The sequence below is a fragment of the Amblyomma americanum genome, chromosome 9 (assembly GCF_052857255.1).
Source record: "Amblyomma americanum isolate KBUSLIRL-KWMA chromosome 9, ASM5285725v1, whole genome shotgun sequence".
Classification (NCBI taxonomy): Eukaryota; Metazoa; Arthropoda; class Arachnida; order Ixodida; family Ixodidae; genus Amblyomma; species Amblyomma americanum.
This window is the reverse complement of record NC_135505.1, coordinates 43,676,234-43,748,322: the sequence shown is the minus strand read 5'-3', so window position 1 is coordinate 43,748,322 and position 72,089 is coordinate 43,676,234. Positions and strand designations below refer to the sequence as shown.

General features: G+C 46.5%; 1 protein-coding gene across 1 annotated transcript; it reads left to right on the top strand.

Moving 5' to 3' along the window:
- The first annotated feature begins 37,830 nt into the window (after positions 1-37,830).
- LOC144103318 (uncharacterized) lies at positions 37,831-47,366 on the top strand. Its single transcript, XM_077636071.1, has 2 exons — positions 37,831-38,199; positions 46,086-47,366. Exons 1-2 carry the CDS (start codon positions 37,855-37,857, stop codon positions 47,364-47,366), a joined length of 1,626 nt encoding a protein of 541 aa, XP_077492197.1. The 5' UTR covers positions 37,831-37,854.
- Positions 47,367-72,089: the final 24,723 nt, after the last annotated feature.

The window sequence follows — 72,089 nt, the reverse complement described above, 5'->3', positions numbered from 1 at the left end:
TTAATATTCGTTTTTAGAGCAGACACAGCAGCCTTGTAAGCCCTGCGAACATGTTTTCATTCGACGAAAATGCGGGCCTCGTCCTTGTACGAACACTGGACTAATTTTTTGCTGGGGTTTCTTATGCTGAGGTTTTTTTAGTCCTTGCGGAAGGATGGTGACATATTTTAAAGCGGCACAGACACCACATTTCGCTCGCAAACAATTCATATGATTTGATTCATGGGCGCCAGGAGATGCCTTCTTTCAAGTTTTACTCGGAGACGTTAAAGGGTCCCCGAAAAGGTTGTTTAACGTTGCCTATAAAATGCTCGCATTATATAGAGTACAGGCCAACGAGCGTTCATACCGCTTACAAGACCTTAAAAGCAAGCCGATAATTTACTATACAATTTTTAAAATTCCTCCCTGAGCGCCTAGCAGTGACCTGCCGGAAATGACACCTTGAAGTTACTGGCAAATCTTGAAAAACACAAGCCTATATACACAATGCGCAACCCAGATAAATGGAAATTGAGCAAGTGCCGTACAGGATATTGAAGGAAAATGTTACAATTTAGGCTTCCTGCATTGCTGAATGATTTCGCGAGGGGCAGAATTACATATTTTGACTCTATTTCATTGTAGAGCCAGCGGAATAAATATGTATAGGACTGAAATGTCACCACGTCTTAAACATTGAAACTGTTTGCGCATTTACTTTTTTAGTGTTTTCCTTTTTTAGCCGTGTTCTTAATTCCTGATGTCTTTGGATCATGTTGTATGTATGGGTAAACATATATACGCTTCACCATGTAAACTAGTAATTTCATTACAATGCAGTTTATATTAACGTATGCGCATGTTTGACTTGTGTTTTCATTCTCCTATCGCACCCATTTTTTATTCTTTATTTTTAACCGCTGCATCATGTAGCCGCACACTGCTTGCCATGTATGTAAGTATGGGCCTTAGTCAAGCCTTCTTCTGGCTTTTTGCCCATGCTCCAAACATCCCTGTGATGTTGAATAAACATTGTATATTTTTGTATGTTGTGAAATTCTTAAGTGTACTAATAATATTTGCTACCTTTTGAAAAGAACAAGCCACAGAAATCAAAATGTAGAGTTTGGCAACTTTCTTCTGCCCCTGTGGGAATTATTTTCAAAAACAAAGTTTGAAACCTGACAATTTACATCTGTTAAAGAACTTGTCATGTGAAATAAATAGCATACGTAAATAACGTGTCTTCTCTGCCACACGGTTCAGACTTTGGCTTCATGCTTAGGTTGATAGTTTACACAATAGAATCCGTTGCTCTGTTATTCTATCTCAGTGTATAATTCTATGTTTGTATCTCTTTAACCTCTCAGTTTTTCTTGACATTATTCATTCCTGCAGCCTTACACTTGTCATAAATTTTTCTCATTTGCTTTATCACTGCGCTCTGTTTTTGCGTTAAAGTTGATGTAAACCTATCACATGAAGTCTTGTTGCGCTGAATTATTTGGAACATTAACTATATGCTACCTTAACCTGCAGGGATCCCGAAAACACCAGATATAAATATTTTAGGGGAACACAAATATAAAAAGTGTAAAACAGCTGTGTGTGCAGTTGTTGGGTAATATAATGTTAATCGATATCACATTGCGCGCTAATTATCGCTGTGTTATTAACATTGCTGTCTTCATGCCGCAGTATGGCGAAAAGATCTCTAGGTAAATAGTCAAGAAAACAAGAAGGCTAAAAGGAACTTATGTGCAGCAGTTAGTGCTTCTGAGGCCGTTCTTCTCAGGTTTTATATAACACGGCGAAAGTGTCGGTATTTAATAACTATTACCTTCCCGGCTTTACTGATAAGCTTGTTTCCACACCGGTCATGACAGCTTCAAGAAGGAAGTGCACCGTTTAAGGGCATACAAATTTTTCTGTTTGTAACAGTTGTACCGAGGACGGCGCTCATAACTTTTTTTCCCTTTGCCCCTTTTAAACTTGTACACCTGGTGCCTTCGACCTGCTTTTGAAATGCTTAGCATGAAAAGAAACAATAATGTCGGCAAATAGGTTTCGGCACTTGAATGTTTGTGCAAATTTTAGCGCCAAATGGCAACCTTATTGGAAGCGTCGATGGCCATTAGCCCGCGACTGAAGACACTATAGCAGGTCTCAACAGGGTTTAGCTTCCCAGCGTGGAAAAACAAAGGCTTCCGCTCAGAGTTAATGCACTGCGGTAAGACCACTCTGACAACCTCGCTGCATTATGCACCATGAGCCTAACCGAGCCGTTTCTTCTAGAATGTGTCAGAAGCACTGGGTCTGCAACAGCTTGCTTGGCAGCTACAAAACTTACCGAGACCACTGAAGGCAACTTGGGCCCTTTCGAAGCAAAAGCAATATTTGTTTAAGATATATACTTTTTCCTTTTCTAAGCACAAGCCTACACATTAGCATACTGTCGTAAGGCAAAGGAATCATTCCTTGATTATTTAAGAGGCAGCGATATTCACTCTTAATCGAGATCACGGTATGCTGAAACGCAAAGGAATATATAAAAATGTAACCAAGAACATCCCATATGTGCACTGTGTCGTTAATCTGTAGAAACAATTGAACTTGCGTTAGTAGAATGTGCCAGAATTTGTCCAGATGCTACTATAGGCAAAAAGCAAAGTCACTCTCGTTGAGCTCCTATGGTTTAGAGATTTTAAAGGAATGTGAATGAATAGGTGGCACTCTAAGAAAAGGCGATTAGAAGATTTTTGCCTAGAAAGCAGATCAGGGAAGTAAGGATACAAGTCCAAGATTAAAATCTGCTGAGTTTGAAAAGTTTGTAGTGTTTGTAATTGAATAAATAAAAAGAAAAAGTGCTAAACAGCTCCACCCCGCTAAAGTTGGTACAGCCATGCAGTTGTAAAATTCTAGATGTGAGGCAGCGGGCAGGTGTCGTGGATGGCTTTGGTGCTCTGCGCTCGATATTCCTCGCATAGGCGCATGTCACCTCGGTCTTTCACGGTAACGAGATACAGCGCTGAAGCCCGTACGCTGGGTGGCGAACGTATAATGTCGAGCTGAAGTATGTGGTCGAAATTACGTTTGGCGATAGCCAGGTGGTCACCAAATAAGTGGCGTGGACGTGCTGCGCCTGGTGCGCCAAGCGTGAAATTGTGGTGCATCACCGTGTTCTTATGCAAGTGATCAAGTGTGCACGGCTTGGTCAACTCTAGGAATTCAGTAAAAGTGCTCTCGAGAGTGTAAGAAGGTATTAGACTGGGCGCGGTTCCATTTAATGAGAGGCGATTGAAACCATCTCTCAGGCGATTACGCCGTGTGCTGACGTCCAAGTCGAAGTACGAGAGTAAATCTTAGCCGATGATCAGGTGGACGACGCTAGTGATGACAATCCCCATCGAAGATCGTGACTAAGTCTCAAGTCAAGGGTGAGGGATTGAAGTTCATACGTCAGTGTTGAATAGCCATTTCCTACGCATAGCTACCGAAATAGAGGAAGGCGGCTGCGACGTCGAGCGAGATCACATGCCGTCGTCAGCGATCTCGACTGGCGTTTTCTGACCAGGACCAAAGAGACGTGCTCTTCTTGGTACGATGTCTGAACCGTCGGAGGTACCAGCAGTATGGCTGAGGCCTGAAGATCCATGCTTGGCATGTGGGCGACGGAAAGTAATCATGTCGGTGTCAACACATGAGGGCGCAAGTCTTGAGAACGAAAAGAATACCTCGGACAGGTGTCGGTGTTACTATAACTGCCATGCCGTGTCACCGCCGCCTGCTCTATTTTCGTCGTTTTTGTTCGACTGCTACGATATCTTTCTCCTTGCGAATCATAGCTTTCCTAACCTTTTTTGTACTCCCTTTAATCATTCACACACAACGCATATATTCTGGGGAAAGTTGAATGGATTTTGAACAGTGACTGAAGGCTTATTTATGATAAATCAATCGCTTCGAACAGGTGTGCTCCCTGCACGAGAAACCGACTTCCCTTCTCGTCCGAAAACTTTACCAATGATCTAAGACTGTGCCTTGATATGCCCCGCATATATGAACACATCAGAACTGAACGCCGCCGTCGCCTCAGCAGCAGTTCTATACCACGATCTGTACATTTCTGGCGGGTGCTCTGCACGGCGAGTCGGAGGCAAGGGTAATGGCTGCCACTTAGGCCTGGAGATTAATATTTTTAACTTTTATAAACTGTAGAGTAAGCTGGAAATGTGCAATCACAGAACGACATGTTCACAGCCTAAACAGTTGAAGCTGCAGGGCTTGGTTTGGCTAACACCTACGCGACTTATGGCCTGTCTTTCCTGGGATGAAAAATCTGTTCGTTGTGACAAGGACGGCTGCATGCATATTATCTCTCTATGTCTCACAGGCACATCGTAGCAGCCGAACTCAAGAAATAAGTTCTGTCCATTGAGCATTTTTTTTCTTTTTGCAGAATAAAATGTTGCTCCATGAAGATATTCCAAAGGTGCATATCTTTGTGCGATACTACAGCTAGAAGTCACCTCGAATCGAAACGATGCGCCCGCGAGAAAGACGATAGCTGAAAGTAATGTCAAACGGCTATGTTTGGAAAGCTCGTCGTGCATTCTAGAAATTGAAATTGAAGTTGGAGAGGATCTGATTCCATGCCTTCTCTTATTTCTCTTCCTAGAACGCGCTACTGGTTGTCCCTGCGGCGCCATCACGAGCACACCAAAAAAAAAAAAAAAAAGCTGTACAAGGACCCTATTGACTGCACTGAAATGTAGTTTTGCATGTCTGTGAATTCTAAAGATTTCAGAATACGAGAGTTTTCATTCTTGTCTGAATGTTCTTTAATAGAGAAGGAATCACCTCTGCACGAGTTTACATTTTCAGGCTTATATGCAAGACTTCACGTAGGATTAGTTAAAATAGTATTATTTTCTGAAGAGAAGGACTCACGCCGAGACTTTGGAAAGTAACCCTATGCGCATGCAAAGTATGCATCATGGTTAACATGTCACATATGAAATTACCGTTCATTTTCCTTCCAACTTCATTTCCTGTATGTACTTCGGTTCAGTCTCCAAGTAACACTGAAATCCAAAATTTGGCTTTAGGCTGAAGGTCTTGAAAAGTGCAATTTAACGTTGCCTTGTTTCCACTGGGAATTGATCCCGTCTAGATTTCGCATTGCAGTAGCGAATATATTCCCATGGTTGTCCCCAGCGTGCACCGAATACCTTAAGTCGAGACCACAGATAATCAGTGAAATTGAAAACTTCATCGAAAACCACATACAATGATTGATTTCATGGGGTGCGTTCGAGACGTATGAGGAAACTAGAATAGTCTTTCACAGACGTCGTTTAGTCATTATGGCCATGGTAAAAATTGCCTTGATCAAAATGTGATTGCTTTTCGAAGTCAGTGAAGCAATTTAGTTTTTATGCTGTCGTACTTCCCTTTGTTTTTCTTATTGGCGTATGTTTTGCGCTCGGTGTAGAAATCTAATAATAGAGGAGATACGTGAAGCAAATCGTACACATTAATAAATTATAAAAACTTACTAAAATAGGCTACGTCTAAGTTAAGGACTAGAGGCACAATGTTCTTGGGTGTCCGTTTTTTTTTTTTTTGCCTTGAAAGTGGACTAGGCCCCTAGTGATCATGTAAATGAGGCAGAAAACAGCGATGCGCCGAGTTGGTAATTAAGTACAGTCTAGCGCGATTTGAAGGTAATCGCGAGCGTCGACCGGTCTAGCGTTCCAGGGGCCTAGCGGCCGGTTTTGGGGCAATGAAAGTCCCGATTTCGCATTCTTCTCTCTCTCATTCCCTGTTCCGTGCTACAACCATCACTCCCGCGACGAAATTACCATCCTTTCTCTTTATTTTAAACTTTCCATTCATTGCAATCGAATGTGGACTTTGTTACCTCTTATCTTCGCGGACGATAACAAAATTGGTGGGAAAGATTAGGTAAAGCTGATCGCTAGCACTTGCTTCATTTGAAAGACTTTCCGAGTTACAAAAAATATGTCATCACAACGTCGCCTCGTCATGTTGTCTTTGTCCACCGATGAAATTTCGCAAAAGATTTGTGCATAAGGGTATAACTGCTGTTACACACACCAGATGCAGGTTCGTAGCTTCTAATTCCAGAAAATACCGAAGAATACGTTGCGCGCAATAGCATCACTGCCTGTTCGATGGAGCAAAAAAAGAAAATTAAAAAGCTGCTTGCCTAGAAGGGAGTGGCGGCTGCTTAAGGAACAGCAAAGAGAGTGAGAGAAGCTGGCCTGGTACTTTCCTCGCCACAGCAGAGGATTCTGGGCCATGGCGCTGTTGCGGTTCTCGGTCGACGCTGGCGCGATAACCTTCAAATCCCGCTGGACTGTAGGACCGGTTTAGTACCACCGGCGCCGATCTCGGTCGCAGCTAGCTCTGAAGTGCAGCTAGACGTCATGGTCTACCGGCCAATGTGAACCACTACATTCTTGACGACATCAGCGTCACCGGCAGTCACTGGCTTTACCTATGAGCAGCGACTGGGTTCGGGGACGTCAGAATCATTAGAGCCGGTGCACCCTGTATGGTGTCACTTGTTGTAGCTGGAAATTCCCAGTGACTCCGCGGACAACATCCAATTCATATTAAATTAGCTTCAACGCAATGCCTCCAAATGATTGTTGCTACAAGGTCCAAAAGACAAAGTCGTATCGCTTGATTACTTTCAAATTTTGTTGTCTGTGCTCTTTAAAAAGTTCGGCGAGAGCAGTCTTTACTCAAAACTCGCAGCTTGCAAATTTCACCAGACAGCTTAACTTCCAAGATTTTTTCCGCTGAAAAATCTCGTCCACAGAGAGAACTGCCCTCCGTCCTTATCCGAAGGAAAGGGTTAGTGCTAGGAGTAGTGCTAACGGAGTATTAAAGGGCACTAATTGGTATTTCATGGTACATAAGTAGTATGCTCGCACCTATCCTGTATGACGAGAGATGCAGCAGACCTCTCCATTGCATTCTCGGTGGAAATTGGGAGGGCTGGCTTTATTTAAAACTTGCAAGATTTAGAGCTTGAAATTCATTTTGTCATTGTTAACTTTTAATTTTTATATGCATGCTAAAACAAAGCTTCCACGTTTAGTTTATGATTTAAAAACATAAATTTGGTTTTTTTCGGACAATATATTTTAAGAACGATTTCACTGATTGTCAAGTTACATTCTATGATTCCTTATTGAATTATTTCAGCTTAAAATGTCAGTTCAGAATGAAATTCGAATTCCAATTGAATTTAAATAGCATTTTAAAATTTTCAGAAATAAAATTACTTTTAATTTCTGCTGACTTTTAAAACCTGATAATTATTTTAGAGCAATTATTTTCTTAAGAATATATAGGTTAATAGAAATAATATATAATGTATATTTCATATAACAATACAATGTATTCGATACAACTTATATCCATGATATAAATTTGCACAGATACAAATGCAAATTGTACAGAGAGCACACAACCAATTTGAAGGGAAGGGAAATGGATCACGGGGCTACAGAGAGTAAGGCGACGGATATGATTAGGAAGATATATAGGAATGTGTTGGCCTTAACCCGCCATGGACCGAGAGAACATTTTCTTGCAGTGGCCGTGGCACAGGCAGGTACGCTTTTCTTGAGCATTCTTTTCATCAGGCCTACCACAATATTTGCCCCCCAGCGAGGTAGGAATACGATGGTGATAAATATGATGTCGAGGCATATTATGGATGTCATATTTAGCGAGGACGGACATGTTTTGCAGAGACTGTTCCCCACAACATCAGAATTCTGCCTCAGGATTGCATAAATGAAAGTATATACATATTGCATAAATGAACACAAAGGCGTGGTAACTACCGCGTAGACTTGTGCATGGGCCCCGATCGTGTAGGGCCGCTACCTCTAGCATCGGAGCTCAAAATTCTAAAGACAAAATCCGCAAAAGGCAACCCGTTTCACGGATGTATAACTTATTCCCTGCCGCCCGTTTTCAGAGGACCTACCGGACAGTGACCGCTGCCCGTGACACATGGTGCAGTCATTCCCACAATGGGTTCTTTCTTGCAGACTGTGCCTAGATTTTTTAGCACACGCAGGCTTTGTCGTAGTGTAGCAACCCGTCATTGTTCTTCAACGCTTTCCCGTCGGTCATCGTAACATCCAGACTTTCACTATTTCATTTTTACGAAGTGTTCGCCGGGCCGGTGCTCATTTTTCGCAAATTTAAAGTCGTCGCACTAACCTGAATGCATCATACCAGTCTGCTAGAAAAATGGGGCTGGAAAGGACGGTTTCGTGTACTGGGCGCACCATTTCAAAATCTGGAAGAAAATTCGTTGGAGGCACTTAGACATCTCTTCACTGCAGGAAGGCGAAAGCCGTTTGCGACTCATTGCACTGATTTGAATTTTAGCGGTGACGTCACGCGGCGCATGCGCAGTTGTTGCTTGGCGGCGGATCACACCACCCGCCACAGTGTGCTGTTTGCTCACAGTCCAGTTTGCAGGTTGTGACCACGTGACAAGGTCCCATGACCTAGAATGCAGAGGAAAAGGTCGCGTTACCTAAAACGTGACGGACGGACAAGGTCACGTGCCCTAAAATGTAAAAGACGGACAAGGCCATGTGACCTAAAACGTAACAGACGGACGCGAGTATGAGCCATTAAAGGCTGTCGCCTTAAAAGAGTGATCTCTAATGCCACCTGAGCCTTCACGACGCGTCGACAGTGGACTGTGGTAATCAGGCGCTTTTATAAATGGTAGTTGCGGCATAAGATTCCGCCTCCGTACTCCTTGATGCCACGAGCCATGTGCCTCGGCAGTTATAAAAATGTGTTGGGCTCAAAGAGGTATTCAGGTTGGCTAAATAACCGTCGCTCAGATCAATTTTTATGCTCCAGGCTCGTCATGGCAGCCCATGTCAAACATTTTTGGACAAAAATTTTGAATATTAGAAAACTGTTATGTACTTGCATTGAAATATAGAAGTTAATGATCAACTGTTCCGATATGTAGTAAAAGCTTTTCTTTATAGCGTTTCCATCGCACCCATCGAGCTGTTAAGAGAGCCATAGAAAACCAACGGGGAAAGCTTTTCACGATAGCAAAAGCGTTAACTTAATACCAATAAAAATGCAAGCCTGCCGATGGGACATCTGCGGATATACTGTCTGTTATAGGCAAATCTAATGTTATATAAAAATTTCGCTTATAAACTCCTTCCCGTTCAGAAATGACTTTTTCCAGAATTGCTAGCCATGCGATGAATAAAAACATTGAAGCAAGGAATATAGCGCTTTCAACATCTTAATTCAATATCGTTTTTCAAGACGTGCTCAATTTATAATTCATGCTGGACTCCAGTTGGGCATTAGGGGCTAACCTAAATGGGGACAAAACATTCTTCGCTGTAGCGCGGTTGGCTTAATTCGAGCCTCCTCTTACAGCTGTTCTGAGCAATAGTTCACGGGAACTTTGTTCAGACAGCACGCAGAAATGCTGGCAAGAAAGAAATTAATTGGCTGGGCTTGTATTTTTGGCAAGCGCATTAGTCAGCAATAATGCTAGTTTTTCTCGAGTGGAGGTGAAAAATGATGATGATGGAATAGAGGTGGAAAAATGTGCTTTACTTTTATAACGCTCCCAATGCCAAGCGTTCGTGCTAATGAGTTACATTATTGAATTCAGCAAAAACCGCTCTGCGTCTTAAAATGTGATCAATATGAAATTGTAATCGGCATATTTTAGGAAAGCACGAAGTTTCCAAACATAAACAGCTTTCCAACCAGCCGTGACTGTGAGCGAGTATCAGCTTTGTTTTCAGCAGACGTATAGTCGATCGCAGGGTCACGGATCTTTAATCTTGGCTGGTGAAAGAGGGAAGGGTTTCGTGGGTGCGATAAACATTTTCGCAAGTTTTTTGAATGTGCCATGACTTGACTAGCAGCCTTCTTCTTCTCGGGTTAGGCTCAGTTTCCGGCGCAATTGTTGCGTAAACGTTGCATGTCTGGCAGTTGTAGGCCAGCGCGCTTAGCTCAGGGTATATTTCTTTGACATCAGGCTCAATCTGCTTCACTCCAGTAGCTCCAGAAATTTTGTGTTCCCCCAGAAGGACTTAGTTCGCTCGATTTCTTTCTTTAAACCGGCTTTTCTCGCGATTCAAGTACTGACCCATTGTTTAAACCGTATATTCCATTCATAAAGAAACCAACATAGCTCTACTCTCAGAGCATTCCATAGCTGCGAGGCTCGCATGACGGCAGTGTTCAGTGAAGAGCGCCCAGCGCGCTGATTTGGAAACACGCTAGGTCACGCTATTGTGTTTCGCAATTCGTAAGCTGCGCTCTTGGCTACCCGTATGTGGTAGTACTCGGAATAAAGGCAGAAATTTGTCCGAAAAATTAATGACACAAGGAGAGAAAAGAGAAAAGGGAATAGACTGAAAGGGGAGTCATTTACTCGAACGCGACGCTCTGACGGTTGAGTCATGCCCGGCAGCGTTCTTTGTCACGCAAAGCGGACACCTGCTGACACGCGCTGAATTTATCCTCACAAAAACCAGGCGGCAGGCACTTATCGCCGCACGAGGTAACATATCGATCGGCCAGGCCTCGAAAAGGAAAAGGTTTTTTCAGTGATCTATTCTGGATTGAAATGCAAAATTTGAAGAAATTTTTACATGCTCGGAAAAAAAGGTTTCAGACAAATATGAAACTGAAAAAAGACAGAAACGCACTTCATTCAGCAGATTTCCTTTGTAGCTGAAAATTAAGTTAAAACCTTTATGCTTTTTAACCAAAACAAATATTCTGTGAAGAGTTTTCAGAAATATATTGTTATATACTAAAGAGAATCATATCGACTCAAAGTATTGCGTCGATTTGACCAACACATTTCCCACTCCGAGTTACGGCCGCTGCGGTAGCTCAGTTATGACGCTCCGCTGCTCACCCAAAAGGAGCAGGTTCGATCCAGGCCGCGGCGGTCGAATTTCGACGGAGGCGAAAGTCTAGAGGCCTGTGTACTGTGCGATGTCAGTGTGCGTTAAAGAACCCCAATTGCTTGAAATTTCCGCAGCCCTTCACAACGGCGTCCCTCACAGCCGTAGTGAAGGTCTTCAACCACTTCCTCCAACCAACCACTTCGAGTTATTGATAGATTCGCTCTAGCCCTACCATGAGCTTGACGTCTCGATTAGCTCAGTTGGAAGAGCGACTGAGCGGTGATCCTTGGTGCGAACCACGGTCCGGGACGAATTTTTGTTTCCCGCCTGGATATCTGAGAAAGCTGTCTAGATTTCCTTTGTAGCCGTATGGCTGCGCACAGGTGAATGCGAATGAGTAATTGCTCCTTCATTACGAGGCATTGCATCAGTATAGGTCGCCGCTGCAGAAAAGGGAAATGCTCGCTTGTGCGCCTTTTTCCACGTTGGGATTCGAATGCACGTACTCAAGGTTTTGCACGTGCTCTACCAGAAGCTTGTTGCGCATGGAGCCTACTATGCACCTTGCAGAACTGCGTCCAGTTTCTTTCCTACGACACATGTGATAGGGGAATTCAGAGTTGCCGACAAACGACTAACGTCAGGTGCCGCTTCTAGCAACATCTTTTCCTTCCATTGCTGTTTTAATTATAAATAGCCACTAACAACAACGACTACCATCAGCGGTTCATCCCTACAAAGACCTTGCAATCACATAGACCGCTCAGAGTTCTTGGCGCACTGAAGAAAATTCAAAATTGTTTTTTAGGGAAAGGAAATGGCGTGGTATCTGCCTCTCATCGGTGGACACCCGAAGCGCACCCTAAGGAAAGGGGTAAAGAAGGGACTAAGAGAAGAAAGAAAGAGCTGCCGTAGGTTCCCGAGTAAATTCGGCCACCTGGGGATCTTTACCGTGCACTGACATCACACAGAACACGGAAGCCTTAGCGCTTTGCCTTCATCGAAACGCGGCCGCCGCGGTTGGGTTCGATCCTGTGTATCCCGATCGTCAAATTTTGCAAGGCTTTCTTCGAATTTCTCATTGGTGCAAGTAATTACAGAATCAACCAGGATGGCATCTTCCAGCTCCAACATATTGGATCTATTACTTACCCATGTTCCCGATCTAGTTTCTAGTATAAGGCCTGGAATAAGTGACCATATGTTGTTGCACATTACATTGAACCTCCCAGCAGCTACATAGCGAAACAAAACGAAGACAATATACAACTCTCCTAAGGCAAATTCTTTCGCAATTAACCATGCTCTCGAAGTAGTTCTTGGTCCTTTTATTGACAAATTTGAAGAGCGACCGGTTAATGACACCTGGATGATATTCAAAAGTAAGCTTTCTGACTTAATAAACCTACACATTTCTCCTAAGACTATAGTTACTAATCGGCATGCCCCGTGGTACAACCTGACGCTGAAATGTCTTGCAAATAGAAAGAGAAAGCTTTTCTCCAAAACAAAATACTCCAAAAGGCAGCAGCTGTGGTCAGCCTTAAAGTCAGCCGTCTGTGCTTATAAGAAAGCACTGAAGGAGGCGAAACATATTTTGTTTAACGCAACACCGCCATCGATTCTCTCAAACAATCCCAAAAAATTTTTGAGCATTATCAAGGAACCACACAACTCGGCAATATTACTCCTCGACTCACAGTCCGAAATTGTGTCCACCAATGAATGCGCCAACTTTCTAAATGAGACCTTAGCTGTTAAGTGGAGGCCCACAGGGCCGATGGGACCCCCCCCCCCCCCACCCCGCACCTGTTAACAGGAGCGGTCATGCCCGGGGGGGGGGGGGATAGAGGAATGTACGTCGAGGCGTGACGCCCGCGCTTAGGGTGAGCTGCGGCACTAAACCTTTCTGTTCCGACGCGTGGCAATCGGTGGATCGAATGCGCATGCAGCGAGCTGCGTACGCGGAGTCACGCGCCCAGCACGTTCCAGGAGGAGCGAGGTCCACTGGGCTCGGACCGGCGAGCCCTGGGCTCCGCCCACTTGCACATACGGTGCCACTGCACTGCGGTTGGTTAAAATTGGGCGAGAGCTAGATTACTCAAGCTCCGCCCAATTATCGAAGGGGTTAAAACCCGTAGGAAAGAACGCCCTAGGACGAGCGCGCCGAGTCTCAAGCTCGGCCGTTTTTAACAGCCTTTTTTTAAACTGCCCTTTTTAAACTGCCGTTTGCTCATATGCTTTTTTTTATCAATCCCGTCTTTAATAAATAATTTTTGTCTGAGAAGTTGGAATTGCTGCCCCAACCGGCAACGTGTCGCCGGACGAGCGGACGAAGACCCGAAGTGCTCTTCGTACCGCTAACCGCCGTTCCCATAAGTATGAGGGCTGGAAAGATTAACTGGTGCCGTGACCAGGATCGTCTGAGCGGCTTCCTGCAGAGCGGTTGGAGGCAGTACCTTCCTGAAGATTGACGGAGCACAAAATCTTGGGGAGAAGCCCCGGGGACCAAAGTCCAGGCGAGGCCTCGGAGTCAAGGCTCCACGTCAGCGCTGACAGCGAGAGAAGCGGACCTACGGAGCGAAGCGCTGCGACTTAAGCGGCACCTGTGGCTTGCGGCTTCATCGGCCGGGAGGACGTGAAGGGCCTGCTTCAAGCTACAGATTCCGGCCACCCTTCTGCTCCTCAGGACGTGACCTGCTGCTGCCACGAAGCAAGTGCCATGACCGACAGCCCGACAACGGAGTGAGTTTCCCCATTCTCATTTTACTTGCCTCGGGAGTGCTTGAGCCGTAAGGTTAGAATTACGCAAGGCACAATGGCTACATTCAGTTGGCAAAGTGAATATGGCAATGAGTATGGGGATGGCCATGAGCGAGCGCAAATGTCAGAGGCCGAGAGAGCCAGAGAAAAGTAGCGAGGTGACGTTATTATCCGAGAGCTCAAGCGCCAGTTAGCGATAGCGGAAGAGAAGCTAAGGCAGGAAAGGAAAAGGATGGCAGAGGAACAACGCTCACGGATAGCGGCGCGGGTATCGTCGGAGCCGGCACGGACAAAGCCATACTCGATTAGCGCGAATGACGCTGTTGAAGCGCTGGTCGAGGTGGGAAATAACGAGGATAACTGCGGAGGAATTCAGTCGGCTCCTATTGAAAACAGACAGCAGGAATCCCAGGTTCTTGCGAACGATGCAGCTGTCGTTAGCGCCGAGGAGCCGCGAGTTGTTTAGTCGACCAAGAATGTTGACACAGACCAGCAGTCGTTTATTCCCAAGGTGGAGGTGAGTTCCACGGACATGTCTGTTCAAAATTCGAACACTGATCAGACCGTGAAGGTCGAGAGTTGCGAGGCAGCCGAGCATGTTATGGGCGGTGCTAATGACACTGATGAGCGCAACGACATGAACTGCTCGGACGGCCCGATTGCCCCGAATGACCTTTTGTTGCGAACTGAAGCGCCAGCATGCCAGGCAGAGAGCTGCGAAAGCGGCATGGGCGTTCGCGTTCAAACGGCATGCGCAGCACTTACAACGGCGTCGGAGAAGACAGCAGCACGGCTGGGTAGGCGAGGTTGTTCAGAGCCCGTAAACTCGGACTCGTTCAGCGCCGCATTAAGATTGGCTCTAGATGAAGTGAATCAGAGCAGTGACGACGGTAGAATCACCCCATGCCCTGGGAGGAGCGAAGTTACACTACCGCTGATAGAGGCGAACGGTGACGCATGCTGCGATCTTTTTTCGGGTCTGGGCGGCAGGCCTATCACAAACATGGAGGTCGCTGATGAATTCTTTGAGCTGGCCATGCCACGTTCTAGGAGGCTCTCAAGACACGAGCATTTAAAGCCTTTCGCGGAGGCTTGCACCCCATATGCGCAGACGGTCGGCGTCTCCTTCGAGGAAGATGAGAGACACAACCCCAGAGCAGGACGAATGCGAGAATGGTGCATGCTGCTGAGCGCAATGTCCACTTTCATGCGAACAGACGACATGTTCGATCCTGGTGGATAGCGACAATTTCATAATGACCACAGCCTTAACCCACTCTGCCACTGTCAGGTTGCGATAGGCGTGAAAATTCCTTGTGGTTTCGAGCACACGATGGGGCAGTGAGTGAGAGTGGGGAACGCAAAGAGTTCACAGCTAAGATACACCGAAAATGATTGGACAGGCTCATGCCAGTGTACCGTTTTTGTTTTGTGTGAACTGTTCGCGTTGTGATCGTATTTAATCCGTCTCTGACGAAGAGCACCGCGTTATTATGTGTCTTGCCCTCGTCGGGATTGTGTTGTGATGTACATAGAACTTGATGAAAACTGTAGTATGTTTTCTTTAACCCGTATTTATTTATTTATTTATTTACAGATACTGCAGGCCCTTCTCGGGCCCATGCAGGAGTGGTTACAAGGAGGGAATATAAAACAAAGGGAATACGTAAAGTACAAGGGTACAAAAATAACATTTCATCGCTATAGTGGCACAGGGTACTAATGACGTCAAAGCCAGGAGAAGAAACTAGCGGGTTGAAAAGGAAACACATGTAATTGCAAAGAAAATACAAATGGAAATTGGGCGACATAGGTTCATCACGGTGGTACTGACAGTGATTCAACTCTGTTAACATGCTCTATGAATGATTCGATTGAGTTGCAGTTTACAGCAGCCGGTGGTAGTTTATTCCAGCGAAAAATAGCCGCTGGGAATAAAGAATATTTATGAGCATTAATTTGGCTTATGGGTTGATGAAGTGCTTTTTCATGGTTATTTCTTGAAGAGTGACGGAATGGTTCCTGGAGGTATGTTTCTCTTGAGATGTTCAAATGACCGTAATAAAGTAAGTACAGAAATTTAAGCCTTGATGTTATTCTGCGCTGTGCTAAGGTGTGAAGATCTGCTTTGTGAAGTAGGTTAGATACGCTAGAATGTCTAGAAAAATTTGAGTATATGAAGCGTACTGCTAGGTTTTGAATACGTTCCAGCTTGCCTATCAAATATTTTTGGTGTGGGCTCCAAATAAGATCCGCGTATTCTAAGGTCGATCTTACGAGTGTTTTATACGCATTAAGTTTCACGTTAGGAGGTGCGTTGCGTAATCTTCTTCTAAGGAAATACAGCTTACCTTGGGCCTTATGACATATGTTTTTAATGTGCTGTTCCCAGCATAGATTGCTGGATAGTGTCACTCCTAGGTATTTAATGTTATTAGTTCTCTCGACAGGAACATTAGTTATAGTGTATAAAAAATCTAGTGGCTTTTTTTTCTTACTGAAAGTTATGCTCTTTGTTTTGGTGGCATTAAGTCTCATTCCCCACCTAGTGCACCAAGACTGAATAGACGATAGAGATTCATTTAGTTTAATTTGATCATTAATGGTGTCTATTTCCTTATATACCACGCAGTCGTCCGCAAAGAGCCGAATTTGTACCTCAGGGTCAACGCATAGATAAATATCATTGATATATATTAAAAACAATAAGGGGGCGAGGACTGAACCCTGTGGTACACCTGAGTAGACATCCAAATTATCAGATTCGGAACTTTTCAGTTTGACGCACTGTTTACGATTTTTCAAAAAGCACTCAACCCATGAAATGATAGTGTTTTCGATCCCTATAGCCTGCAGTTTTGTTATTAAATCTAGGTGAGGAACTAAATCAAATGCCTTAGAGAAGTCTAAAAAATGGCGTCTAACTGACTCCTTACATTAAGGGCGCTTGCGATATCGTGCGTTATCTCTGCCAACTGTGTGGTTGTTGATAATTTCGACCTAAAGCCATGTTGCCTACTGTAGAGGAGGTTGTTAACCTCTAAGTGGTTAATAATTGCTTTGTAAATAATATGTTCGAGTATTTTACAAGTAGAGCTTGTTAGCGAGACCGGTCTGTAGTTGTTTAGTTCATTTTTGGGACCGCCTTTATGAATTGGAACTACTTTAGCCCTGAGCCAGTCATCCGGGACTGTTAGGGTTTGCAACGACAGAGTGAAAATTCGGAACAAATATTTGGAAACCCAGAAGGCGTATCTGTTCAGGAAATTATTTGAGATGTCATCAGGCCCCGGAGATTTCTTTACGTCTAGATTGCGCAGCAGGCAGAAAATGCCGTCTTCACTAATGTTTATTTCTGACATGGGATGAGTAATGGAGTAAGAATCAAGGGAAGCACCTGAAACCGAGCGTGGGAAAACAGACTGAAAGAACGAGTTAAATTTGGTAGCAATAGCGGCAGTGTTGGTTATAGTTTCACTGGACGTTTTTATTTCAGAAACTGTGGATTGCTCGCATGCTAAGTAGCGCCAAAACTTTGCCGGGTCATGCTTCATAAATGACGGTAACGTCTCCGAGAAGAAACGTGTTTTCGCAGCTCGAATTTTACTTTTGAGTGTACTGACAAGGCATGCAAGGTTGCTTGATAGGCAACGCTTGCGCCGCCGCTTAATCTTTCTTTTCAGATGGATAATTTCTCGCGTTATCCACGGATATTCTCGGTTCACACGTTTTTTCCTCAAAGGAATGTACTGCTTTTCGCAGAAGTGAACAGTTTTTTTGAAATAGGACCACATTTCACATACGTCATTGAGTGCTTCAAATGCTGGGTAACAAGATTCCAGGCGAGCAAAAACAGAAGTGTCATCTGCCCGCTCGTAATCTTTAACAAAAGTGGCAGATGGTTTCACAGTCTTAGTTGAAACATGCAACGGACATGCTAGGATTAACATCTTATGATCTGAGATTCCATGAGCTACATTTACGGAACAATCTTGAAGTGAATTGCAAACAAGCATAAGGTCGAGTAGAGAAGAGCAACACCCGACAGTACGAGTATCAGAAGTTACTAATTGTTTTAATGAAGTTTTATTCATGGCAATATTGTTGCAAGTATGATTTTTCTTATGATTTTACCAGAGGGTCTGATTTGTGCTTGTCGTCCTGTAACTGAAATGTGTAAACTAAGAATTGTGCTTGCGTCTGCATGCCTGAAGGTATCATCCCTAGCATGTTTTTTCTTCTTCCAATTGTTAGTAGGACGCAGAAGGGGTTTTTTTATTGTTGGTACAGCGCCCAGTTGGGGGCCCAGACCCTTGTGCTTTCGCGCGTTTTGTATGTTGTTGAAGGCCGGATCCTTTGTGCTATTGTGGGCTTCAGCTTTGTGCTATTGGGGGCTTCGGTATGTTGTGTGTACAGCAAGTGCCCCCCAACATTCTTGGTGGGGAGGTGTGAAGTGGAGGCCCACAGGGCCGATGGGACCCTCCCCCCCCCCCCCCCCCCGCACCACTTAACAGGAGCGGTCATGCCCGGGGGGGAAATCGAGGAATGTACGTCGAGGCGTGCCGCCCGCGCTTAGGGTGAGCTGCGGCTCTAATCCTTTCTGTTCCGACGCGTGGCAATCGAAGGATCGAATGCGCATGCAGCGAGCTTCGTACGCGGTGTCACGCGCCCAGCACGTTCCAGGAGGAGCGAGGTCCACTGGACTCGGACCGGCGAGCCCTGGGCTCCGCCCACTTGCACATGCGGTGCCACTGCACTGCGGTTGGTTAAAATTGGGCGAGAGCTAGATTACTCAAGCTCCGCCCAATTATCGAAGGGGTTAAAACCCGTGGGAAACAACGCCTTGGGACGAGCGCGCCGAGTCTCAAGCTCGGCCGTTTTTAACAGCCTTTTTTATCAGCCTTTTTTTTTAAACTGCCCTTTTAAAACTGCCTTTTGCTCATATGCGTTTTTTATCAATCCCGTCTTTAATAAATAAGTTTTGTTCTAAGAAGTTGGAATTGCTGCCCCAACCGGCAACGTGTCGCCGGACGAGCGGACGATGACCCGAAATGCTCTTCGTACCGCTAACCGCCGTTCCCATAAGTAGCAGGGCAGGAAAGTTTAACTTTAGCCGAAGCCTTTTCTTCCAATCTACAACAGTGCTTCTAAATTTCCGATGGATCCAATAATATTTTACTATGAAGGTTTGTTGAACATAATAGATCGCTTAAAATTGTCCTCTTGCTGTGGCCGAGACAATATTAGTAGCAAAGTGCTAAAATGCACAAAGACATAATCTGGGACCGCATTATCCAAGGTATTTGAACAGTCGCTTTTTCTTGGGATGTTGCCTGACGACTGGAAGATTGGCAGCGTTGTTCCGCTTCATAAATACGGTGACAAACACGTGGCAACTAACAATGGGCCAATATCTTTAACATCTATTTCATGCAAAATCATGGAACACATCTTCTCTCACTTAGCAAGCTTTCTAGAATCGGAATTCATTCTTCTCTTCCTGTCAGCACGGTTTTAGGAAACATTTCTCATTTCGAAACTCAATTAGTTGCGTTTACAAACAAGATTCATTATTTACTTGATGAGTGGTTCAAAATTGATTGCATATATCTAGATTTTCGGTGAGCTTTTGATAAAGTGTCCCACAGACTTCTTGTTTGTAAATTGAGTAAACTAAATATTGATCGGTATGTACTAGTCTGGATTGCATCCTTTTTAACAAGCCGCTCCCAGTTCATGCGCGCTAATGGTTACATGTCGTCCTCACTCCCTGTAACATCAGGTGTCCCACAGGGGTCCGTGCTCGGCCCTCTTTTATTTCTAGTCCACATTAACGATCTACCAAACAATCTTACATCTTCAGTCAGACTTTTTGCTGTTGATTGTGTCGTCTACCGGGCAATAAGGACTACTAACGATATAGCTCTACTTCAAGGTGATCTTAATATTATTTACGATTGGTGCTAGACATAGAATATGACCCTTAACACGACAAAATGTAAACTAATGCGTTTTTCACGCCGAAGAATTGCATATCCTCCGTGTTACTGCCTTAATCATGATCCACTAACACCAGTAAGATCTTGTAAGTACCTCGGCGTTATTCTAATATCGAACCTGACCTGGAATGAACACAATATTTTTATTATCAAAAACGCTCACCGCATTCTAGGCTATATTAAACGCAGCTTTTCTATCGCACCGTCATCTGTGAAAATTATTCTTTATAAAACACTTGTTCGCTCTAAACTCGAATACGCCTCATCAGTATGGGACCCACATACCGACAAATTGATCAATGCCCTTGAAGCGGTTTAACATTGCTCCGCAAATGTTACTCTTGGTGACTATGGTCGTCTATCAAGCGTCACACTCATGAAAGAAATTTCGTCAATAGCACCCTTGTCGATGCGCAGAAAAAAATTCTCGTTTGTGCCTTTTCTTTAAAATTTACCACACCAATCCAATTCTAGAAATGAACTGTTCACGTCGCCCACATATGTATCGTCGCGCGTCGATAATCCGTGCAAAGTAGGCATCCCCCACTTCCGCACTACATCCTATCAATATTCATTCCTAAAACAGCAACAGAGTGGAATCGTCTGCCTGCCCCGCTGTTGCTTAATAACAAGTGTTCAGGAAAAAACCTATGCTTGCATTATAACGCATAGAAGCTTCTCTATTCTAACTCCTTTAGTTTCACAGTTTTCAGTCATATTGTTGTGTGTTTTATGTGGTTTGATGTTGTGTTCTACTCTCTTCGTTTTTAACGACAAACATTGACGAGTGTTGCCACTTATTAGCTATGATTCCCACGCGGTGTTAGTACTTTTTGTTACCCCGCGTTACCATGTGCTTTTCAGATTTGATTAATCCCCAGTTCACTCCTGTAATCCAATTTGTCTGTTCTTTCCTTATTTTTTGTTGTTTTGTACTGTATCACTCCCCTCTATAATGCCCTCTGGGCCAAGAGGTCAACTGAAATAAATAAATAAAATAAATATCACCAATCGTATGCTTAAGAGCGGTGTGCTTCTAAATCGCATTAAGGTGTGTCGCTTATATTCGCTATTATGCAAGGTGAAAGCAAAGTATTCACAAACTACAGATAAATTTAAGTGCAGTCGTCCTATCCACGCATTCTGCCGCCGCGGTGGCTCAGTGGATATGGTGCTCGGCTGCTGACCCGAAAGACACGAGTTCGATCCCGGCCGCGACGGTCGAATTTCGATGAAGGCGAAATTCTAGAGGCCCGTGTAATGTGCGATGTCAGTGCTCGCTCGGGTGGTCGAAATTTCCTGAGTCCTTCGCTACGGCGTCCCTCATAGCTAGAGTCGCTTTAGGTCGTTAAACACCCATAAGCCAAACCAAACCCATCCAAACTGTCTGTCACGCTATAATTGAATTCTCATAAGTTTTTGAATTGGTTTGATCATAGAAGGTTGTGGCCAAGTACTACACCAGGGTGGCCAAATCCTGCTCTGGATAGAGAGTGCGTTGTCGGTTCTGGTCACCGAGATAAGGCCACACTCCAGGCCTGGTTATGCAATTCCATCGACACGCGGATTTTTTTTTTTTAACCCGGTGGAGAATTGCGCGGCACGAGGATTTGAACCCCGGTCCTCTTGCACGCGAGGCGGATGTTCTACATCTACGCCATCGCTGCATTAAGTGACAAGCAGGGCAATGTCATTAGCAATATGGATAAGATAGTTAACGTAGCCGAAGAGTTCTACACAGACCTGTACAGTAGCCAATGTAATCAGAACGCTAATGAGAAAGACAGCAGTGCACAGCAATGCCTCATCCCGCCAGTAACGAAAGAGGAAGTAAAGAAAGCCTTAGAAGCAATGAAAAGGGGAAAAGCAGCTGGGGAGGATCAGGTAACAGCAGATCTGTTGAAGGATGGAGGGGACATCGTGCTAGAAAAACTAGCCACCCTGTATACGCAATGCCTTATGACCTCGACTGTACCAGAAGCTTGGAAGAATGCAAACATTATCTTAATTCATAAGAAGGGAGACGCCAAGGACTTGAAAAATTACAGGCCGATCAGCTTACTATCCGTTGCCTACAAAGTATTTACTAAGGTAATCGCTAATAGAGTCAGGGCAACGTTAGACTTTAATCAACCAAATGATCAGGCAGGCTTTCGTAAAGGATATTCTACAATAGATCATATTCACACCATCAATCAGGTGATAGAGAAATGCGCAGAATATAACCAACCTCTATATATAGCTTTCATTGATTACGAGAAAGCATTCGACTCAGTGGAAACCTCAGCAGTCATACAGGCATTGCGTAATCAGGGGGTAGAAGAGCCTTATGTCAAAATACTGGAAGATATATATAGCAACTGCACAGCTACTATAGTCCTCCATAAACTCAGCAATAAAATTCCAATAAGGAAGGGCGTCAGGCAAGGAGACACGATCTCGCCAATGCTGTTCACCGCATGTTTGCAGGAGGTATTTCGAGGCCTGAATTGGGAACAGTTGGGAATAAGAATAAATGGAGAATACCTAAATAATCTGAGATTTGCTGATGACATTGCCTTGCTGAGTCACTCAGGAGGTGAACTGCAAATCATGATCAACGAGTTAGACAGGCAGAGCAGATCGATGGGTCTAAAAATTAACATGCAGAAAACCAAGGTAATGTTCAACAGCGTAGCAAGGGAACAACAGTTCACAATTGGCAGCGAGAGCCTAGAAATTGTGCCGGAATACGTCTACTTAGGGCAGGTAGTGACAGCTGATCCGGATCATGAGAGGGAGATAACTAGAAGGATAAGAATGGGGTGGAGCGCATATGGCAAATTCTCGCAGATCATGAGTGGCAGTTTACCAATTTCCCTCAAGAGGAAAGTGTACAACAGCATAATCTTACCGGTACTCACCTATGGGGCAGAAACGTGGAGGCTAACGAAAAGAGTTCAGCTTAAGTTAAGGACAACGCAGCGAGCCATGGAAAGAAAATTGATAGGTGTAACGTTAAGAGATCGGAAGCGGGCAGAGTGGGTGAGGGAACAAACACGGGTTAATGACATCCTAGTCGAAATCAAGAGAAAGAAATGGGCTTGGGCAGGGCATGTAATGCGAAGGCAAGATAGCCGCTGGTCTTTAAGGGTAACGGAGTGGGTTCCAAGAGAAAGTAAGCGTAGCAGGGGGCGGCAGAAGGTTAGATGGGCGGATGAGATTAAGAAGTTGGCAGGCAAAGGGTGGATGCAGCTGGCAAAGGATAGGGTTAATTGGAGAGACATGGGAGAGGCCTTTGCCCTGCAGTGGGTGTAGTAGGGCTGATGATGATGATGATGAAGTTTTTGAAAGTTTTGGCATTACGTGATTAAGGAATAAATCCAAACAATTAGTCTCGCTTAAGGTAAAGAATGATATAAAAAATATTTCACAAAAACGTTGACTATGTCTGAATCATCAGAAACTGTTTTATTCTGTGCCTAACGATGAATTATAATAAAATCAATAAATTTCTTATCGTCGGAATGATATTCGAAACAGTAGGAAACTAAGCATAACCAAGATGCTCTGTGACATTCCGTGTGTGCTACGAGGATCCACGTTCGACGGCGCGGCGTAGACGGAGACCCGTGACAGCGGCATCATCAATTACCCAGCCATGCTCTTTGAGTGACGACCAGAAAAAACCGGACCCGCCGCCGCCCCGGGGAAACAGGCTTTATCCTCCCCAATTTCCGGTTACATTCCAGGACAAGGGAGCTGTCAGCGGGCCAGAGCGCGCCGCACCACAGCCGACGCTATGCGCTACAGCGAAGACGACATTCTTTCCCTCCCCCCCCTTTGTCGTGGGCTATCGCCGGGAAGGCACCCACAGCTTCCCAGAAGGGCCGTGACGGACACCTGTCAGACAGACAGGCAGTACTCGCCAAGAATGTGGAAAGACAGGCGCTAGTGAATTAGCTCCGAAGAGAGAGCCTGTGTATACTCTCACTTGAGAGAGAGTGGTGGCGTTTTTGTTGTTTATTTAGTTTGTATTGTTAACAGACTCTGGGTTCGAGGCTAAGCCCAACCCAAGGGGTGGTCACCATCTCGCATGTTATTTTGGATTGGAGAATTGATGCTTTGGGCGGGCCACTGGAAATGACCGCCCTTAGTCCTTTGTTAATCAAGTGCTTAAAAGCACATGTAAACGGATGCAGTCCAGTCTGAGCTGGGGCTCCATGCTTAGCATGTAATGTGATGCTACTTAGGCACTAACCTGCCCGGTCGATGAGTAAAGTAGTGCAAAGTTTGTTCTGTTGTAAAATTATGCTCTGCTGTCATCGTCTACAAGCTCGCCTCCTGTTCATCTTCCAAGCCGAACGACACTAGAGGAAGGGTTTGTGAACCATCCTCGAAGAAACGGACGACTATTGAAATTCTACTGCATACACGCTCAGGACGACATCGTTAGCGAAGAGGGCCTTCAGCGCCGAAGCCCGACGGCGTGCAGCTTCTGCCAGCAACCGCTCGAGCCCAACTCCGGAGCCACTCCATCGCCCCCATGAAGTCGTCGGCACGTAAGCTCGGACGCCCCAGCCTCTGATGTATAATCTTAATCATGTGTAATTATTGAATATACCTGTTTGTTTAAACTGAGCCATACGGTGTCTCTTTGCCTCTCCGTCCCGTGTGGACCTGCGCATTATGGGGGTCATCACACTGGTGTCAGAAGTGGGGTCTCAAAAGCAAATGTCCTCTGAATGCTGTGACATTCATGACTTCAAAATTGTAATCAAAAGGGAATCACGGGACTGATTGTGGGACTTTTACCCCCATTTGAGAGGCTTGAGGCACTGGAGGGCTTGAAAAAAAAATGACTGTATCTGAGGGAGCTCCCACTCCACAGCCGTCGCTCGGAGCAACCATGCTGGCATTAGGAAGCGTCATTCCGACGTTTACGGGAGATAAGACAGGGGTTCCAATCTGCGATTTCTTTTCCATGCTAGAAGAGATTTTGAAAATGGGGGGATGGTCCGATGCTCAAACGCTGGGAATGGCGAGGTGTAAGATGGCAGGAGCTGCTCATGATTTTGCATGGCGAGACGAAAAAGTAAAATCCACAAAATCATTTGCGGAATTTAAGAAGCTCGCGTTTGAGCATTTTGACACTGAACCACGTCACGTGCGAGTACAGAGGTTCCGTGACGCCGGACAGATGGTAGGGGAGGACGTGCGAACGTTTGCGTCGCGGCTTCAGCGCTTAGCGCGCGATACGTTAAGCAGGGAGGAGGAAGGAGACCAGCTTAAGAAGAAATACGCGGAGGATATACTTAAAGAGGAAATGACCGCTTTGTTCGTGGCTGGTCTGCAAGACCCCGTGCGCCGGTTCGTGCTCTCGCGCAAGCCGAGCAATTTCGACCAAGCCGTGGAGGCCGCATTGGATGAGGAACAAAATGAGGCGTTAACGACAGCCGCAGCGAGAGTACGCGTCATAGAGAGAGCGGTGCTCAACCCTGAGGTTGCTCTCTTGACAGAGCGGTTAGATCGCTTAGAACAGCTGCTATCTCAGCAGGTAGAATGCCAGGTTGAAGCGCGCGCTCAACAGCGCCCATTCGCTGGAAACCGGAGACCGCCACAAAGCTACAGGCGCGGTATGCGAGATTTTGAAGAAATCGTATGCTTCGCTTGCCAGGGTCGCGGACACATCGCCAGGTTCTGCCAAAACGTGCGCCGTGGGGAGCCACAAAGAAGCAGGCGAGACACGCCCTAAGCAAGCCTACAGCGGGGCTCCAGATACCGAGTCAAAAAACTAGTTAGTCCTCCCCAGCCTGAGGAGCGTGGGGAGGGAGCAGTAGATGATGAGGTGGTGGTAGTTTGTGTGGCCGACGAGGCATGCCCTGTTGTGCGTTGCAAGTTAAATGGTTGTTGTATGGAATTGTTGATAGATACGGGGTCGAAGGTGACATTGCTTAAGGAGAGCAGTTTTAACACGCTTCGAAGGAAGGGGGACCGCGAGGTGTTGGAAGCGTGTGGTGGTATGGCAACCAAATTTGTAGGCATAACGGGGGATCCTCTTGGCATAAGTGGACTCTACCGGTTACACTTCTCTCTCGGCGGAATTGCGTTGGAGCACCCCTGCTACGTATGCCCGGACACGGTGTCTCTGCCAAACGGAGTGTCAGGTATATTAGGGCAGGATTTTTTGAGAAAAGGGAAGGTAGTAGTCTCATTCTCTGAGGAAGAGGTTAATGCGGGCGGCTCAAAAGTTCCGTTTTTGAACAGGATAGGGGCTGAGATTCGCATTACCGATATTGACACCCGTCAAACAGTGGGATCATTGGAGAAGGTATATTCGCGGGTTGCCGTCCGGCTGGTCGAGGAGGCGGTCGTCCTTCCTTGGTCGGAGCACATTTTGTACGCGTTTGTGCCTTCAGATGTAGAGAGCGGCGCCGTGGGAGTGCTTGAGCCGGTCGACTCTCTCAGCAATGGCCTGAAGGCAGCCGCGTGCCTCGTGACAGTTAATGACGCCCACAGAGTGCCCCTACGGGTGGTTAACTGTAGCCAGCAGCCACGGAGCCTTCCCAAGAACAAAACATTGGCTTTCTTCACCTCTGCGATAGAGCAACGTGAGCCCACCGATACGGTACTCGCAACTGTAGAGCATGCTAGTCCTTCGGCTGCTCCAAAGGTGTCGTTCGATCTTTCTCACGTAAAATCCAGGGAGAGGGAGGCTCTGGCTGGTTTGCTGAACGACTACTCGGAGGTATTCGCCGCGTCCAACCTGGATTTGGGCTGCTGTGGCGTTATAAAGCACAGGATAGAAACCGGCACTTCATCGCCCGTTTACCAGCGTGCGTACAGGATTCCTTACTCCCAACGTGAGGAGATGGAGCGGCAGGTGCAGGACCTGATTGATCGCGGCATTGTCGAACACTCAAAGTCACCCTGGGGAGCACCAGCACTATTGGTGGAAAAGCCAGATGGCTCGTATCGATTGGTAGTGGACTACCGCAAACTAAATGCCGTAACTCGCATCGATCCATACCCCATCCCCAATATACAGGAGACGCTTTCTCAGCTGGGCTCTGCCAGGTACTTCACGGTAGTGGACATGGCGGCGGGATTCTGGCAGATAGCAATGGATCCGGCAGATGCCGAGAAAACGGCATTCAACACGCCCTCAGGGCACTATGAATGGAAAAGAATGCCGATGGGTCTGGCCAACAGCCCTGCTGTCTGGCAGAGAACCGCTGATGTTATCCTGGCAGGTCTTCTGGGGAGGCTGTGCTTCGTGTATATGGATGACATTATCATATACAGTGACAGTTTTGATAACCATTTGCGCGATATTGAGCAGGTTTTGGTGCGACTAAGAGCAGCGGGTCTCAAGCTGAAGCCCTCTAAGTGCCAATTCCTCAAAAACGAGGTGAAATACCTCGGGCACGTTGTTTCAGCTGACGGCGTGCGACCGGACCCTGAGAAACTAAGGTGTGTCTCGGATTTTCCATCCCCGACTAGCGTCCGCCAGGTCCGGCAGTTTCTCGGCCTGATCGGTTACTACCGAAGACACATAGAGGAGTTCGCCAAGCTCGCTAAGCCGCTCACCGCCTTTACAGCCAAAAATGTCGCCTTTCGCTGGGACGAAAACGCGGAGAATGCTTTTGGGGCCCTGAAAAGGAAGCTAATGAGTGCACCGCTGTTGCGCCACCCGGATTTTAGTTTGCCCTTCGTTATGGCCACAGATGCGTCAAAGTTCGCAGTTGGTGCCGTGCTATCTCAGGTTATCGAGGGCAAAGAACATCCCGTTGCTTTTGCTAGCCGACAGCTGAGCCCCACAGAGCAAAAGTACGGAGCTACGGAAAGGGAGTGCCTCGCCGTTGTCTGGGCAGTAAAGCACTTCAGATGCTACCTTTACGGCCGCAAATTCAAGCTAGTCACAGACTGCCATCCTCTGAAATGGGTGATGAGTGTCAGGGACCCTAGCTCGCGACTCGCTAGATGGAATCTACACCTGCAGGAATACTGCTTTGAAGCTGAGCACAAGTCAGGAAAGACACATCTGAATGCTGATGCACTCAGCCGCACAGCTGCCGTGGCAGCTATAGATGAGTTTGTCCCCGTAGTCGACCCCGCCGAATTACGCACAGAGCAGTGCAAAGATCCTGACCTGAAGCGAATAATCGAAAGCTTAGAGGGCGCACCGTCTCACCCCGAACAGCTAGGTTATTTCATTGGCAAAGGCGGCACCCTGTGTCGGCGCACGAGGCCAACCAGGAAAGGGAGACCAGAGAAAATCGCTTGGGAGAGAGTCGTCATACCTCGGTCGTGGACAGAAAGGGTTCTTCGCGCGTTTCACGATGCGCCATGCGCCGGTCATTTTGGCGTAGCGAAGACACGCAGGCGTGTGGAGCGTTTGTACTTTTGGAGTGGCATGCGACAGGATGTTAGAGACTACTGTGCGAAGTGTCATTCCTGTCTCGAAAGAAAAACACCCAAGGGACGAAGACCAGCTCCAATTCAGCCGTTCCCTGAGGTTTCGGCTCCCTTCGAGCGGACAGGTATGGACATAATGGGCCCATTGCCCACGACCACTTCCGGAAACAAGTACATTTTAGTATTTGTCGATCACCTTTCAAAATACGCGGAAGCGGTAGCACTCCCAGATCAGAAGGCAGACACGGTTGCAAGAGCATTTGTCGAACAGATCGTGCTCCGACATGGACCCCCGAGGCAACTCTTGACAGATCGGGGAACGAACTTCGTGTCGCAGCTAATGAGGAGAGTTTGCGAGCTGCTTAAGATCGCAAAGAAGCAGACAACACCGTACCATCCGGCTTGCAACGGCGCGGTGGAGCGACTGAACCAAACCGTGGCCGGGTTCCTGTCGCATTTTGTTTCGCGCGACCAGCGGGACTGGGACTTGTGGCTCCCGTATGCAATGTTTGCCTACAATTCCGCAGCACACGAGAGCACGGGCGAATCGCCATTCTTTCTTCTCTACGGCCGAGACCCGGACCAGCCTAGTGAAGTGCCAGAGGGCCCCCGTCGTGTCCCATACGCTTCACTGGACGACTATAAGGTTGAGCTAGAATCGCGCTTGCAAGTGGCGAGGGACATCGCAAAGGAATCCTTAAAGAAAGCGGCGAAGCGCAGGAAGGAGGTGCACGATCGCAGTGCTAGAGACGCGCCGTTTAATGTGGGGGACAGCGTGTACATTGAAAACTGCCAAAGGCAGATTGGGCTAGCTCGTAAGTTCCAGACGAAGTGGAGAGGACCGTGCGAGGTTGTTGAGAAGCTTTCTCCGGTAAACTTCAGAGTCCGAGACGTGAACCGGCGCTTGATAAGGATACACGCAAATCGCCTCAAGTCGGCACCGGTTCAGTATTCTCGAAATGAGGAAAGGGGAAGCGCGGATTTTGATGGGGACAGAAGGGAAGCGGAGCGCGCAGATAGTTCGCAAGAAACGCCCTCTCCTTTTGTTCGGCAGGCGCCCGAGGTGACGGCCGGAATGCCACCGGATTTACTTCATGCATTGCTAGAAGAAGAAGCGCGCGAGGTTGCCGCGCAGATAACGCCAGGAGAGGCTCCTGCCACGAGCCCTCGCGAGTCCCAAAGCAGACAAAGGGGCACAGACTTACTTAGTATGACTCATGAAGGCCGATATCCGCTGCGAAATCGGAAAGCTAAGTCGGACTAATGGCGTAAACAGAGCGGAGTTGTGAACTGGTTAGAATTGTGTAATGCCGCAGCTCATAACATTGCTATATGCGTAGGTGTTAAGTTATCGGAGTTGGTAGTTAAACCTTTCTGTCATTAAGTAACACCTGCACAGGAGAGCATGCGGAGCGCATGCAGAACCTGCCCTACTTCCTTTCGTTATCTATATTTTTGTCTGTGCCGTGATCGTGCTAGAAGTGGGAGCTCCTTTGTAACTGTGGTAAATTTATTTCGTCCAGTTTGGACTAGAAAGGAGAGGCTTGGGTGCTGAGTTTCATGTTTATCTGTAAAAGAAGATCAGTGCTGCCCCTGGAGACGCCAGTATTGACAGCGGAGGCATATGGTGTTGTGCAGTGGTGTTGAGTGCAGCGAAAAGTGTTTTGTCGGACGCACTGTGCGAGGCGATTCAGAAAGACAAGGGGAGCTGCGTGGACTCAAATGTTCGGAGAACATTCTTCTGGAGGGTGAGCGAGTGTGACATTCCGTGTGTGCTACGAGGATCCACGTTCGACGGCGCGGCGTAGACGGAGACCCGTGACAGCGGCATCATCAATTACCCAGCCATGCTCTTTGAGTGACGACCAGAAAAAACCGGACCCGCCGCCGCCCCGGGGAAACAGGCTTTATCCTCCCCAATTTCCGGTTACATTCCAGGACAAGGAAGCTGTCAGCGGGCCAGAGCGCGCCGCACCACAGCCGACGCTATGCGCTACAGCGAAGACGACATTCTTTCCCTCCCCCCCCCCCTTTGTCGTGGGCTATCGCCGGGAAGGCACCCACAGCTTCCCAGAAGGGCCGTGACGGACACCTGTCAGACAGACAGGCAGTACTCGCCAAGAATGTGGAAAGACAGGCGCTAGTGAATTAGCTCCGAAGAGAGAGCCTGTGTATACTCTCACTTGAGAGAGAGTGGTGGCGTTTTTGTTGTTTATTTAGTTTGTATTGTTAACAGACTCTGGGTTCGAGGCTAAGCCCAACCCAAGGGGTGGTCACCATCTCGCATGTTATTTTGGATTGGAGAATTGATGCTTTGGGCGGGCCACTGGAAATGACCGCCCTTAGTCCTTTGTTAATCAAGTGCTTAAAAGCACATGTAAACGGATGCAGTCCAGTCTGAGCTGGGGCTCCATGCTTAGCATGTAATGTGATGCTACTTAGGCACTAACCTGCCCGGTCGATGCGTAAAGTAGTGCAAAGTTTGTTCTGTTGTAAAATTATGCTCTGCTGTCATCGTCTACAAGCTCGCCTCCTGTTCATCTTCCAAGCCGAACGACACTAGAGGAAGGGTTTGTGAACCATCCTCGAAGACACGGACGACTATTGAAATTCTACTGCATACACGCTCAGGACGACATCGTTAGCGAAGAGGGCCTTCAGCGCCGAAGCCCGACGGCGTGCAGCTTCTGCCAGCAACCGCTCGAGCCCAACTCCGGAGCCACTCCATCGCCCCCATGAAGTCGTCGGCACGTAAGCTCGGACGCCCCAGCCTCTGATGTATAATCTTAATCATGTGTAATTATTGAATATACCTGTTTGTGTAAACTGAGCCATACGGTGTCTCTTTGCCTCTCCGTCCCGTGTGGACCTGCGCATTATGGGGGTCATCACAGCTCTAATAGTGCCAAAAATAAAAATCTCAACTCGTTCCAGTTAGACAGATCTGCTGTGAAATTTTCGCAGCCCTTTTATACGTTTCAAACGTATAAAAATAATCTATGCTCTCTTCCTTCCACCCCTAAAGTTATTATGTATGAGGATGACTCCAATATCTTTTCTTCAAGCCATTCAAACCCAGAAATAAAATAAACGCTGTCAATTACGATATGCTCCGCCCATCGTAATGATGAATTTTAAAACAATTATTGTTCAATGTTTATAAAAGAAAATGCTTGTTGTTCGCGCAGTTAAATATGCTTGGTGTCTGTAAATAAACTTTTGTTCGTTGGCAGACGCAGAGATTGTCAAAGCGGAAAAATTTTTAGTTTTGTTTGAAAAAATGCCCTGCAATTTGCATGTTGACATTTTGGCAGACGAACTCAGTAAAAGAGCTGGCTATAATTTTAATAAATATCACTTATTCCTCACTAGCTGCGACGTGCCTTATAACGCACCCTTATTTTCCAAGCTGTCCTTCTGTCGTTTCGTCTGCGACACCCCTAAAAGAAAAAAATTCATATTATTTGCTTTGCATAAAGCACGGGTAAGAATATTTGACAAATATCCACACCCACCAAAAGATATTGAACAAAGCCACTTCACATTAAATTTTGCATTTAAGAGCAAACAGTGTTAAACATCCCAAAACTGCTTCACAGAAAAAAAAAAAAAACAGATGCTCTTTACTGCAAAACCTTTTCTGCGAATCCCGTGCGGAATTCATTAGAATCTATACAACAGCACACCCCCCCCCCCCCTCAAATGAGAACGTATAATCGACGAGAGCATAAGAAACTCGTAGCCTTTTAAAGGATATACTCGTATTTTCCGACAGGCGTGTGACTGAGGTCGGTGAGTTTTGTTAGCAACATCAGCAGTTACTCGGTGCCAATATCCCTAAGAAAAATGGTTAAGCCTCTGTTCTTTGAAAATAACATAAAATTCACTTACGCTTCTGGTCTTTGTATTCTAAATTTGTATGCATACTTATGTAAGTGTATCCTGAGGGACAACTGCATCATTCTCGTACCTCGAAATTTTATAAATACATTGCATTGTTGGGAGCTTCTGACAACATTTACAGAACTTTGTTATCACTGACACAGTACTATCAATCCCGCATTTGGATTTGTTCGCACCTCCTGTTTATTAACACGACAGCGTTAAGGAGCTCTTGTCGCAGAAAAGCCGGTGTCGTCGGCGTCGGCGTGTTTGACCGTGAGCGAAAAATGGCGCATCTCGGTGGACACCTGCACCGCGCGTAAGAGAAGGGATTTTAACGCGACAGCGTTAAGGATTGATTGGTTGATGGATTTATTGATTGACTGATTTATTGATTGGTTGGTTGATTGATTGGTTGATAGATCGATCTATTCATTTATTTATCATTGATTGATTGACTGGCTGATTGATCGATCGATCAATCAATAGATAGAGCGATTGATCGATTGATTGGTTTGTTTATTGAATAATTGATTGATCCATTGATTGTTCGATCGATCGATTGATTGATTGATTGATTTACCGATTGATCGATGGATCGATCGATTGATTGATTGATCGATCAATTTTTCTTTCCCTTACGGCGCGATCCGGGTGTCCAGCGAGAAATGTGAAACAGATGACATTTCCCTTAAAAGCAACTGTTAATTTCACTTTCCTTCCCTTACGGCCCGGTTCGGGTGTCCGCCGAGATATCTGAGACGGGCGTCTTTTCCTTAAAGTATCCAACTGGCCACGCGTCGCGCCGATCGGGCGACAGAGTTCTGTGTAGTCCTCGGCAACCCTGCGACACGCTGTCGCGTCTCACTCTTAAAGACGAAGCTTAAGCGTCCTCGAATTTTTGAAGCGAAAAGCTTCAATACGCTAGTAAACACCGCGCTTCACGCGAGCCGGCGTATGTAGGAGTACGAGTGACGTCACGCACGGCGCAGGTGGCCGCCACCGACTCTTTTGGAGCGAAAAGCTTTACTACGCGGGTCGTAGCCGAGCTTCGCGTGAGCCGAACTGGTGAGTTATGCGCATGCGCGAAAACGAGGGACGTCACGCGCCGCGCAGGTGGTCGCTCCTCGCCGCCGACTCCGTCGCCTGACTTTTCTGCGCAGTCGCGCGCAACTGCACATGTGCGTCATGTGAATGCGCAACGAGGCTATGCATGCGCAAGGAGAGTGCGGCTGCTGCTAGACTACGCAGAAAAGCTGAGAAACTAAGTTCGTCCGATCCAGAAGTACTCGCTTGGGAGTTGGCTGCACAACAGCGAAAAAATAATAAAGCCAAAGCTGAATGTGCAGCGTAAACACCAGAACAACGAGAAATACGCCTTGCTAAATGACGTGGGAAAGAAGCCGAAAAACGTGTCTTGGCCGCATTTTCACGAAGCAGGAGCCGAGCGAGTGAGGAAGCGGGAACAAGAGTCAGAAAAGGAAAATCCCAAGACCCGATCTTACAACGACCACGTGGTACGAATGGTTTTTCGCTTGTATATCCAGGCTTAACGAGAGCTAAGCCGCTGCCTAATTTTTTTATGTCATACTTTCAAATATAACTTACGTGCTTATCACTTTCGCTTTCAATGCTGTGCAGCTTGCCCTCAGTTATTTTTTTCCTGACCCGGCTATTGTGAACAAATCTTACGCAAATAGTTGTTAAATTTCTCTTCTACCAAACTGCCCAAGGGCCAAGAGGCACTTAAATATAATTCAACGTTTTCTCTTTCTCCTTTCTAGGTCTTAAAAAGGAGGCAGTCAATCAAATTTAAAAAAAAATATTCTCCTCTCAGTTGACTGGATGAAGAAAAAATGCACGCAATAAATAATGAAAACAAATCGAAGAGCGTTTGAGATATATCAATAATTTACAAATAAATGTAACGAAATTGTCCCGCTGCTTTTCGAAGAGTGTTTCGGAAACACCGTACTCTGATGTCGTGATACAAGCTGCTGCTGCGACCAGTCAACGGCGTGGAAAGCTCAGTGAGGTGATGGTTTCCGTTCATGGGGCAGTCTTTTTACTTCTTATATGGCCTCAATATTGCAGGTAGAAAGCAGTCTCGAGCCGTGGCTATCTAAACGTTGCTGGATGCTCCATGCGTGACGCCATAATTGTCATCTTGCTGCCCACTCAGATGTCGTACTAGTTCATTCACTGCCGCCAGCAGTAACAAGTTAATTTTCGCTCCTCTTCTGATTTTGGTCACAGAGTGCAATCAGCATTAAGACTTCCCGGGTTCGACCCCGACTGCTGCGGCTGCGTTTTTATGTACGGAAAAGGCTAAGGCGTCCGTGTGGTGTGCGATGTCAGTGCACGTTAAATATCTCCAGGTGGTCGAAATTATTCTGGATCCCGCCACTACGGCACCTCTTTCTTCCTTTCTTCTTTCACTCCCTGCTTTATCTCTTCCCTTAAGGCGTGGTTCACGTGTCCACCGATGTATATGAGACAGATACTGCGCCATTTCATTTCCCCCAAAAGTAATTATTTTTGTTGTTATCATTATTATTAATATTATTATTACCAGATTCCACGGAATCGCAGTGTCCTTCTTTTTTGTCCTTTTTGATTGTCTGTGGAAGTAAGCCCCAGAAAAACACTGCATCAATGCACCACAAAACTGATTGATCGTTTCTGGTTTGCCGCAGAGGCGAGAGTTCACCGAGCATGGCCCAAAAGTCCCCTTGGTGCGAAGCCAGGCCTTGATGGGTAGAGTTGAAAGGGGGAGTTAAAAAAGATTATTGCAGCTGATTGAGTATACATCCTCTGCACTCGCTTCAATACACTAGAATTCACACAACTACGGTAAGACTGCGAATACACGACTAGAGAGACTAGATTCTATTCGTACTTTTGTCGCTGCCGCGTCGCTCGAATTTCAATAGAGGCGAAATTTTAGAGGCCCCTGTTATGTGCGATGTTAGAGCATCTTAAACAACCCCGCGTGGTCAAATTTCCCAAGCCCTTCACTCTGGCATCCCTCGTAGCCCTGAGTCGCTTTGGGACGTTACTTTTATACATCATAAACCAGTGCTTTTGTCGTCTGCCTTTACGACAAAGCCAAACACGCCTTGTGTTAGACTCCACCGCACTCTCGTTGTTGTTTGCCTCACCGTACTGGAAGGAAGGAAGGAAGGCCTCAGACGTTGCTGGCACATACCCACTACGGGGGAGTGGCCAAGACACAGGCGGTTAATTACTGGATACAGGAAATTTTTGACGGGAAAAGCAGTGGAAATAGTATGTAGTCTGATAGATTGGAAGAGGGAAGGAAAGGGGTCCAGTTAACTTGGAGATCGAAGACGGGACAATTGCTTAATGTGCATAATAGTACACAATGCCTGTAATGTTGCAATGTCTTACTGACAGAGATCAGGAAAAAGAAATTAGAATGGGAGTCGCTGCGTTTCTTGAAGAAAATTTTGCACAGCAGAGCGCACACTCCTGTCGCTTCGTCCAAGCAAAGAAGCGCCAATGGAAAGAACAACCGCGGAAGACACAGGCAAGCCCAGTTGATGAAATGGAATTTGCAAAAGACGCTTCCTCAAATGAGAAAAGCGGCGGCAGAACAGCAGGAAGTGATCTATTGTCTCAGGTTCGGCACAAAAAGGGCACAGTGGGGAAGCTGCCAGGCCAGATCTGTGAAGGTAGAAATTTAGAAGGGGAACCCGGCAACGCAAGCGCGTGAAAGAGACCTCTAGTCTGCGTGAGCGCCAGTCTTTGCTACTCCAAGGACGCAGAAGATGCTGATATTCGGGAGACGATGTAAGAGCCGAGGCAGCAAATTCCTGAAATATTGTGTAGCTGCGAAACCTCACCGCAGCTGTATATGCACACGATGGTAGGACAGCAACAATTGGGCCGCTGAGAGAGGCTCTTGCTAAGGAATCTTCAACCTCATTTAAGTGAAAGCCCATGTGACCTGGTACCCAAAGCAACCTTACCGAATTTAGATGCAGCGGAATCAGGAACTTAAAGAGGCGTAATGGCCGAGAGTCAGTGGGCGAGGATAAGGAAGAGCAAATGGACAGAGAGTCTGTCATAACCACGACCTGGGAAACGGTAGATTCTAATTTTCGTAAGGCTAAGATTACTGCTAATAATTCAGCCAGAAAAATTGGAGTGAAGTCAGGAAGACGGAGAGAAAAAGACCAATCCAGTGAAGGTGAAAAAATTCCCACACCTGCCTTTTCGCGATCCTGCGAGGCATCGGTAGCAATAAGAACATGAGAGGGAAAGGACCTTAGGTGGTCCAGCAATAGACCCTGAAGAAGCGGGAAGGGCTGCAGCTTTGCATTCGATGGGAAAATGTCATCGAATTCAATCTGGACAGATGAGGAGTTGTTATATATTTGGCGGACATCAGTGAAATGGATATTTATGCGATCAAGGAGGGACTGCACGTAACATATCTGCGGGGTATGAAATCGAGACCAGGCAGCACTAAAAAAGGCGGAAGGTTGACTAAGAAATATTATACTGGAAGCGTGAAGAGGGGAGTCGCACAATTTTAAAAATGTTTGAACTGTTAAAAGGCGAAACCTAGCTGATAACGAAGGCATTCGCGCCTCAAGGTGCAGAACAGCATTGGCGACATATTTTGGAAGCCCCAGACAAAGGCGCAATGCCTCACGCTCCAAAAGCACAAGAGGGCGAAGTTTATAGGCAGGAGCTCCTGAGAATAAAACACACCCGAACTCCAAAATTGGGCGGACGTACATTTTATAAATCATCAGAAGCGTATGCCTTCTCATGCCTGACCTAGCACTACAAAGCCTGCGCAGGATGCCAATGGCCCGAACTCCTTTTGCAGAAACTTGCTCAATGTGTGGCCGCCAGGAGAGAGTAGAGTCGTATATTACACCGAGATACTTCACCGTCTGAACTTGAGGTATTATGTTATTTCTATAGACCAGGCAGATGTTTACAGGAACAGAAACTGGAAATACTAACAATGCGCATTTCTTCACATTAAGGGACAGATGAATTCTTCCTAGCCAGTTGTCAAGAACATTGAGGTAATTTTGCAGGGTTCGATAAAGAGTGTGAATGTCACCTGCTGATGCAAAAAATGCAATATCGTCGGCGTACACATAAGTTTTCACATTTTGAATGCATGGAATTGAGCTTAGAAAAATGTTAAAAAGAACAGGGGAGAGAACTGATCCTTGCGGAACACCTCTTGTCTGTGGAAATCTCCTTGAGGAAATACCATTTTGGCAGCAGTAAAATTCTCTATTTTCTAAAAAAACAGAAATCCAGGCTACAAAATAGCTTGGGAAGTTGAGTTCCTGTAATCTTAGTAATAGAGTCGAGTGCTCCACGCTGTCGTATGCTTTACTGATATCCAAGGTGACAAGCGCAGCAAACTGTTTTCTATTGCGAGATAATTTAATACGACTCTCAAGATCAGTATGAGCACACCAAATTGAACAACCCGGCCTGAAACCAATTTGACATGGATTCAATACAGCATTTTCTGTACCGTACTCTTGCGCTGTGCATTGCAGAGCGTCGTCTTCATCAACTTCCATCTGCTCCGTCTGGCGGCACTGCCCGCTGATCGTACTGTTCTGAGGTGCAGAAATCCGGGAACTCGCACTGATTCTAATGCAGTGAACATAAAGTTCATGAAATAAACCGCATGTTCAACTCCATGCTAATCGCATGAGGGCAGCACTCGAGCGAGCCCTAGAAGCGCCGTAGGCATCTGTTGCAAAGAGAGGGCGCTGGCCTCGCATACGGTGCACGTACTCCTCGAGGCCTGTGTCCAGAAGAAGAGGAAAGCAAACAGGAAGAAGCCTCGGGCCATGGCAGAAGACCTTCATTCGACCCTTGGCAGTGGCCGCCAGGTTTCCCGAGCTTCTGTCTTGCGGAGCAAGGAGCTACAGTCGGCAGGCGCCTTCATTGGCTGCGCCTGTGGGGTGTCCTTGGTAGCGGCCACTGCAGCCCTGGTCTGGCTGACCGGTAACTGGGCTGCCAAGCGGGACAACGCGAGCCACACAGAGACACCGTTCTGCTGCCCAAAGGAGGCAGCCAGGCTCTTTGCCGTCATCGACAGTAGCCAGGAGCCCTGCACAGATTTCTTCGCGTACATCTGCAAGAACGCCATCGAGCACGACTTCGTCCAGCACGACGTGGTCAGCGACATGGTGGTGAGCCTTCTTTTCGCGAAGAACGTGCAGGCTTTACAATCAGTAAACACTCATGGGTTCCTCTGGGGGTGCACCGGGGAAAAATGACAACACAGTGAGTGACGAAATGGACGGCTCAAACGCTGGACTGGCAGATACTTTCTCTTTCTGTTGTCATTTTCAACGCTGCTGTACACTTTTGCAGGGACGTGCCTTCAGGCACACCTCGAAATTTTCCCATTCCGTCGACGAGGCTAATGGCATTAAGTGCTTCGCATTCATAAATTACAATAAATTAATGGCTAAAATTTCTGGTGCTTATTACGACTGCTTTCCACTTGTTACGCTAAAACGACCTGAAAAAGCTCGAAAGCCATGGGTTACCACCGACATGCTAAAGCTTTTTAGAAAACAAGATCGACTGTATGCTATGTTTCTGCAAGCCAGGAACCTTGACGCATTAAAACTTTATAAAGAGTACCGAAATTTTGTCAACAAAGAATTACGTGCAGCGAAAAGGAGTTATCATGAAAATCTTTTCCACTCCTCGACTGGCCGATCAGAGGTGATATGGAGGATGTTGAGTCTTCTGACCAGAGAGCCAACCTAAATAGCCTCGAAAGTAACGTTAGATAATGTAGAATTAACTGGGTTGATCTAGCCAATGCCTTTAACGATTACTTCCTTTCAGTTGCACAGGCAGGAAACACTGCCGCTAATTTCTGTTACATTGAACCAAATTCCGGCCACAGTAGGTTTTTGAAGCCCGTCACTATTGATGAAGTTATTGCAGCATTTGTTTCGCTCAGAAATAGCAAGTCAGAAGATGCTCTTCGTTTTCAAATCACACCAGTTAAATATGTTATTGATGTAATAGCACCCTATTTGATGCACAGTTTTAGTGCCCGCCTGTCGTTCGGTCGGTTCCCTCGTAACATGCAACTCGCAAGGGTTACCGTGATCTATAAGAAGGGCAGCCGAGATTAATTATCAAATTATCGTCCTATTTCTATTCTTCCTGTCATTCCCAAAGGTTTCGAAAAATTAATTTTACAACGCTTGATGGCTTTTTCTGAACAACATAAAATTTTAGTTCCGGCTCAGTACGGTTTCCGAAAAAATAAATCAACCGAGTTAGCTTTGCTTGCTCAAAAGGAGCTGATATTACAGAAGTTTGAAAATAAAAATATCGCTTTAGACATCTTTTTAGATTTCGCGAAAGCCTTTCATCTAATCAATCACCGTATCCTGCTTCAGAAGATGGGATACTATGGTTTACGCGGCAAAGTTCGTTCTGTAATATCCTCTTACAGGATCGCACACAGTTTGTCGATATTCAGAGACAACACTAAGCTATTAAACCGGTAGTTTCGGATGTCCCCCAGGGGAATATTTTAGGGCCATTCCTGTTTTTAATTTATGTCAATGATATTGTTAATATTGACAAATCTTCTGACTATATTATATATGCCGATGACACACGTGTGTTTTTTTTCTGGACAATCGAGCATCAATTTAGCCGATCGAGCAAATAGGACATTAGGACATATAAACACTTAAGCAATGGATAAAGATTTAAAGATCAATGTTGCAAAGACAAAAGCAGTCATCTTTCATCCACGTCAAAAAAGTATTTGTCTGCCATCCCTTGCAATAAACAACACTACAATTGAAGTAATTCCTCATTTTAAAACATTAAGGGTAATTTTCTCAGAAAATATGTCTTGGGACGGCCACATTACCTACCTCTCCGGGAAGCTCTCGCGCACGAATGGCTATTTGCGTCGCTACTGTTCATCTTTTCCCATCTCAGTTTGCGTATTATTATACAATTCCCTGTTTTCCTCAGCAATGAGTTATGGTGCGCATGTCTGGAAAACCACAACGCTTGACAAAACTAATAAATTGCGGCGTTTGCAGAAACATATTATCCGCAATATTGCAAAAGTCCCTCGTCATTCACACACAGCTGAATTTTTAAAGAAATTTAACATAATTGGTATTGAGTCTTTATATTTTTAAAGAACAATCCGTCATCACAAGTCGAAAGTAATTAAGCACGACAATTCTTTAGCAGCGCTAGCCGCACTTGCTACGAACAATTCTGTGTATTGTACACGAAATCCAGAAGAGTGGAAAGTATATGTATGCCGCACAAATTACGGGACACAAATGTTGAAATATCGTCTGCCAGCTATCCTGAACGAACTGTCCAGTGAAGATAAGCGAGATGTCTTCAGCAAATCGTTCAGGGATCTACGCAGTATGTTTCTCTGAACTTGGAAATGTATCTGGCAATATAGTGAGTGTTTTGTGAAAAAAGCACAGTTACAGCGATGCGTGTTATTTTGTTCTTGTTTTTTCTTCAGTTCACTTTCCTGCCGTCCATTTTTTATTCTTAGCAACTTCTGTACACTACACTTTTTCATGATCCGGAAACCTCAAGCTTGTATGCCTTTTGTTATTTGCATTTTTCGTTTCTTTTGTACACCTTTCTGCCTTGTGGGCAGCTGCGCTTTTTAGGTTAATAATAATAATAATAATTGGTTTTTGAGGAAAGGAAATGGCGCAGTATCTGTCTCATATATCGTTGGACACCTGAACCGCGCCGGAAGGGAAGGGATAAAGGAGGGAGTGACAGAAGAAAGGAAGAATGAGGTGCCGTAGTGGAGGGCTCCGGAATAATTTCGACCACCTGGGTATCTTTAACGTGCACTGACATCGCACAGCACACGGGCGCCTTACCGTTTTTCCTCCATAAAAACGCAGCAGCCGCGGTCGGGTTCGAACACGGGAACTCCGGATCAGTAGTCGCTTTTTAGGCTTAAGTTTAGGTTTATGGAGATTTAACGTCCCAAAGCGACTCAGGCTATGAGGGACGCCGTAGTGAAGGGCTCCGGAAATTTCGACCACCTGGGGTTCTTTTACGTGCACTGACATCGCACAGCGCACGGGCCTCTAGAATTTCGCCTTCATCGAAATTCGACCGCAGCGGCCCGGATCGAGCCCGCGTCTTTCGGGCTGGCAGCCGAGCGCCATAACCGCTCAGCCACCGCGGCGGCTCTGCGTTTTTTTGCTATTCGCTGCCTGTATTTCATACATTCCGCGTTTTACACTGTATGCCTTGTAAGGAGCACGGGCCTCGTGAAGCCACCTTTGCCTTTTTGTCCGTGTCCCTAAGCATCTCAGGATGTTTGAATAAAACTGATTTGATTTGATGAGTGGAGCTTCTGCCCTTCCGCGGGCATATATACATAGCACCGCTGAAGATTTATCTCTCAAAAACATCTCTGAAAACTCTGAAAACTGTCAAAAGCGAAGGCACTAGAGACTGTTCGCGTGTTATTGTGTGGGATTTATTTTGAATTTGCTTAGAATGCTCTATGGAGACACTAATTTAACTGTAAATGATAATCAAAAATCTCCACCACCCCACTACTGGCACGGGGCAGTTTTCTGGTCAACTGTCAGGCGTGAGTGATACGAGAGTGAGCACTTAGGCCGCAAAACGAATAAGATAGGCAGGAGCACCGACTCCGCTTATATGAGGGGCTCAGTTTTGCTACATCGAATGGAGCTTGATGGGACATCTGAGTTATGGCGCCCGGATTTGCATTGGCACTGGTGCAGCATTCCCTGGTGCAGCGCGCCACTGCTCCCGCGATTACGAGGTACGTGATGCAGACGTTTCTTCTCTCTTATTCTCCAAGTACGCGCATGCGCCGGGGCATGTGTCAGGGTTGTCTGCTTCTTGGCGCTGCACTGGCGCTGTCGCCTGACTTCCCGCGTTTATCGTCTGTTTCATCCTGCTTCATACACCTCACGGGCAGCGTCGTGCATGCTTCTACAGGCGTGCTCCCCGTGCAGACGTATTTCGCGTCTGTTCATTGTCTTTCTCCTTGCTTTTCATGGAAGTTTACGTAGTGAGTATTGGTACTTTAACAAGAATTCGGTATTGTATATAATTTTTAACATTCGGGTTCGGCGGATTGCCTGTTGTAGAGAGAGCAGTGGAGAGAACATTCGGGTTCGGCGGATTGCCTGTCGTAGAGAGAGCAGTGGAGAGCACTGCATTATTTTCGGTAACCTGAGGTTATTTAATGCGCACTTACATCGCAGAACACCCGTATACAGAGTGTATTTAGGAAATTTGTGCTACTCAGCTGTGTAGATGCACCATTGGTGATAGAAAGGCGCTTTATTGCTGAGCGAACAATTTCCCTTTTTACAGAATGGTTTACAGACAACGACAAGATTGTTCTATACTGGCCTACTCTCTACGTACGCAGCTCAATTATTCAAATACGCACTGCAAAGCACGACCTTTTCACGTCTACCGTGCGGTCTCCGTACCGGCCGCCTCGTGGGTTTGTTGATGGTCTGCGCACCCCTGTCATTTTCACGGGTAAACGCAGGCGACACCCCAAAACAACGCGGGCGGTGCGCAGTGGAAGCAGTATCAGGCGAGGTGAGAAGGCTTTTTCCGTCATTGAACATACACTTTACAGAGCCGGCTGCAAGGTGGCACGTAACATCAGTTGCAAATGAAACGCGAACAAGAGAACCCAAATGCAAGCACAAAAAAATTGAGAGACGATTGGGAGGTCGGTAATGCAAAATTTGAGCGCAGCTGTTCACAGGCCACCTGCAACAGCTGGCAGGTGGCCTGTTACCCTGCTAACCACCCTCCGGGATCTTGCCACGGCAGCAAACTTTCGTTGATCAGCTACCTTCGCACATCTTCTACCTTGATTAGCCCTTCGTTGATCTGCTGCTTGCCAACACACCACCTGCTACATGTCAATACATGCCTGCTTACTGACGACGGCATGGAACGCAGGAACGAGCACCTAAGAGTGGCGCTCCAAAAAAAAAATATGCTAGTTCCTTGGGGAGAAATAAAAACCAGGTTTAAGAAACTTCTCATAGACAACCATTGCGCCTTCAAAAGGAAATTAACCTGCGCTAGTACTGAGCTCCACCGGCTAAGGTGAACTCGTTTTCCTTCTTGTGTTCATCTCTTTTGTTCGCGTTTCTTTTCCTCTTGGTGGTACAACTGTTGATTCATGAAAGGAAAAGTTTTTTTGAATAAAGAAACGAGTTATCTTTCGATAGAGAATAAACGATATTATACTTAGCGTTTCACTGTTAGCAGATGAAGCGGAAAGGCTGCATTTCATCTACTGCTGGCCCACTGGTCGCCACAGCATGGCCGCCTGTATAAGAGGACAGATTTATTTTCAAAAAAATTGGTGTCACAAATTGGGTGGTCCTCCCCTCTGCATGGTGGCCTTCCCGTAGGCCGGTTGCTAGGTGGCCGACCGGTGGTGCTCTTCGGCCCTTCTCGTGACCTGGAGTTGAACCTGATGGGGTACGCACCCCTCCGCGCGCAGTGTGATGTCCGTGCACACCAAGGTTCCCCATGTGGTAGAAATTATCGTGGAGCGGTTCACTAAGGCGTCTCACTCTTTTTCCTCTGTACACTCCCACCTTTCTCCCTTCCCTTACGATGCGGTTGAGGTGTGCACCCAGAAGTCAAACAGTTACCGCGCCTTTCATTTCTTAATAACCAATCGCACTCGATCTAGGCGGCCGGAGACACACCATTTCGTTTCGTGGCAGTGTGGGCAGGTGGCGTGTCCATATAGCTACTTCGGCAACAAGTATAGGGTGAAGACAAAACAAGCACAAAGCCGGATCGGTGAGCTAAGGGGAGCGGAGTTAACAAGTAGAGCTCAGTGTTAAGCACCGGGCCCACGTTGGGTGTTCGAGTAGAAAAATCACGGCCGCTATATGCTTTGCTGCGCGCCGGAGTCAGTGCTCCTGGGTAGGCTTTTGTAGCCATTGAAATGTCTTTTGTGAAAGTGCTGCAAAATATGTAGCAAAATTTCAAGCTCACACGTTGTTCTTCAAGCTGTTTCATTCTATGGTAAGATGCAGCACTGCGCGAAGGGGACAAGACAGGAGAAAGAGGAACGAAGACAATACAGGCGTTCCCATTTCACCGGTCCTGTCCCAATCGCACAGTCCTGCCTTTTATGTAGAATGAATAAGCAGTCAGCAAGAAAGTTCTACTACTTTCATTGTCACTTTGGCCCTAATCTGACGAGCAGGTTGGGCACGCGCTCAGCTCAGCGGCTTTAACTCGTCAAGTAAGCTCAGAGCGAAACGCGGCAAATGGCAGTTTGTGTTCTAAACTTGCAGATATGTGCTCTTTGTGACCGCAGCGCCCTCCCCCTGCCGGTTCGCGCGCTATTTCAAAAGTTCAGTTTCTTTTTGAACCCACTATTTATAATGTTCTACAATTTCAAGAGCCTGGGAGGTACCGGAAGCATTTTTATTCGTAGTCTATAATTAGTTTTCCCATAGCGTGCAGCTTCTTAGCGGCATCATTCTTTACAGCACTCTATGCATTCAGTAGCCTGGCGACACTTCTGGAAGTTGATTGCCTTAACTATGATTATAAAATTTCCCGTCTGACGTAAAAACACAACAGTGAAAACAGTCGCTATGCATAGATACTTAGATTGCTTCCAGCTTAATGAAACGCGCGATTTCCAAGCTTAATCAGCAACATTCGTTTGGCTTACTAATGCGCAAGCATCACTAGGCTATGCCGACAAGGTCTTATCCGCAAAACGTGCTCGCAGCAGTTGTTAGGAACTTAGAAGAGGTAGCGTCAAACAAATGATTGTAATCGGAAGACGATAATGTGTGGTTGATGTCGGAAAATAATAATGTGGATATTTTGATTAGTTAATTAATTCGAGACAAAAATGTCCAAAAAGTGGGCGGAGTCAAGGCAACCCGTGGCGTCAAATTAAAAAAAAAACAGAAGTGTGGGCGGAGCCAACGCGTGACGCCCAATTTGCAAACGATCCGTGGCGGCATGTTTGAAAACTAAAAGTGGGCAATTGATGTAACTTGATTAAGTAAGAATTTATTGTGGTTGTTGGGAAATTTGAAGAATTTACATTAGTACTTAATCGAGTTAATGATATGAGAAGAGACAAGTGAAGCAAAGAGAAGTGACGAGTGAAGCAAAGAGGGGCAAATAGAAACGAGGAGGCGTCAAAGCTTTCGCATTCCTCAAATGCGGGTTACCGCAGTTACCTCCAACGTTTTTTTCTCACGTGCCGTAAACGACGTATTAGGCAGTTTGTCACCAGTTGGACTGGGACACGTGGATTTTCGCTAGTGGTCAGGGCGCAAACTTGTGCACACTGGTGGTATGGTTAGCCCCCGAATAAGGAAACTCCTCTCCACTCCTTTCAATGCGCTTATTCCAAAGCCCACATAAGCATGCCCACTTGCGTCACATGACCTCAATAAACCAATTCAAAACAAGTGCCCACTCTCTAATCTGTATGGGCAAAATTGCCTTTAAGCAGCAAGTAAGCGCAAAAGCATTTATTTTACTCAGAACACCGAAGGCCAGGCCCTTTACCCCATTCAGTTTCTTATAAATGCTAGCCGGGCCTGCTCCAGTTCGTAATGCCTTTGATCAAGATCTGCATATTGGTGTTAAGAACTAAACGTCCACAGTTCACAAAAAGATCCTGCAACAATAGCTTCGGAATTAAACAGGCACATGTCGACACGCGAATTGTGTCACTACACGGCACACGAGGTGATGCGTGACATTTCCTTCGGAGCAGTATTTCTTGAGCCCACCAAATTTTCAGTACTTCCTTCCGCACAAAATACGCTCCTATTATGGCTACTCTAATTTTGCTTTTGATTTCTGCGCATCCTTTAATCAAGAAAATATAATATGTTGCAGCGCTACTGTCTGCAACACGCATAGACGCTGGAGAGTACTGTTTGCGCCATACACCTTATCAAACTACTTACAATATCAACATTTTGAAACTCCGCATTGCCTTTGCGGGATTTTTTTTTTCTAGTGGGATGTCACCACCAGCATTATCAAGGGCACCCAGAACTACAGCAGTAAAGCTGCGGAGGCACTCCATGCCCTTTACACAACGTGCATCGAAGAGATATGGCAGTACGAGAGGCGCAGCAGAGGTGCCGTGGCTAGCATGCTGGAAATCGCCAACGTCACCGAGCGAATGAGTGGCGCCGACTTGCTGCGCTTAGTGCTCGCGGCCTATCAGCGATACCACCTCACGGTTATTTTTGAAATAATGGCAACAGGTATTCAGCTCACGTTCGTCAGAAGAACAATGCAGACCGTTCACTATAAAGCGTTTTGCGATGCTTCCTGCTATGCCGTCAGTCTCTCCACCCTTAATGAGCACTTCCACACTAATTACACCGCTGAGGACATCGCCAAGTGGGGCGAGAAATTCCCTCTCGCCAAGTGGAGGCACTCGCACACCTCTATGGCCGAGATTTGTGAAGCTTTCGGACATATGAAAACCTCGCAGTTCAAAGAAATATTCCTCGAAAACTTCATCGACCTTGACCATTTCAAAAGATTTGCGGTGGTGTCCAAAGCTAACCTTCTCAACGACATTCAACTCCTGATTGACGCAAGGAACCAGCCGTTGTCCGTGTTCTACGTGGTCCTCCTCCTCGCTCTGGACGCCATGCGCTACATTCAACAGGACGGCCCTCTGAATTCACCCACAATGCGTAGCGAAGACGTCTGCTACAAGCACATGTACGACAGCGCCCAGCTATGGCGCGTCACATACGTAGCGGCACTCGCGACTCCCACGAAAGACCGCCAGCTGCGCAACATCTTCGAGGCCACGCGACAGGCGCTCGCTGACTACGCCCCCCTTCGGCGACTGGTGGCGGCCGGGAATGACACGGAACTCTTCATGGCCATGGTGAGCAACTTCTCTCTCCTGCTTCCTGGCGAACTGATATTCCGGGAGCCTGCCGTACCCCACATGTCCAGGCGCGGCTTCGTCCGGAACTTATTCATGGCGTTGAACTTTGAGTTCGACTCCAGCAACGAAAAGGCGCGCCAAGGCGTGCCCTGGTTTCGAGACGACGCCCAGACCAGAGTCATGGACCGCATGTTTTTTGTGAACGAGACAACTCTCTACGTGTCTTCGCTGGGTTACGGCTGGCTGAGTTCCGGCACCACTGACCCCCTGCTCGCCGACGCAGCGGTGATCGCGAGTCGCATGGCAGCCTTGCTGTGGATTAGCCTCGTTGACTGGTATGGCTGGTCGCCAGAAACAATTCTGGCGCTCGAATCGTACAGGTAATGCATTATACTCCGACGTGAAGTGAGGATGAAAACAAGAGCTGCGCAAAAAACGTCTCTTTTCACGGAGCCTGTGCATTCTGTTTTGCTTATTCGTAGTTGCGATGTGAAGCATAGCTGATACATTGAACGTTGGATGATTGAAAAATATTAGAACATTTCAATTCCAATTTGGTAATTTAGGAACGGAGGCATTTTCATATACAGCTCTTGGAAAGCCTGTTGTCGTTTGCAAAACTTGACAAACGCAAGAATAACGTTTACCTTTGCGTTTTTAGCACCTAAGATTAAGTAATCGCTAAGCATAGCCTGTTTTACTCACTCGCCGTGTAGAATAAGTGTGCATTCAGCTAAATTCGGGCAATTATATATGCAACTCATTCCTCTGCTTCTTTGTCTTCTCGCATCTATATATCTAGGTAGAGCGTAGTAGATGGTGTGTTTACGCGTAGCAGTCGATGAATAACGTACATCTGTTGGGTACCTCAGAGAAGTGTAGTACGCACAGCATGGCATGACGCTACACACGTAGTTTGTGCATAGAGCAAGCTGGAAAATTGAAGGGGACACTTAAGCTCTACCTTAAGTTTGTTTACGCGATAGTTAATGCACATATATACGGAATTGGTCATTCTCAACTTTATATCCCTATGTCCCTGGGAGTCCTCATACCACTCCTTGCGCATTGCCGCAGCGATGAATGGATGCGCCACTTCCCCGCGACGCCAGGTACTGCCACCGGTGGGCCTTGTGCCACCAAAGGTGCTCTCCCCGTACCACCTGTAGCTATCAATCATTAATTTAACTGTAGCCTACCAGGCTGGTTAGTTTGTTCACATTCCGATGGGTAGGTTGTGATGTCCCACAAAGTCGCATCACCTACCTTTCCAACCTAGGTTGCTTACCAGGGCTGCCTGCCTGGGCTATCCTACGCCACCCAATTTATCGCTCAAAACGCTGACAACGCCGGCGCCGGATTTTCTGCGTAACCGGGCTTTTAACGCTATCGTGTTTATACATGAGCACACTGCCATTGCATCTTAAGAGCTCACATTTCGCTCTCTACGGCTTTAATCTATGCAGCAACAATAAAGCTGCCCTGGCTGTGTGAACCGACGTGCACCAAAACGTAACTAGGGTATACCTGGCTTCTTCTGTTAAAACTGTGAAGCATATCTGTAATGGTAACTGTCACACACATTTGCTCCCCAGCGGGCTTCCACCCCGTATCATGATTCAGATTTAGAGAGATGTAGAACTAAGGTGACGTAGGGTATCCCAGCGACACAGCTAGGGCGTTGTCCGGCCTATAGCATGTCGCACGATAGGCTCGAGCTATGTAAAATCAGGTAGCCGGGATTCAACAGAACTAAATAGAATCTAACCGTCGGAGCCGCACTTGACGCGACGTAAAATGCTTTCGCACGACTTGGCGTCAAAACCACCGTATAGTTTAAGATCAGAAAAAGAAGAGGGTCAGAAGCCACAGTAGACCCAACACCAGAGCAATCACACGACCGATCTTACAGATATGATATGGTGGTACAGTGAGGCTGTAATGTTGCAGATAATAAAAGCAGGTGGCTTCGCCGCACACACGCGCTAGCGCACCAGCTTTATTTCTGCTAGCGCTATGCCCCCCAAAAAAGCTCTAAAGTGCCTCCACGCACAGCCCCGTGAAAGTCGTCATCCGCGCATAGAAGACCATGTCCTACGCTCTGCCAAGTGGGAGGCCGGTCGGCGCCGGGGCTAAAATGAGCATCGACACCAGATGAACAGTGCCCCGTATCCGCGAATGCCACAGCAGACAGCGAAATAGACTTTAACATAAAAGCGACGCCAGAAGAGGTGCGCGACAACGGCCTCCAGCGAGTTTCGGACGCTGCTAAGCCAAGACGCGCAGGAGGACGTGTAGAGTTGATTGAGTCTTTCACATGCACAGCATTGTGCAAGACAAAGATAAAACTATTTCGTCCTTTAGCTGCAACAAGGCCATACAAGTGCGCAGTGAGAAGCAATACATAAAATATAGAAGTTGAAAAATATCCGCTGACTTTTCTACGTACCTAATACTACGTAGAGCGTCTGTTTTAACGGTAGCTGTTCAGTGCTGTCCAAGAAAAAAAATTGAAGCAGCATCGTACTGCACTCACTAAAACATTTAGCGAGGTGCATCATTAAAGCAAGAATGCTTGAAAAATTCTCCGTGAACCGCCTGTAGTAGGGAGGAAATTGCAGAAACCTGTGGCCTGTAATGTTGCTAAGCGACCTCGGCGGCCGCGTTTCGACGGAGGCGAAACGCTAAGGCGCCCGTGTGCTATGCGATGTAAGTGCACGTTAAAGATCCCCTTGAGGTCGAAATCATTCCGGAGCCCTCCACTACAGCACCTCTTTCTTCCTTTCTTGATTTACTCCCTGCTTTATTCCTTCTCTTACGGCGCGGTTCAGGTGTCTACCGATATGTTAGACAGACACTGCGCCATTTCCTTTCCCCGAAAACCAATTATATATTTCTCAGAAGACTGCTAATAATAATAATTGGTTTGGGGAAACGAAATGGCGCAGTGTTTGTCTCATATATGGTTGGACATCTGAACCGCACCGTAAGGAATAAAAGACGGATTGAAAGAAGAAAAGAAGAAAGAGGAGCCGTAGTGGAGGGCTCGGGAATAATTTCGACCACCTGGTGGTCCTTAACGTGCACTGACATCGCACAGCACACGTACGCCTTAGCGTTTTGCCTCCATAAAAGCGCAGCCGTCGCGGTCGGGTTCTAACCCGGGAACTCCGGCTCAGTAGACGAGCGCCTTAACCACTGTGCCACCGCGGCGGGTCAAAAGACTACTACTAATAATAATAATTGGTTTTTTGGGGGAAAGGAAATGGCGCAGTATCTGTCTCATATATCGTTGGACACCTGAACCGCGCCGTAAGGGAAGGGTAAAGGAGGGAGTGAATGAAGAAAGGGAGAGAGAGGTGCCGTAGTGGAGGGCTCCGGAATAATTTCGACCACCTGGGGATCTTTAACGTGCACTGACATCGCACAGCACACGGGCGCCTTAGCGTTTTTCCTCCATAAAAACGCAGCCGCCGCGGTCGGGTTTGAACCCGGGAACTCCGGATCAGTAGTCGAGCGCCCTAACCACTGAGCCACCGCGGCGGGGCCAAAAGACTACTGGAAAATTGGTTTTCAGGAAAGGAAATGTCGCAGTGACTGTATCAGTGAGTGTCGCAGTGACTGTGGACACCTGAACAGCGCCGTAATAAAAGGAATAAAAAGGAAATGGAAGAAGAAGAAAGAATAGCCATAGCGGAAGTCTCCGGAATAATCTCGACGACCAGCGGAACTGTGACGTGCACAAACATCGTACAGTATGCGGGCGCCTTATTGCGTTTCGGCTTCTTTTACGCAGACCGGCCGAAGCTCTGAATTTGGCCAAATGATTTCACGGCTTCGAGTTGTACATCGAGCCCTTCCGTGGTTCGTCTCAATCAGTCGCGCAACTAACGTCATCTCGATAGCACTGTTGACACTTTAAGGCTACCGAGATTAAGCCCTCCACTCGTTTTAAAATTGTTTGTCTAAAGAACAGTTCAAATGAGTAAATTTAACTCTAAGATGGTATTTGACATGATGAAAGCAGTGTTTTCAATATCTCCTGACCTACTCTTTGATTAGCTGCTCGTGAAATACATCCACCAGAAATAACAGCCAGATGAGGGTCAGTTTAATGTCGTTGAACTGTGGGAGGCGGCTGACATCGTTCTTTGTCAAGTTGATAAATTGATTTCAACCGAACGTAAACGGAAATTCAGAATGATTGGTTTGCTCATGGCAACTTATGCCTTCCAGTGGCTCTTCGAAGGGATATAAAGAAGAAAACGTGTATTAAAAGCAAACACATAGTGTACCGCAAAGCTGCTGCTATCTTTACACCAAAGGCAGAGCTCGCAATCATATGGGCTCAATGAAAAATCACCAAAAAAAGAGCACAATATTAATGGAAAAATAATTTTTGATTTGGTTTATGAACACTTGATTTAATGATAGTTGAAACAATCTTCAGTTATGCATTATCAGAAGTGTAAGAAACGCATATCGGCATAGTATACGCAAATTAGAAAATAGGTCCGAAATTTCTTTTCTAATATCATGGCTGACAAATCTTTCATTGCAGAGAATGCATGCTGACTACATCATCGGCCAGATACCTTGACTTCAATCATCAATTAGTAGCGCTCAAGGAAGGGCTGCAAATCGCCGCCGTTGTCGCGGCAGCAGGCACAGCCCCCGATGAGTCCATCCGATCTTCGCCTGCAAGAGCGTCGTGGTACACAGTTCAGAATGCCTGGAGCCTCTTCCGCATTTCCAGAGCACAATTCTTCTACGCGCGCTTTGCCTACTACCGTTGCACCACCTCTTACGCAAAGCCTCTACTGAATGAACTTGTCAGGGACAACGGTGATTTTGCCACAGCATTCGAGTGCCCGCACAGCAAGGTAATGAGTGAACAAGGTGAACACTGTTTGAATATTAATGCGCTGAACAGTTGGCATAGAGTGATGTAGATAGAACGTTTTGAAGCGATTACGCATGTGTTTGTAGTTTCAGATCTTTTTCAAAGATTACCTTCTAGTCATTTTTCTTTTGATGAGATTTTCGATTTTTTATAAGTACAGCCTTTTGATTTCAGGTATCTGGAATAAGACGAGTTTTTGTTTCTTCGTTTCAGTTTATATCAGCTCCTAACCCTTGTTTACTATTCCGCATGCACCAATAATTTTCAATTCCACCTCCATAAATTTTTTTATTTAAAGAATGTTATATATCGTTTCAGTTTATATCCGCCGTAATCCTTGTTTACTCTTTTGCATGCACTAGGTAATGGTAATTTGTTTCATCAGTTTTTATTTCCAGAATGTTATATATCTTTTCACACGCTTCTGAGGCACTCACAAACATTGTCTGTTGATGTCGTCATTCACTTGATGGTGTCGCCGCATCCAAGTTTCAAAAACGCCATGAGTACAAATCTAAACACAGCATAAAAAGAATAATAAAGCGCGTCACCTTTCCCACTATTTCGTCAATGGTATAGCGTCTACGCTTAATAAATATAATCTGTTATGAAGCTATATGTATGTAAGTTAAACTTTTTGCGTCTGGAACATCGCAACCTCCGCTGGACTTTGTGTGGGTCTAAGAAGCAGCTTAGAGTTTAAATGCACTTCCAGGCTGAACAATGAATGTGATGTTTCTGATGCTCATCATTATCATCACTGCCAAAATTCATAGCTCACACTCAGCCTAATATTTGGCATGCGAACGTTTTGCCTGTGCCTGTGATACATATAAAAGCTCCACAGAAATTCTGAAAGGCACATAAGACTACTTGCGTACTTTGAATCCGAAAGCAAAGACTTTTCTCTTTTTATTTAAATTTTATTTTTATTCGCTTGGAAATTTTTGCTCTAAATTTCTATTGGCCCAGCTACCTATTTACGTGCTGTCGCAAGGCACCGCATAAACTAGGTTAATATTCATTGTACAAACAGCACAGCGGTTTTGTCGCCTATGAGTTTCATGCTGGCCCCGAAAGCTGAAATTCCTGTGGTCAAGTTTTCTTTGGTACCACAGAGATGCCATCCGGGATTTTTAGGACCACTGCTGGTGGTCAACGCTGACGCCAGGTTTTGTTGCTGATTACTTAAGCAATGATTTTGCACAGAAACGAAATTTCACAGCGGAAGCTGCCAATGGGAGGTATTCTGGGGGCATCAGCCTCAACTCGCCACATGTGCCTCTTGCATCAGAATGTATTCAATTTGTGGATGGCAATGGAACCTTTTGTCAAGGCTGGTTTGCAGTTTCGAGGTTATTATGCGTTTAGCAAAAGAAAGCATGTAAACTAAGCTTATTTTTCGGAACCATTATAAGCGTCTGAACAAAGCTCAACCACACACCTACGGTACTCTGTGGTGTGCGCCGTAAACTATCTTTTCTCAGAAGCATCGTAGTTAAAGAAAATAAAAGGCTTCCACCGTCTGGAAGACGGAGTAACGAGCGTTAGCTGTTTGGTTTACTAGACGAAGAAAGCGAAGAAGCAGGCGCCCGTTGTCCAGTTACAGCCCCTCAAGATACGTCCCAAACGGAACTTGCGTCGTTTGGGAGGTCAATGTGGGCATAGCATTCCGCTTGCGGCGCGATATGGTAACGCTTCGATTAGTACTTGCATGTATACAATGTGTACCTGTTATTTAATTACAACAACCCATAGGGTATTATTTTCCTTCCAATTTCGGTATACAACTGTCCCCAGATGGGTGCCCCTCGTTGTCGGTGGATATATAGCGGTCCCGTAATTGGACAGTTTTCGTCCCGTTGTAGGATATTTTTTTTTTCGGGGGGGGGGGGGGGTGAGGGAGGAAGGGATGGGACGGCACAACCAATTTTAATGGCCGCAATATTAGATTAGAGGAAGCGAAACTATGCCGCCATTTTTCCCCTGACGTCATTCTCACATTGTTCCACGCCTATCCACCATATTGCATCGAAACGTCATCATTGGCACGTGGCAGGTGGTTGTTTCCACAATGATATTGTAGATGACGCTACAAGTCTAAAATGCGAGGTATTCTGTTTTCTAGTTACTGGCACAGATGGCGCTGTGATCTCACGGTGGTAGTAGAGGCCACGAAATCTCGAAACGTGATGAGTAAGAGCTAACGCTCTTAAAATTCATCCTGCTCCGAGGTTCGAACCCGGCACCACCACTTTACCGGAACAGTCACTCTGCCAACTGAGCTAACGGGGACGGCAAGCTTATGGTAGGCCGAGACCGAATTGAACTATAACTCCAAATCGGAGCAGTTTTCGGTCAAATGTTTTGGGGAACCCCCAAGGTAGAATAAATTTGCAATAAGAGAATAATTGCTCATTGACATTCAACCAAGCACAACTATACGGCTATATAAGAAAGTTATACAGCGTCCACTGAAAATTCGTAGTTAATGAAAATTTTATCCAGGTGCAGGTTTAGGAACCGAGATCACCGTTTCTCCGGTGCAGTCACTCAACATAACTGAGCTAACCAGGATGGCTAGCGTATTGTATTTTGACGACGAATTGATGAATTGATCGGTTCGCTCATTTTGTTTTCGGGCACCTGGAAACATCAGAAGAATACTTAGCTGCTCACAGGCTGTCAGAGCTGCTTAGTATCGGGAATGCCCACCAAGTGACAGTGCTGAGTGTAAGGACTTAGTTTTCTGATTGTCATTTGCCAACTATTTGGCAAAATTGAATAAATCTACACGAACACACCCCACTCTAAGCCAAGTACAAAGCTACGTAGAGGCACGCAGTTACCGACGACTACGAGCACTCTCCCCACTATATCTTAACTACAGCAGTAGTAACAGAGGCTATATTCCCTGCAGTGTCCAGTCTGTTCTTGTGACTGATAGAACAGTGGTATGAAAAGGGCACGAGCGTGTCCAGTGGCTCATTCTGAGCTAAATTCGCTTTCACTTGCAGACAGTAGGAGGGCTGAAAGAGATGAAAGAGGAAAGATTGAAAAAAAAAAGAAAGGAAGCGGCGTCGCAACACGGCGTCATCTGTAGCGATTAGGACGGTTTTGCAACAGATACACCCGGTGACAAGGAGCCCTCGACACATTGGCCAGAGCTCCTATATCCCAGCATCGTAGGGCCAGTATGCCTCCTCTTTCGCCATGCCTGCAGTGTAAATGTAGCTAATATTTACCACAAGGTCTGGGCATGATAGTTCAATCCCTACCTAGAACCTACACTCACCACTTCCAATGAATAATGGGAGGTCGTTATGCTTAGCGATGATCCTGAACGCCAATAAGGACCAGTTGCGAGGACTAACGCAGCGGCCACGACCAAAGGACTGCCGCTTTCGCCGTGGTGGCTGAGTGGTTAAAACGTTCATCTAGTGAGCCGGAGCACCTGGGTTCGAAATCCACCGCGGTGTCCGCTTCTGAATGAAGGCGAAGCGCGACAGGCGCCCGTGTGCTGTGCAATGTCAGTGCACGTTAAAGGTCTCCAGGTGGATTAAATTGTCCAGAAGGCTCCACTACAGCACCTCTTTCTTCCTTTATTCTTTCACAAACGTTTTTTATCACTTCTCTTAGCCCTCTAACCCTGCTTAACCCCTTTCCCCTCACCTACCCGACAGAGCTGGGAGGCAGCCCTGCTCACCTGCTCTACGTTAGAGCGGTAAAGAGCCCTCGAGCTTGGGCCCGAGCACCCGCGGGAGCGACAGGGGTCCCGGACTAGGATCATCTCATAGCATTTGTAAAGGGCTGACCCTGAAGGCTAGTCCTCGCTCTCTCCTGCTAATAATTATCATCATCATCAGCCTGGCTACACCCATTTCCGGGCAGAGGACTCTCCCGTGTCTCTCTAATCATCCCTGTTTTTTGCCAGCTGCGCCCAACCTGTGCCTGCGAACTTCTTAACCTTATCCGCCCACCTAACTTTCTACCGCCCTCTCGTACGCTTGCCTTCTCTTGGAACGCACTCCGTTAGCCTTAAGGACCAGCGGTTATCTTGCCATCGCATCACATGCGTTGCCCAAGCTCATTTGTTTTTCTTGATTTCGACTAGGATGTCATTAACTCGCATTAGTTTCCTCACCCACTCTGCCCGCTTCCGGTCTCCTAGCTCTCGCCTATTTTTTTCCGTAGCTCGCTGAGTTGTCCTTAACTTAAGCTGAACCCTTTTCGTTAGCCTCTACGTTTCTGCCCCGAGTACCTGAGTATCCCTAAGATACAGCCTGCTTCTCCCGCCTGCTTCTCCCACCTTCGCACTGAAGTCCCCAACAGCACCGTGTACTATCATTTTATGTTGTTCACGTCTTCATAGAAACTTTCAACGGTCGGGTCGTCATGGCTGCATGTAGGCGCGTAGGCCTGCACCACCTTCTGCTACTTTACCTAGTTCTCATCCATCCGCTAATCCGTGACAGTACAGTATGCGCCCGCCCTTGAGTACTGCATACGCCTCACCTGCCCTCCTAGCTTCACTTTGTCCTATGACATCCCATTTAATGCCCGCTACTTCCTCGAGAAGCACTGCTAGGCTAGCCTCACTAGATAAGGTTCTAGCGTTGAACGTTGCCAGGTTCAGATTCCAATGGCGGCCAGCCTGGAGCCAGAGATTCTTACCACCCTCCTCCGCATCACAGGTCTGACCGCCGCCTTGGTGAGTTGCTCCGCAGCTGCTGGGGACTGAGGACCATGAGTTAATTGGTTTCATAATAATAGTAATATTAGTTTGTTTTTGAGGAAAGGAAAAGGCGCAGTATCTGTCTCATATATCCTTGGACACCTGAACCGCGCAGTAAGAGAAGGAATAAAGGAGGGAGTGAAAAAGAAAGGAAAAAAAGAGTCGCCGTAGTGGAGGGTACCGGAATAACTTCGAACAGCGCACGGGCGCCTTAGCGTTTTGCCTATATAAAAAGGCAGCCGCCGCGGTCGGGTTCGATCCCGTGAACTCCGGATCAATAGCCGAACATCCAACCTACTTGGCCACCGCGGCGGGTACGAAAGAAATTGAAAATTGGATTTGAGGAAAGGAAATGACACAGTAACTTTGTCACAAATATTAGTGGAGGCACGAACCGCACCGTAAACGGTGGTGGTCTGTGGAAACATTTCATCGAGGTTATTAGCAGGAAACTTCACGTGTTGATGGAATTGCACAACAAGGCCTGGGGTGCGGCCTCAGCTCGGTGACCAGAACCGGCGACGCACTCCCTCACCGGAACAGGATTTCGCCACCCAGGTGTAGTACTTGGCCAAAACCTTCTATGATGAAACCAATTTACCCGCCGCGGTGGCTCAGTGGTTAGGGCGCTCGACTACTGATCCGGAGTTGCCGGGTTCGAACCCTACCACGGCGGCTGCGTTTTTATGCAGGAAAAACGCAAAGGCGCCCATGTGCTGTGCGATGTCAGTGCACGTTAAAGATCCCCAGGTGGTCGAAATTATTCCGGAGCCCTCCACTACGGCGACTCTTTCTTCCGTTCTTCTTTCACTCCCTCCTTTATTCCTTCTCTTACGGCGCGGTTCAGGTGTCCAAGGATATATGAGACATATACTGCGCCATTTCCTTTCCTCAAAAACCAATTAATATTACTATTATTATGAAACCAATTAACTCTTGGTCCTGAGTCCCCAGCAGCTGCGGAGCAACTCACCAAGGCGGCGGTCAGACCTGCGATGCGGAGGAGGGTGCTAAGAATCTCTGGCTCCAGGCTGGCCGCCATTGGAATCTGAACCTGGCAACGTTCAACGCTAGAACCTTATCTAGTGAGGCTAGCCTAGCAGTGCTGTTCGAGGAAGTAGCGAGCATTAAATAGGATGTCATAGGACACAGTGAAGCAAGGAGGGCAGGTGAAGCGTATGCAGTGCTTAAGGGCGGGCGCATACTGTACTGTCGCGGAAAGAAAATGACGCAGCAACTCTGACTGATCTCGGTGGGCACCGGAACCGCTCTGTAAGGGAAGGGATAAGAAGGATGGAGTGAAATAACAAAGGAAGAGGTGCCGTAGTGTGGGTCTCCGGAAGAGTTTCGACCACCTGGAGGTTTTTAACGCGTTCGGACATCGCACGCGTGCGCCTTTTGCGTTTTGCCTCCATCGAAACGCGGCCGCCGGGGTCGTACTCGAAACCGGCTACTCGGGCTCAGTAGACGAGTGCCTTAACCGCTGAGCCAGGGCAGCAGGTGGAGAGCCCGAATAATTTATTTAATTTTTTGGACGCGTTTAGCCTCCAACGCAACGCGGCCGTTGGGGTCGGTTCGATGCTGGAACTCCTATTAAAAAAACGGCAATCTAAAATTTCGCAGGAGGCCGAAATTAACCGTGCTTTTTGAATACTGGTATTGAAAGCTGTACCTCCTCCTAGCCCCTCTTGTGGATGTGATTTCGATTTCCGCGCGCTTCTAGAATCTTGGAAACAAGGCCAGAAATATGTTAGCCCGAGATATGATTAAACCGGACTCTGGAGCCTTACCACACCCGGGATTCGCGAAGGAGAATGGTCAGACTTTCAGCGAGCTGACCAAGGCCGGCAAGGCTTCGTGTAAGCTATACCCCGCACTGCACAAGTGCCTCGGCACACACTGTCCCCTGTCCTATCACACTTTCTCAGAATAACTCCTCTTTCGCTCTCTTCATCCTGGGATGGATGGATGGATGTATGGATGGATGGATAAATGGATAGATGGATAAATGTATGTATGTATGTATGTATGTATGTATGTATGTATGTATGTATGTATGTATGTATGTATGTATGTATGTATGTATGTATGTATGTGTATGTATGTATGTATGTATGTATGTATGTATGGATGGATGGATGGATGGATGGACGGATGGATGGATGGATGGATGGATGGATGGATGGATGAGTGGGCGGGCGGGCGGGTGGGTGGGTGGATGGATGGACGGACTGACGGACGGACGGACGGACGGACAGATGGATGGATGGATGCGGCTGAACCTTTTAAATTGGGCGGTGGCTCAAGCCACCTAGCCATGACTTTAAAATTTTACTCTTAATTCTCTTGAGTTTAGCCACCAATCAGATAACCTTCGCTTGGTTACTTATACCTGTTTAAAACTACTTTCCCTTCACTGTCCTTAAACCGCAATGCCATGAATAAATCAGCCCCGCTGCTTTCCGCTGTAAGGTGAAGCCCTTTTCAGAAAAGTATCAAGTGTTCAGCCGTTTCCTCCTCCTCTCCGCACGCAAAGCACAACGTGTCTATATCATGGTACCGGACTCTATATGTCTCAGTCCGCAAAACTCCCGTCCTGGCCTCAAACAAAAAAGAGCTTCCCCTAGAGTTATCGATATTTTATTTGGCAATATCCTGCTTTAAAATCCTGTATGTTCCGAGTGCTGACTTCGTCAGCATTTCTGTTTTCCACAGAGCCCTCTCTGTTTCTTTAGCCTTTTTCTTAACCGATAATTGCTGATTTGCCCCCTATTGCTGTCCAGATATTTGCTTGTCAATTTTCTAGTACGCTTTCTTCATTCCATATCAACATTCCTTATATACAGGTATCTGAGAGCTTTCCAACTCCACTGCTTTTCCCCTATTTTTCTCTATCGCACCTCAAATTCTATCTTACTGCTAGCTTCTCTGCTCTCGAACGACACTCATCCCATATCACCTTGTACCACTTGATTTGGTGTATTGTCATGTGCTCCCAAAGCTAGCCTCCCTACGCCACGTTGTTTAATTTCTAACTTTGCTTGAACGTCTGGTCTCATGCACCGGACCGCATTACCGAAAGTCAGGCTAGGAACCATAAACCCTTTCCAGATCCCTCTTACCACTTCAAACCTATTGTAATTCCACAGTGCCCTATTTTTCTTGACAGCTGCATTCCTGCTAGCTTTATTCATTACATATTTTTCATGCTCTGTCAGATACTCAGCACCGTTACTTATCCACACGTAAATATACGTGTACTCATCCACTACTTCTAGCGTGAACTCCTGTATTCTATGCTCGCCGACCTCATCATTAAACATCTTGATTGCAGATTTTTCCTTACTAAATTTGAAACATAATCTATCTCTCTCTGTACCACATATGTCTATCAACATCTGTAAATCTTCTTTGCTATCAGCCATTAGCACTATATCATCGGCGTATATTAGTCCCGGTAATGACTGTTTAATCAACTCTCCTTGCTTGAAAAAACAAAGGTTGAAGCCTAGTCCGCTCCTCTCTAGCTTGGTCTCCAACCCTTGCAGGTACAGCATGAACAACAAAGGAGACAGAGGACATCCTTGCCTAAGCTCCCGCTGTATCTCTGCAGGCTCTGATACATATTTTCCCATTTTATAAGCACCCTGGTACCTTTATATTTATTTTTTAAAAGAGTAATTACTCCATCTTCAACATCCAATGTGCCCAGTATGTCCCACAAATACTCTTAAATAACGTTGTCGTAGGCTCTCTTAATATCCAGAAATGCTAGCCATAGGGGCCTGTGTTCCTTTCCATAAATCTGTATACACTGCGTCAATGAAAACAGATTGTCCTCCAACCTCCTTTGTTTCCAGAACCCATTTTGTAGCTCCCCTGACACTCTCTCGTTCTCCACCCAAGCCTCAAACTGTCCTTTATAATCTGCATCACCACCCTGTAAACCACAGATGTCACTGTTATGGGACGGTAGTTACGTCAGCTTTGCCCCTTTTCCCTTATATACCATGTTTATTCTACTTAATCGCCATCCATCGGGGACTTTCCCATCCACTGTCATTTTATTCGCTACCTGTATTAATGTTTGCTTAGATTTTCGTCCTAGCTTCTTTATTAACGTAATCGGAATACCATCTCGTCCTGTTGATGTGACACTAGGAACCTTCTTCTCTGCCCTTTCCCAGTGTCTTTGCTCAAGTGAAGCTATTGCAGTAACCGGTCTATCCTCCTTCGATAAATTATGTGCAACATTTCTTTCTTTAAAATTTTCTGTCATCATTGTTCCTATGTGTTTTATCGCTTCATCCCTTTCTTGTCGAATACCCTTATCTGTAACAATAAACCTTTGTTCTAGCCTAGTCTTATTACTCATTGCATTTAGATGCTTCCAGAATTTTTGAGCTGCTTTTCTGTTCTTTTTATTTATTTTGATATCCATTGGGCACCCTTTCTTCTGATTTTATCATTAATAAAATAGGATGCTTCCCTTCTACACTTTATGAAGCTATCCCATTTCCTGTCTACTTCAACTTTTGGTTCCCCCCCTTCTTGGAATTTCTGTGTTCCATGGACGCTTCCTGACGTTTCTCTATCGCCCTCTTGACCTCCTCATCCCACAAAAATTTGGGTTTGCGTCTTTTCCCTTCTAACTTTACTCGCAGCTTAGCTAGCTCTAGCTCCAGTAATCGAGTTACTTTCGTATAAGTCCATTCTGTTTCACTATCCTCAAAAATTACTTTCTCATTTTGTTTGGCCGCTGCTTCTAATTGCTTTTCAGAGTAAACATTCCCCTCTGATTGTTCATCTCGCTTCAGCCCTACATTGGTTTCTCTTCTGAAACTTATCTTGATGCGCTTGTGGTTACTACCTAGACTTTTGGAACCATGTTCGTCTATGCTCATAACCCCTAATCTATTATACATACTCTGTGACATTAGTACATCATCTATCGTCGAGTGCAGACTCCCTGCCTCCCATGTTATGAGCCCTTCACACTTCTCGGTACTGTTGCAGACAGGAGAAGTCTGAACAGCTCCTCATCTGACCTAAGAACCACCGCTCCCCCATTGCCATTGAAGTGAATGGGGACCCGGCATTGGAGGTTGACACCCTCCGCGTATTGTGCCTGGACATCCAGAACGATGGCAAAACACTACCATCCTACAGAAACTCAAGCAAGTTGCAGCCACGATATCGCACCTCATCCGCAGAGTTTCGAGCCACCAAAGGGGCATGATGTGTGTCGCCTCGTCCATGCCTTCGCCCTCAGGCATCTGCTCTAAACTAATCTACAGATACAACAATGCAAACTCGACATAAATGCTTTGGATGTCTTGATCAGCATGGCATTCAAGGTCGCACTTTATCTTCACCTCAACACATCGACAGACTGATTGCTAGGCCTGGACCTCCACAACATGATCGCGAAACGCGTAGAGGCCTGCCGACAGACTGAAAACATCATACTCACAAATCTTCACAGGATGGTAGATCCTGGACTCCCTGGAAATCAGAATACCGGCCAACAACCCAGCCCTCCTCCCTATCCCTCGACCTCTTCACCGGGAGCTGCTCATCCAGCCATTCCTGCGAATTGTGACCCCGTCCCACCATGAAGAGCGCCGCAGAGCCCGTGTGAAGGCACTCAATGGAGTGTAGGGCTTCGAGCCATACGCGGTATAAGTGGATGCTGCTTGCACGAGTGATAAAGTGAGCGCAGCCGTTGTGGACTCATTAGCCACCCTCCTCATGCTACCTCTCCTCCAGACAGCGGCCCAGAGGCTGATGAGGAAGTCGCCACTGAAATTGCCATCACCTGCTCGGAAGCCGGATACATTAGCTCTAAAACTGCAGTTCAAAATTTTGTGCGAGGCTTAGCCCACCTCCGTGCTTCTGGCATACTGGAATTGGTTAACGATGCCATCGCTTCTCGGAAACCCTCAGGTGGTCTAAATTTTGTTTAACACGCAACTGTTATACAATGTTCTTTGCATCCTAGGTGTGGCTTCGGCGAAACAATCCCCACATTGAGTGATTGATTTATTGAATATTATTTATTAGAGCTAAAGATAATTGAGGTTTTTGAGTGCACCTCCTAGTGCGAAAAAATTAATAGTAGCAATTAGTAATAATTGGTTTCTGATTTCGACTAGGATGTCCTTAACCCGCGTTTGTTTCCTCACCCACTGTGCCCGCTTCCGGTCTCTTAGCTTTAAGCCTATCATTTTTTTTCCGTAGCTCGCTGAGTTGTCCTTAACTTAAGCTGAACCCTTCTCGTTAGCCTCTACGTTTCTGTCCCGAGTACCTGAGTATCCTTAAGATACAGCCTGCTTCTCCCAACTGCTTCTCCCACAAACAGACAGTTTTAAATTCGTTCTCCTAAATCTCTTGGTTTTGAGGACAGGAAATTCGCTAAGTGCCTGACTTTCAAGGTGTGCAGCATCACCTCCATACAGCGCGACTGATCTGTGCACTGACAAACTCAGCCAGTCATGTACTTTTTTCCCACAAATCCAAGAAATGTTTAGGCCGCAAATTTGATCAGGTGATAATTGGTTATCAGGCGATGAAAGGCGCGGTACTGTTTCATTCTAGTTGGACGCCTGAACCGTGCACTGAGGGGAGGGAGGAAGATGGGAATGAAAGAGGTAAGCGAGAGAGGTGTAAATTGAAAATTGGGTTTTGGAAAAAGGAAATGACGCAGTGTCTCTCTCACATATCGGCGGAAACCTGAACCGCTCAGTAAGGGAAGGAATAAAAGAGCGACTGAGAAGAAAGGAGGAAATAGGTGTCGCAGTGGTGTGCTCCGGAATGATTTCGACCATATGGGGATCTTTAACCTTCACTGACAACGCACAGCAAACGGGTGCCTTAGTGTTTCGCTTCCATCGAAAGCGGCCGCCGCGGTCGGGTTCGAATCCGGGTACTCTGGATCAGTAGCCGTGAGCTCTAAGCACTGAGCCACCGCGGCGGGTAGAGAGGCGTCGTATTGTGGGGCTTCGAATTAATTTCGGCCGTCTGGCGATCTTTAATGTGCACAGAAATTGCACAGCACATGGGCGCATTTTCTGTTAGGCTCCGTCGAAACGCGGCCGCCGAGGTTGCATTCGAACCTGGAACCTTTTATACACCAGCTCAGTAGCCGACCGCCTAATCACTCTACTGTGAACTAGACTGTATTATATGGTTCGTGCAAAAGGGCCCAGAGGTTCAAAATTCTGACATATTTTAATAGGTAGTTCCTTCAGCCATTCTCTTATGGGTGATGCAGGTGTAGGTAGGTGCGATACAGGCTGTGTGGAAAGGCCGCTAAACTACTGATCCGGTGTACCCAGGTTCGAAGCCGGTCGCGGCGACTGCATTTCCATGCAGGCCAAATGCAAAGGCGCCCCTGTGCTGATGTCAGTGCACGTTAACGATCCCCAGGTGATGAATCTATTCTGGAGCCCTCCACTACAGCACCTCTTTCTTCCCTTCTGCTCTCAGTACCTTCTTTATCCTTTCCCTTGCGGCGGGCTTCAGGTGTCAGCCGATATGTGAGGCAGATACTGCGCCATTTCCGTTCCCCAAAAATAAATTTCTATTTGCAGGTGTATTATGGGCTTCGAATTCAGGCAACCCTGCTGCAGCGGCCGCGTTTCAATGGACGAAAAACGCAAAGGCGCCGGTGTGCTGCGCCATGTCAGTGCACGTTAAAGATCCCCAGGTTGTCGAAATTATTCAGGAGACCTCCACTATGGCACCTTTTTCTTCCTGTCTTCTGTCCCGTTACGTTCACCCGTACCGTGCCCTGCGCCAGGTCACCGCCGTCAATTACAAAATCGTTTCCGGCCTTTCTGAACGCTACCTTCCGCCAGCCTCAATGTGACGTTGTTAAATCTTTTGCCCTACATCACACGTTGCCGAGCTACCTCAAGTACACCGTGACAGTGTTTTTACGGCCGGGGGTCGTGCAACGGACAATTTCTGAGACAACTACGTAGAGGAAGTGCCTGCTCCAGTTTGCCGCCTGCGGTCTGCCCCGATTTGCCCGCTGCTCCTTTCCTTTTTGTTTAAATCTTTCTTCTTCAGCATTCTTCCCCCCGCCGCGGTGGGTCAGTGGTTAGGGCGCTTGACTACTGATCCGGAGTTCCCGGGTTCGAAGCCGACTTCGGCGGCTGCGTTTTTATGGAGGAAAAACGATAAGGCGCCCGTGTACTGTGCGATGTCAGTGCACGTTAAAGATCCCCAGGTGGTCGAAATTATTCCGGAGCCCTCCACTACGGCACCTCCCTCTTTCTTCACTCCCTCCTTTATCCCTTCCCTTACGGCGCGGTTCAGGTGTCCAACGATAATTGAGACAGATACTGCGCCATTTCCTTTCCCCCAATACCAATTATTATTATTATTATTCGCATTCTTCTTTACAGTGTTCCTTTTTCTTTAATACTTCCTTCCTCAGCATTGATTCTATTTTCGTCCAGGCAATATTTATCTGAAAACTCTTTGTGCCCTCCAATTCTTGGTCAATCCCACTGTGTGGGCATGTGCCATTGTATGAGGGTAACAACAACCTGGTGCTCGCTGTGATTTGTGCTCTGTGCCCTGGTTGCCCTTTCTTCTTACTAACCTACGGGTGCACAGTACCCACGAAACGGTTGTTTGTTAGCAGTTGGTAGGTTCTCTGGACACGTAGAGTGTGTAAAAGTTATCGACGTCATTTCTAAGCTATCTTTTTAAAACACCACTGCAAATGTCCCTTGTCAACCAGAACATGCTCCCAAAAGGCACTCTACCCGCTAGGTATATACCGGAATCGTGCATGCTTCTCGAGTACTCCGACATGCTGCTGCGTGCGCTGCATGTTCTCACTAATAAGCTCGTTCAGACTAGACAGCCGAGGCAGCATTTGCTAAAAAAAATGGCTGTAGTCAGCTATAGCTCTGGTTAAACCTGGAGTGGCGCGAGAGCTACATCTGCCTGGCTACGATGCTCTCCTCCGCCCTCCATCTTTGCCCCGGCGGCTCAGCCGAGCCAACAGCCTCTCAATACTTCAAGAAAATATTGAGAAGGTGTGTTGGCAGAGCCGCCCACTAATACCTCTCCCTCCCCCCCACCTCGACACGGCGCATGCACACAGCTGTCGCGGCATGGTTTCGCCGGCGCGCCGCGCCGCCGGGAGCAGCAACTGCTCCGCACCACGTGACCAACCGGCTCAAAGCCAGGGCGCCGCCACAGAGCTCAAGGGTAGCTACGCTGAAGACACGATAAGCTGGCGGAGTCGCTACAAAAAGCAGTTCTCGGACTTCATGGCAAGAGCACGAAAGCGAACCACGCACTGTAGTACACAGCGCTGCAGACGGTACCTCCGGGCTGCCTCCTGCTGGATGGATGGATGCATGGAAAGTAGCAGTGTCCCCTTTGCAACGGGGCAGTGTTAGTTGCCACCACGCTCAGTTTTTTCTTTATTTTTGTTTAACTCTGCTGTAAGTTGTTAATAACATTCGCCATTTTCTTTAAAATACGTCTTCCTACACTTTAAAACTTATATAACCTCTCTGCTTTTCTGCCACCAATCCTCCAATCGCTTTTTGCTTATTTCCACCGCAGATTTATTTACATGACTATTGTTATCTCTAAACCCTAAGGCCTCAGGAAGAGTGACTGTGCCTGCATCGACATCGGGATGGATACCATCGCATTTTATAAGGAGCTGTTCTATTGTTTCTACAGATTTACCACACACAGCACGCGTGTCATCCTTTGCCTTAAATTTCTTTTTGTAGTCGCGCGTTCTAAGATACCCTGATCTAGGTTCAAAGAGGAGGGCACTGTCTCTAGAGTTATCATAAAACGTATCCTTCCTGATCTCCCTTTTCCAGCATCGACATAGTTCTACACTATGCTTTTTTCTATTGAATCTATCCAATTTTTATCTTCTATGTTTTTAACCTGTCATTTAATGCTCTTTCTTTCTCCTTCCTCGTCTCTGGAAACTTACTGGCCAGCTTTCTAATTCGTTTCCGCCACTGTGTGTCAGCACTCTTTCTGTACAGGTATTTAAATACCTGAGCTGCCCACCTGTTATCGTCCAAATTCCTCAGGCATTCTTCGTTTAGTATTTAGTACTCTGAGCTTCCCGTGCTTTGAACTTTGCCCATCCCATACCTCTCTGTACTGCCTCGTTTGTGGTTTTCCCGTGGGCACCTAGGGCTAATCTTCCAACAGTTGTGATTTACTTCTAATCTCGACTGAACTTCAGCCCTTAAGCTTAGAACCGCATTCCTGAAAGTAACCCCGGCACCATTATTCCTTTCCAAGTACCTCCAAGGACTTCATACCTGATGTACCCCTACAATGCCCCATGTTTCATTATCCCAGTATCTTTTCACCCTTTTGTTATGAGAGACTGTTCGTTCTTTTACGTGTACATCTGCCCTCCGTTTACCCATACCCCGAGATATATGTATTCGGCCACTCGGCGTATTTCATGGCCTTGTATTGTAAGCTGCCGATCAGTTGTGCCGTTGAAAACCATCACACCTGACTTAGTTGCGCTAGAACTGAAACCTAGGCTGTCTGCTTCGTCTCCACAGCAATTCACCAAAGTTTGCAACCCTTCCTGGCTATCTGCTAACAGTACAATATCGTCCGCATACTTTAAACCTGGTAGTCGCTGCTCAACTACCTTTCCGCCTAATGTGTATGACAGATGATAACCTAGATTGCTTCCTTTTAGCCTTCTTTCCATACTTATCATATAAAGCATGAACAGCAGCGGTGATAGAGGACAGTCTTGTCTTAATCCTTTGTGTACCTGTACAGTTGTTGTACTCTTAATTCCTTCCCATGTTATTTCAACTTCATTTTCTCGATATATTTCCTGCAGAAAATTAATTACCTCATGATCGACACCTTCACCTTTTAATATCTTCCACAAGAGTTCCCTGTTCACGTTGTCGTATGCACCGCTTATGTCCAGGAAGGCTTAATACAGAGGCCTGTTTTCCGCCTTAGCTTTTTCTATGCACTGGGTAACCACGAACAGGCAATCATCTAAGCGCCTACCACTTCTGAACCCGTTCTGAAGTTCTCCGAGTATTGTATTACTTTCTACCTATGACTTCATTTTTATTTTCTCTGCCTGCATCGCCAGCCTGTATGTAGCTAATATTATCGTAATCGGTCGGAAGGATTTTATGTTCGTCTTACTGCCTTTCCCTTTATAAATCAAATTCATTTTAATCTGTTTCCACCTGTGCGGAATTTGCTGATTTGTTATGACTGCCTCCAATACCTTTATCAGCGTTTGCTTGCCTCTTGGGCCAAGTTCATTAACTAGCTTGATTGGAATTTCGTCGATCCCTGCGGATGTACATCTTGGAATATTTGCTTCCGCCTTTTTGGAGTTAAGATTCGGCAGTTACACGCTGTTTTCTATTGTGCTGTCCTATGCTGCTCCCTCATTTGGGGGATTACTCTATCGTCTTTCCTAAATGACTCAGCTGTAACTAATGCAATGTAGTTGACAGCGTCATCTCCCTCTAAACATTTTCCCTCGGCAACGTAAATCTGTTCCTGCTTTCTGTGATTCGCTTTGCTTAGCCAGCTTATATGATTCCAGAATTTTCTTGGCCCCCCCTTTAGTTGCATCGCGAAACTTCTGCCTGCCAGCGATCAGATGACTGCTTTATTTTAGCCTGAACGAGGACCTGCACTTGCTCTTTCTTTTGTCGATAAGATACCCATTTTCGGCCTATTTCCTCTTCAGACAACTGCGCCCACTTTTCTTCTCTGTGTTCCCATGATGCCGACCGTCGTTGTTCGATGGCCTCACTAACTTCCTTATTCCACCAACTTCGTGGCTTCCTCCTTCCTCTCCAGCGATTTACTCCTTTTCTTGTTTTATTTTTGTACTAATGAGTAGTTCTACCGTATTGTAATCCCACTTTTCCATGGGATGTGTCTCTATTGCTTCCTCTATGCAGGCAGCTATTTGCGCTATTTGTTCGTCATTTAACTTTGCGTACACTTTTTGACTCCCCTTCATTTCTCTTTTGACCTGGGCTCCAAACTGTAGACTAGTATGCTTATGATCACTACCGAGCCTGTACTTCCCCTCTTCGTCTATTTCCATCATTGCGAGCTTGCTATACATCCCCTGCGAGGTTAAGCAGTAGTCAATGGTCGTTTGCCTGTTACGGGATTCCCACGTGATTTGTCCCTCACACTTAGTTTCTCATTTGTCCCTCACACTTAGTTTCTCTATTTACAATAACTAGGTTGTGTCGCTCACAGAAGTCTAGCATCAACTTCCCGTTACAATCTGTGTATCCGTCCAGATCTCGAAGTGGCCATTCATGTACACCAACAGAATAATATCAGCGCCTTCTCCGAACTGCTTTATATCGTCATTGAGACACTTAACTAGATCCGTGTTCTCTTGCCTGCATTTGTCCCCTGTCTCTAAATAAACTACTCCTAGCCATGTCCTTTTACCGGCAATTGTACCCGACGCCCAGACATGTTCTTTGCAAGTTGACTTTATTCTTTGCCAATTTGTTCCTTGATGTATCAGCATACCTACTCCTCCCTTCCTCTCCGTTGTTGTTCTGTTGCTCCCTTCCCAGACGTAGCCGTCAATAAATGGTGGGTCTTCTAAATCCCTGAGATGTGTCTCGCATAGCGCGTATACACCTACTTCTTCGTCCTTCAACTGCAGTTCTATCTCTAACCACTTCTCTCTCTTTCTACCGCCTTGCATGTTTATGTACCTGATCCTAGTGTTAAATTTCTTTTTTGTAGCTTTGTTCCTGGACCTCTTAGTGGCCATTTTATTGGCGTCAGCCTTCACTGCTACACTTTCTACTTTGCTTCTACCTACCCCTATGCCCTGAGCCGCAGTGGACCCCCTAAAAAAGCTACTGCCCGGCCTGCCAGGCGCCACCCGATCTCGGCTCCTAGCCTTCTATTAAAGTGGATGCCATCTCGTGTAAAGCCTCCGATAAAGCCAGCTCTATGCACTTCCCTTTTAATGTCTGCCACTTCAAAGCCTTTGTCCTGGCTTAACTTATGTCCCGATTAACGGCCACAACGTCCTTGGCAATTTCTCTGCTCCGTCCTTGCACTTCCGGTACTGTACACACCACGATCTGGACTTGATGTGCTATCGCCCATAAATCGTCAACTCCCTCCGCTAATCTTTCCACTACTTTTGCGGCTCCACCATTCAAGACATCATTTAGTCCCGCCGCTATCACTACCAAATTGCGCTCTGCAACATTCTTAGAAAGTTCGTCTTTTGCGGCTCTCAGTACTGCGTTCATTTTTCTGCCTGGGAATGCCCCGACTGCTACCCGCTTATCGCCCTTTACACGCTCCATTATAGTTCTTTTGCACCTACTCATATTTGAGTCACCACCGATAAGCACTTGGGTATTCCCGTCCTCCATCCTAACTTCCGGATTATTATGCCGCCTCTTATCTGTGACAGCGAGCTCATTCCTGGAAGTTAGCTTGTTCCCCTTCTCTCCCTTTCCTTCAGACTTCCTAGCTGCCACGTGTGCGTAGCGGTTCCTGCCTGAACCTGCCTGACCTAATTCCTTATCGCTGTCCATGCCAGCGATATGGCGCTGGAATGTCCGCCAATGTGGCTTCGCTTGGCGGTGTCAGCCATTTCTGTGCCCAACAATTCACTAAGCTGCTCCTGGAGTTTGCGCTTCTCAGCCCTCTCTACCTGCAGCTCTTTTTCTAGGGCATCCATACGTAGCGCTAGGCTGGTGTTCGCTTCGTCAGCCCTGTCCAAGCGTGCACTCATTGCGCAACATTTGCACATAAAATCCGTGCCTTCGGCCTCCTCTACAGATTCGAACCACATCTCTTTGAAATTCACCGACGCCTCACACTCTTTGCATTTAACCTTCAGTTGCTTGAACATCTTAGCAGCACTCTATTATTACTACCACAAAATGCTAGAAAAGAAAGAAGAAAAAAAGCCACTTGCAACCACGTGCTCAAATAAATGTCTGCCTACCGCAAAAGCCAATCTCCTAGAAAGGAATACTAACTACCTGTCTAAACCAGTTAGCTCACAAATGAGCCCTGCAAATCTATAGCTACCGGCCGGAAAAGGCCCGGCCGTTAGGTCACTGACCTGCTCTATCGCGAGCACTTCCCCTAAATAGCCTAGATCTAAAACTAGCCTAAATCTCAGCTCTCAAAATATTACAGGAGAGAACTCATCGATTTGCCGTAGTCACGGCGCTGTCGCAGTCGTCCGTCCGTCACGTGCCGGTCACCACGCGTAATCCGAAGAGCTCCGGCGTTCGCCAGCGCTACCTATGCGTGTTATCATGGCGCTAGTCATCTCTTACAGTGCGCGATTCATAAATCGTGCTTTTTGAGGACTGTCCTTAAAGGAAACCTTGGTTGCTAAACTGTAGGCAGAAGTGTCTTCGCTAAAGCCCAATTACTTTGTATTGTTCTCACCACTGCTTACGTGCTGTGTGCAGCACCATCAGAGGTTGAAGTAAGCACAGTTACGTAGACCACATGGCGACGTCGCCGACAGAAACAGCCGAATTATCCCATGAAATCCGAAGCGTAAGATATCTGAAAAAAAAAATCAAATATTTTCTGATATAAAATTCACTCCTTCATTCACAATAATCATTTTATGGATGAAAATATATTCAATACCAAACTTTGAGCAGTCCTAAAATGTTGTATACCAGGCAGATGTGCTATCTGTTATGTACGATAGAGCTTAGAACATTTGACGTATGGTAGATGTTTGAATCACATCTGACGCTAGTTCTCGGTATGCGATTGATTTATGGTTTCAGCGAGATTTAGCGCTTTTTCTGGCACTGTACTTTGCGACCAGGGGTCTAGACATCTCGACGATGACGACATTTGGTTTTTCGCTTTGGTTTTTTCACTAGTCATCTCGATTTGAAGATGGCTCTCGATGGAGATTTGATTTTCTCACTAGTCATCTTGACGTTTAGGAGATTTGGTTTTCTCCTTGACCAGGTACCAAGCCATTGACTTGAGATGACTCTCGGTGGATAGTTGGTTTTCTAACTAGTCATCTCGACGATGAGGAGATTTGGTTTTCTCCTTGACCAGGTACCAAACCATCAACTGGCGCCGGTTACAAACACACACCTTTCGGAACCCGGCCCTCTGCAGTCTTGCACCCAGCGCAATTTTCAAACAAATGCGCAAACTGCGAACTTAGGCCCACCTTGGACCACATACTACGGGAATGTCCTCCGTGAATGGCCTACGGGAATGGCCCCCGTGAGGGACGAGGTATAAAGACGAAAGACCGATAGGAGGCCTTACTACTGAGCTCCGACCCGGCGACTCAGCTACAACTCGTGCGACTGGCCGAAGCCCCGCCGAGAATAAAGACCTTTCTGCAGTCCTCTATGCTGGCAGCCCTCTGGCCACCCTTCTCTTGTTTTCCTTTCCTATCCTATTT

Bases quoted from the DNA above. Each gene is read 5' to 3' on its own strand.
- LOC144103318 (XM_077636071.1), top strand. From the start codon at position 37,855: ATGGCAGAAGACCTTCATTCGACCCTTGGCAGTGGCCGCCAGGTTTCC. The intron at 38,200-46,085 runs GTGAGCCTTCTT...TTTTTTTTCTAG, and splicing joins ACGTGGTCAGCGACATGGTG to TGGGATGTCACCACCAGCAT.